At 39.6% G+C, this 70,972-nt stretch overlaps 6 protein-coding genes and 1 long non-coding RNA gene across 13 annotated transcripts in view; 6 read left to right on the top strand and 1 right to left on the bottom strand.

Moving 5' to 3' along the window:
* The first annotated feature begins 13,047 nt into the window (after positions 1-13,047).
* On the top strand, positions 13,048-17,941 carry LOC104437098 (uncharacterized vacuolar membrane protein YML018C). The gene is made up of 8 exons (XM_010049985.3): positions 13,048-13,538; positions 14,114-14,512; positions 15,705-15,919; positions 16,438-16,508; positions 16,595-16,696; positions 17,049-17,166; positions 17,411-17,546; positions 17,688-17,941. Exons 1-8 carry the CDS (start codon positions 13,458-13,460, stop codon positions 17,748-17,750), a joined length of 1,185 nt encoding a protein of 394 aa, XP_010048287.2. The 5' UTR covers positions 13,048-13,457; the 3' UTR covers positions 17,751-17,941.
* Positions 17,942-19,650: 1,709 nt separating this feature from the next.
* LOC104437100 (60S ribosome subunit biogenesis protein NIP7 homolog) lies at positions 19,651-46,463 on the bottom strand. Of its 5 annotated transcripts, none has more exons than XM_039310157.1 (5): positions 46,378-46,463; positions 22,299-22,724; positions 20,216-21,246; positions 20,070-20,126; positions 19,651-19,966 (listed from the first exon to the last, which is right to left on the bottom strand). In XM_039310157.1, exons 2-3 carry the CDS (start codon positions 22,702-22,704, stop codon positions 21,089-21,091), a joined length of 564 nt encoding a protein of 187 aa, XP_039166091.1. In that variant the 5' UTR covers positions 22,705-22,724; positions 46,378-46,463; the 3' UTR covers positions 19,651-19,966; positions 20,070-20,126; positions 20,216-21,088. The 5 variants fall into 5 exon arrangements, with proteins under 5 accessions (XP_039166091.1, XP_039166089.1, XP_039166088.1 ...); XM_039310155.1 differs by lacking the exon at positions 46,378-46,463 and adding an exon at positions 23,262-23,630 and having other exon boundaries at positions 22,299-22,774; XM_039310154.1 differs by lacking the exon at positions 46,378-46,463 and adding an exon at positions 23,355-23,629 and having other exon boundaries at positions 19,651-20,000; positions 22,299-22,774.
* LOC120291807 (ankyrin repeat-containing protein BDA1-like) lies at positions 32,893-38,146 on the top strand. Its single transcript, XM_039309547.1, has 3 exons — positions 32,893-33,459; positions 34,543-35,238; positions 37,862-38,146. The coding sequence occupies exons 1-3, from the start codon at positions 32,893-32,895 to the stop codon at positions 38,144-38,146; spliced, it is 1,548 nt and encodes a 515-aa protein (XP_039165481.1).
* LOC108958513 lies at positions 43,087-46,624 on the top strand. Of its 3 annotated transcripts, none has more exons than XM_018870792.2 (3): positions 43,087-43,395; positions 45,311-45,505; positions 46,282-46,624. In XM_018870792.2, the coding sequence occupies exons 1-3, from the start codon at positions 43,276-43,278 to the stop codon at positions 46,603-46,605; spliced, it is 639 nt and encodes a 212-aa protein (XP_018726337.2). In that variant the 5' UTR covers positions 43,087-43,275; the 3' UTR covers positions 46,606-46,624. The 3 variants fall into 3 exon arrangements, with proteins under 3 accessions (XP_018726337.2, XP_018726336.2, XP_018726338.2); XM_018870791.2 differs by lacking the exon at positions 46,282-46,624 and adding an exon at positions 45,855-46,275; XM_018870793.2 differs by lacking the exon at positions 46,282-46,624 and adding an exon at positions 45,583-46,275.
* A 7,917-nt stretch (positions 46,625-54,541) lies between these two features.
* Positions 54,542-57,190, top strand: LOC104431103 (ankyrin repeat-containing protein BDA1-like). The gene is made up of 2 exons (XM_039310510.1): positions 54,542-55,119; positions 56,172-57,190. The coding sequence occupies exons 1-2, from the start codon at positions 54,553-54,555 to the stop codon at positions 56,901-56,903; spliced, it is 1,299 nt and encodes a 432-aa protein (XP_039166444.1). The 5' UTR covers positions 54,542-54,552; the 3' UTR covers positions 56,904-57,190.
* A 1,677-nt stretch (positions 57,191-58,867) lies between these two features.
* Positions 58,868-62,742, top strand: LOC108957096. Its single transcript, XR_005549488.1, has 4 exons — positions 58,868-58,944; positions 59,041-59,297; positions 61,382-61,482; positions 62,233-62,742. It is a non-coding gene; the product is annotated as an uncharacterized LOC108957096 (long non-coding RNA).
* Positions 62,743-70,457: 7,715 nt separating this feature from the next.
* The window catches only part of LOC108958160, a 1,452-nt gene continuing 937 nt past the window's right edge, over positions 70,458-70,972 (top strand). The window contains exon 1 of the mRNA XM_018870132.2: positions 70,458-70,704. Within this exon, the coding sequence (XP_018725677.2) occupies positions 70,458-70,704 (247 nt within the window). The remainder of the gene's footprint in view (positions 70,705-70,972) is intronic.

Genomic DNA, 70,972 nt, shown 5'->3' with positions numbered 1-70,972 from the left:
CACATGATGGATTTAATCCTTACAAGGACCTCATATCTATGTTGGATGCCATACGAGAGATTGTGCAAGATGAAAAGCTGTATTTTTTTGCAATCAAACATTTTAAGCAAAAGATAGATAATAGGTAGGTCTTCATGAGCTTGAATTCCAATGCCCTGAGGATGAAGTATCTCAAGCTTGAGATGGAAGAACTTAATCATGATTAAGATGTTGTCATAGTTACTTATTTGAATTTTTGAATATGCTATTTTATTTTTATATCCGAACTCTATTTAAATTATATATAGACCTAATTTATATTAATATTTTTAATGTGAGAATTGTTTCTAATTGAGGTTCTCTTTATGCGGTTGACTTTCATATATATGTTGATTGATACTATTGTTTTTCTTAATAGATTGTCAAGATTATTCATTGTTTTTTCTTATTCTAACTCTATTTTGTTACGTTAGGCAATTATGGATGATTCTCACCAAAAGGGAAATCGTGAACAAGAGGAAGATGAATTCCTGGATTTGCTTTCATTTGCTAATACTTCAATTGCTTATCAAGCAATGCACCTTTGCAAACAACCTTCTATGACCTCATCATATACAGGTCATGCATGGATGAGAGAGTTGATGGCCGAAGATACTAATCCAATAAAATGCTATAATATGTTTAAAATGCATAGGGATGTATTTAATAATTTAACACATGACTTAATAACACGTTATGGCCTTAAAAGATCTAGGAATACTAATGTTGTAGAAATGGTTGGAATGTTTCTTTATATGTTGGGACATGATATAGGTAACAGGGTAGTACAAGAGCGCTTTCAACGCTCTGGAGAAACCATAAGTAGGCACTTTAGTTTAGTTTTAAATAAAGTATACAATATAGAAAAAGATTTGATCCAACCAAGTGATCGAAAATTTCGGGAAATTCCAGAAAAGATTAGAAAAGATCGACGATTTTATCCATATTTTAAGATAAGTTATAATTGTACAATAAAAACGAAAAAAATAAATTTAAATCATGTAATATTTGCATTATTTGTTTTAGGATTACATTGGAGTTATGGATGGTACACATATCCCAGCAATGGTATCGGTATATGATCAAATTCGCTTTATTGGTCGAAAAGGAAAGACTACTCAAAATGTGTGGGCCATATGTAATTTTAATATGGAATTCATTTATGTTAATGCCGGTTGGGAGGGACAAGCTCATGATACTCGTGTCTTCTATGATGCCATTGGAAGACGTGATGCACAATTTCCCCATCCACCTCCAGGTTGGTTAATTAATGGTTTGTGTACATCCATATATATATATATATATATATATATATATGTGGCATATGTTAATTAAATTTATATTATATTTGTGTAGGTAAATATTATTTAGTAGATGCCGGATATCCAAATCTCACAGATTATTTGGGGTCATATAAAGAAGTTAGATATCATTTGCCAAAATTTCGATAAGGTCCTACACCTACAGGTCATCAAAAAGTGTTCAACCGTACACATTCCTCACTTCGCTCAGAAATTGAACGAGCCTTTGGTGTATTAAAAATGAAGTGGAAGATTTTAACTACTATACGAAGTTATCCTTATGAAAAGCAAGTGCAAATTGTCATAGTTACAATGGCTTTACACAATTTTATAAGAAAAAATGCCATAACTAATACAAATTTGAAACAGCAGATTTGGATCCCAAGTATGGATATTCAGTCGACCATAATGTTGTAAATGAGGGGACAAGTGCTTCAAATGATAATGCATTCCCTAACATGGCACATTTACGTGATGAAATAGCTATGGACTTGATAAATAGTTAAGGACGTTTGTAATATGTAACGATAACTTATTTCTTTTTTTGGGACATATGTTGTCATGTTTATTGTAATGAAATTACTCTATTTTTAATTGAGTTTGATGTGATTTTTTTATTTTAAATTTTATTAATGTCTCTTATATATTATTCTCAACTTGAAAATATATATATATATATATATATATATATATATATATATATAAATTAAGGCCATTGATTTTTGTTTTTGATTTTAAACAAATTAAAGTTGCAAAATTTTAAAATTAGCACATGAAAGGACTTTTCAAATATATGTATTTACCAAACAGCATTTTCCCCAAGTTATATCTCAATGCATCTTTTCAATTTTAGTTTACCAAACAGTATTTGCATTTCGCTAAACCCCTTTAGACTAAAGGCCTTTGCATTTCCCCAAGAACATTACCCCAAAGCTGAACCAAACAAGGCCAATGTCTCAGCAAGTTCACCCCCTAAACTCTAGCTAGGAAGGAAATACGCCTAATGCGTCCTAACCACACAGCCATACAATCACAAAGACTTACCCCGTATCAGATCCTTCCTGCATATCAACACAATTCATAATAGTATTTATGCTCAAACAATTGGAACACCAACACTTTCATCTCAATAACACAAGGGGTCCCAATTATAAGGTCAAATTATCATGACACGTCCCATTCCGTGCCACACAATTTTGTCCTATAATCCAACGCGTCAATTTCACTCAGCATGCGTTACAATTGTTAATCAAAGCCACACATGGGCATGGCCTACTTGAAACTTGACGGTTTATTGGCGTAGCCAGGCAACGTCTCGTCCCATCAAGCACGACAACGTCACTACGTCGCTCACATTCCATAAATAAGCATCGGTCCAAACTCTACTGCTACCGGCATCCATTGGTATGGCATCCTATATAGGGGCACATCTAGCTCAACAGCTCGGGATGAGTTCTTTTAACCAACACACAACCATTCAATCTCAACCCAAGACACCGTGCATTGCACTCAAATGCCTCAATTAAAATAGTGATCTTGGCATATTTTCTTCGTATTAAAAATACACGGAAAAATAGTTGTGTATGGGTACATAGTCAATTCGCACACAAAAAACCGATACTCTTCCTTTTCAAATCCCACAATTTGATATAGTCTTTAAAATCATTTTCAATATCAAAACCCAACACCCGGTAATTTCTAAATAATTACCATAATTTCCAATTTTTGAATTAAATACTCAAAATTACAATCACCACTCAATTTACACAATTTAACACTCAATTGCAGAATTAACCACACCATTGCAATCAGCACGAAATTCCGATCACCGGCTATCCCGATATAATTTCAAGAAAATATTAAATAATTAAATAATTACCAAAATTAATTAAATAATTCAATTTAAATGTAATAAATAGCAACTTAGGCCGAAATGCTTTATTAACCGCCCGAATAGGCTGGGATAATTTCCAAACCTATCTAGATAAATAGGACCGCTTATCTAGCCCTTAATTTATCTAATCTAACCACCTAACATGCATAATTGAATAATTAAATCACTAATCTAATCTAACTAACCACCTAAACCTTAATTAGACTAAACTAATCATCCCTTAAACAGCATTAACTCCCTAAGTAGAGTTTAGCAACTAAACTCACTGGTTTAGCATTTCGATGAGTTCACAGCGACGGCGACGCGGAGACGGGCGATAAACAACCCTATGGAGGGCGACACCAAGCGAGGATTGGAAGGGCTTGAAAACAGGCTACGAAGACCTCAGCTAGAGCTAAGCTTTTGGTTTCTGGTTGCTGTTGGAAGAGGCTGAATGAGCAGCTAGCTGGGGCTAAAATGGTAAGGGATGGGCGGCGGACGGTAGCAGCAGTTCAAGTGAGCAACGATGGCAACCCCAGCAGCAGCTCCAGCGACTTGGAGGGTGGCAAATAGCAGCTAGGGGAGCTCAGGACAATGGCTCAAGGCGCGAACGATGGTGCTGGACCGAAAGGCAATTGTAGATGGCGGACGAGCTGGCACAAGCTCGCGGCTAGTGTGCAGGTGCGTGGCAGGCTGCAACTAAGCTCTAGTAGTGGTCGACGGCCAGGGGGAGGGAGTTGGCTAGATTTCCTGGTTCTCTAAGCTTCCCAACACACTCAATAATGGGGAAAGTGGCTGCTGAAGGGAGAAGAGGGCTGTTGGTCAAGGAGGGGACCACCAAAATATACAAAATGCTTGAGTGCTTGGCCCTACCACCTTGGCTAGCATCTTCAGCCAATTTTCAACTCCTTGGCTTCCCAATCCAAATGTGGCTGACCACCATGGCATATGAATTCGGACATTTCCCTTTTCAATTTCACTTCAATTCCTCTCCAATTGAGCTCAATTTGGCCCCCATAAATACTACCAATGTGCCATCATCCAAAGTAACATTTTCCTCATTAACTGAACCAACTTGAATCCCAAAAACATGATAAAAAATGGTCTTCTGATTTTCTCGGTCAAAAATGGCCTTATTTTGAATTTTTGCCAAAAATCTCAGTTTACAAAAAAATCTTTGGAACGTGAGTCGACGGTCCAAAAGTGAATCGTGATATGATAGAACTTTCAATTTTTGAAATCGGGTTCAAATTCGCGGTTAATTTCAATCTAGCACGATTTTAGAGCGACCTAATCTACCGGGTAGCTTTTAGGAATTTTGGGTGCAATTGACCGATGGTCGATTATTTTCAAGCCACATTGTACATCTTCAACACATTGGCGAATCTCGGTTGTTGTGAAAATCTCAAGATTTCAAATACGGACACAGGTACAAAAATGACGGAAAAATCAGTCTAGTGCCATTCGACAGAAATTTTGCAATTAGGTGGAATCACCCACACACTAATCACATACCTCTATCGAATCAACATATCTCCGATCTCTGATCAATTTTGACAGTGTCGTAATGACCCTTGCAAATTAGCACAATCGAGCCATCAATTCCTGGTCGAATTCTCAAGTCTATTGCGTTTAAATTCCTTAATGGCTTCACTTGATAGATTAATTATCTTGTGAGTAGCCAACTCAGAGAAAAGAACTATAGGCGCGTAGATAAAAATCCCTACTTATTCAATTGAAAACGGAACCTAAAAATCAAGATGTCACATGCAAGAGCCCCAATCAGTCTCGAAGTTAGCCATTTGTCCTCACAGATCTTTATGGACTTTCCATCTCCCACCAACCACTTAACATCTAGTTCAATGGTTTCTCTTCCAACTAGGATACTTTGCCAACCCCAAGACGGGTGATGTCCTTTTTTGGCTTTCTAAAAATCTATCTGGAAAATACATGCCTTTAAAAACCCAACTCCAAAGAGATGAAGGATTTTGAGATAGTCTCCAAGCTTGTTTTCATAATATAGTTGTATTAAGGATCTACAAGTCTTTAAAACCTAGACCTCCTTCGTCTTTCCCAGTTTTCATCACTTCACATCTCTTCCAATGCATTCCTTTTCCTGTATCACTTTGTTTCCACCAGAAAGAGGCTACTCTTTTTTCAATGGTAATACAAACATAATTTGGTATCTTGAATATCAACATGGCATATTGAGGAGTAGCTTGCACAATGCTCTTGATCAAGACTTCTTTACCTACTTTAGACAAGGTTTTTTTATTTCTAGCCCTCCATCTTTATGTTTACTCTTGTTAATATCCATGCAAGCATATCTTTCTTTGACTGACCCGATATAAATGGTATGCTAAGGTTTTTGCTTGTCGATTCTATTATCAAAACACGTAATTCTCAAGTCATATTCCTCTTTAAGTTCAGGGGACAATCTTTGCTAAAAGCAACATTTGATTTGCTCAAATTGATGGCTTGACCGGTTGCATAACAGTATTGGTTTAAGATATCTGCCAAACTTTGGCATTCCATGACCATTCCATCCCTGAAAAATATAGCATCATTAGCAAATAAAAGGTGTGATAGTGTAGGGCAGTATCTGTTAAGAGTGATTCCTCTAAGGATTTCATCTGCTATGGCTTTATACAACATCCATGATAGAACATTTGCCATAATTATGAATAGATAAGGGGATAGTGGATTGCCTTGTCTGATTCCATGTGAGGGTTGAAAATATTGCATGGGTTCTCTGTTTACTTTCACACTAAACGATACAGTCGAGATGCATTGCATGATTAAATCGACCCATTGCTCAAAATAATCCATTTCAGCATACATGCTCTTAAGAAGTCTCATTCTACCATGTCATGCGTCTTTTGCATGTCCAATTTAAGTATGGCTTGGAACTTCTTCTTTCTCTTCCTTACCAAGTTGCACATGATCTGAGTGGGAGAAGAATACTAGAGGTGTCAAGAATTGTGTACGGTGCTAACTTTAGTACCAAAATTTCTTTCAAATCACTTAAGTGCCGTTTTATAAAAGAACAACCACTTAAATCCCAATTCCGATTTGGGCCACCGAAAATCCGATGTGGCCATATTTTATTAATTTCCCAATCTTGCATGACTTGTTGGTGTGCCCAATCGGCATAAGACTCTTGAACAACATTACGTAGACAAGTTGACGAGTGATTACTTGAGTGTCAATAATTGTACATATGGATCATTGGAATGTCAATTATTGTTAAAAGTGATTACTTAGGCGCGTTTGGCAACGATTCTGTTCCGGAACGATTTTGAGTAAAAGAACGTGTTTGGTAACCATCTAAATTTTTTTATTCTAGAATAGAATTGTGTTTGTAACGTATTCATTGATTCTATTTCAAATTATTATTTTTTATTTTTAAATAATTTTTTCTACTTTTTAACTTTTTTTCTTTTCTTTTTTTACCTTTTTTTCCTTTTTCCTTTTCTTTTTCATTTTTTCTTTTCTTTTTTTCCTTTTTCTCCTATTTTTCTTCTTCTTCTTGTGGCCGGTCGCGGACGAGGGCCGGCGACCTCACTCCAGCGTCGCCGCCCTCGGCGAGGCCGGCCCTCGTCGACCGAGCCTCACCGGCAGCCGGGGCGAGGCTCGGCCTCGCCAGATCCGGCGAGGCCGAGCGCCGCCGGTGGACAGCGTGCCTCGCCAGGCCGGGCGAGGCCCGCCCGGCCACCGGTCGCTAGGCGAGCCTGGGTCGATGGCTAGGCGGGCCTCGCCTAGCCCCGACGAGGCTTGGCCTCGCCTGCCGGTGGACGGGCGGGCCTCCCGGGCCGGGCGAGGCCCGCCCGGCCACCGGTCGCCAGGTGAGCTCGGCCGGTGGTCGCGAGCCTCGCCCAGCCCCGGCGAGGCTAGCCGGTGGCTCGGGCGAGCCTCCGGCGAGCTTGCCGGACCTCGCCTTGGCCGGGCGAGCCTCCGGCGAGCTCGCGGACCTCGCCCGGCGACGAGCCTCCGGGGCGAGCTCGCCGGGACCAGCGGCAGCGGATGGCGGCGGGCGACAGTCGTGGGATGGCGGAAGGAAAGAAGAAGAGTTTTATTGTGTTGATTCTTTTTTTGATTCTCGGACGCAGAATCAACTTTTTTTTTATTCTCAAATCTACTCCCAAACTGATTTTGGGAACAAATTTGTTCCCTGAACAAAATTTTTACCAAACGCGATTCTTGTCCCAAACCGATTCTCGGTAACAAAAATCAGAATCATCACTGTTTGGCATGTTGCCAAACAGCGCCTTAAGTGCCAGTCGTTATTAAAAAATGAAAACTTCAATGTCAAACATTGTAAAAAAGCGATCGCTTCAATGCTAATGTCAATTAAAAAATAATCTTTGTGCGATGTCATTTTGGATGTCTATGTGGATTGGATTCTTTTTTAAAATGTGTCAAGTCATATGAAAATTTTAATTTTAATGCCACGTAATCAATTTAACCAAATTTTTTTACTGGAGGCACTTAAGTGACCGTTTTTCTCCAACTTGACATTTAAGTGAGTTGGCAAAAAGTTATACTAAAGTGAGCGCCATATATAATTTTTAGTCATTCTAGTGTCCTTCTCCCAATCCAAGTATATTCTAGAAGCATTACACATAATTCACCACTTGGATTTGCAAATTTGAAAAGAATTTCTTGTCTATGAGATACATGTGAGTTTACACTCATACATCAAATAAAGAGAACCGAGTTTGAAATAGTTAAATTTCAAATTCGATTCCTACTATTGCAGTCAATCTGTTACTTGCATATCTGGTCATCCATAAATCAAGTTGGACATTAGGTAGCTTTTGTTTATAAGACTAATTATGTGTAGGAGAGATACATATTGCACTACAATAAAAGAGACATTGTATAGTTAGACCACATGGCCCTTGTATGGTATCAAAGTGAGAAGGAGATAAGATCAAAAGTGCTAAATTTATAGGAAAGTACAATCAAATTCTAAAAGCTATTAAAAAGTGCAATTAATACCCCCCACCAGCTACATTCAATTTGAGTGATGGAAAATGCAAATTTAATGTATTTAATGACATGGCGAGAATTGTGCACCACATCAGAAAAGGCCTAACTTTAAAAAAGAAGAAGAAAATAGCCCAAATTGAAGGAAAAAAAAAACAAACATTTAAAAAAGAAAACTGGACACGAGAGCCCTGAGAGAGATGATCGAAGGGCGCTGTGGGAGGGGTGCACCGCTGTCCTACTTGGCCGGCCAATTAGTTCTTACAAACATGATTTACTTTTAGGAAAATTTTGAATAGGGATCTCCAGTGGATTCATTTTCTAAAAAATAGGATCAAAGTTGACTTTATTTTAAATAAGGGTTTAATCTGGTGTAGTCAAACTCAAAAGGGGCCTGGGCTCGGCCGGCCAAATCTTCATTGACACGCGAATGTTTTGGCTACCAGAGAATGGGTATTTTTATCCAAACGATTCTGGGAGACAATAGAATCTAAAAAATAAAAGCCACAATTGGTATCTGATTAGGGTTCAAGGTTAGTTTTTCTCTCTCGCTAGATGTTTCTCCCAGTTGAATCAGAGACGATCCTCTACTCTAAATCTCACCCTCTCTGCTCTTGCTTTCTTTCTCGCCCAAATTTTCTTCTTCAGTGCTAGTTTGCGATTTAGAGTGTTTTGATTCACTTTCAATGGAGGCACATGAGTGGATCTGTAGAAGAGAACTTTGAGCTAACATTTGGGTTTGATGTTTCCGCAGCTCGAAACACTATGGTTGTTAGCTGCGCAATATAAGTTCTGTCTGAGAGAGTATGAAGATTCTTTTCTCATCTTCTTGCTCACAAATGTCTGCAATTTTTTTCTTTTTTTTTGGCTTGTAATTTTGTCAATCACTTTGAGGAGATTGGTCTCAAATCACTTGTTATGGTCTTCGATGAAGAGCTCTTGGTCTGAACTCAACAGGTTTAGCAGCCATTGGGCGACAAGAATACCCACAATAAGAACAAAAGCATGAGAACCCATGTGCCATTCGTTAGACTACACATTTCAAACAAAACTCGTTAGAACTTGTTGCTCAAACAATTGAAGAGGATGTAACAGGTAGATGCATGAGCGTGGCTTCAACAAATAGCTTCACGTGTAAGAGTGGCTATTCACTATGCAGATTACCATTAGCATACCTTTGTTTTCATCTTTTTGCTCACAAATGTCTTTGGCTTGTAATTTTGTCAGGCACTTTGATGATGCTCATCAATTGGCCTGAGATTGGTCTCTAACTATATAGGCACTTTTGTCAGGCACTTTGATGATGGTCATCAGTTGGCCTGAGATTGGCCTCTAACTATATAGGCACTTTTGTCAGGCACTTTGATGATGGTCATCAGTTGGCCTGAGATTGGCCTCTAACTATTTAGGCACTTTTGAAATAGATTAGTTGGGGCAAAGTGGCATGAATAGAAAGATAGAGGCTTCAAATTTCATATGGTTTTTTGTATGGTGTCAAATTATCACTGCGGTTGATTGTTCAAATGGAGAGCTGAATGTGGAAAGTATGACTACGAAGGGTTGGTTTGAACATTAGAATGGCAGAATTTTGGAAATAGGCATAATGGGAAAAGAATTGGTTTTGATGGAATCGAGTTCAATGGGAAGAGTCTCAACACTCACCTATTGCAGTCAGTGGTTTTGCAAATCGACGACGCCTTGTAGTTTCTTCGAGATTTGATTTAGGTGGCTCGTCGATCAACAATGCAATAGAGTGGGCACTTACTGAGTTTGGGTTTTCAATGAATGGCTTTGAGTGTTTTATGGCAATGTGGGATTTATAGGAAGACAAAGATGTAGATTGCTGTGTTTGGATCAAATTGCGATCGGTGTGCGATTGTTGTGACCTCACTCTGTTTGTTAGCATTCCGAATTAGCTTCAGATGTAGGATGCTCTGGAAATTAAGTGATCTGTCATTACAGACTTATTATTGAGTTATCTAATTGCCTTGTTCTTTGCATCAATCTTCATAAGAAAGTATTAGCAAGGAAATTGTGCCTTCTTCAGCTAGATTGATCCCCCAATGGTGATGACAACTCCCGCTGAATCATCTCCAGGCTCTTGTGAAGAACAAGATCAATTAAAGCTAACCTGCAACAAAGCGGAAAGCCAAAGAAGATTCTATTGAGTGGACATTAATGACCATAAAAGAAATTACACACTGACGTACATCCAAATGAAATATGGTATACATGACATACGCAATGACTGCCGTAATCAAACTGCAATTTTTGGCAACATCTTAAGCTCATTGTCATATATGGGAAAGTCGAAGATGCAAGTATCCATATGTTCTAGACTTTGTTTTAAAACTATTTTTATTTGCACTTCACTTTATTTTGAATAATTGATTTAATATTTTTATCCTACTATAGGTAAAAAGGAGGATGCAACGATCTCAACAAAGGGTGTCAACGGTTTGATTCGATTCGATTTTTTTGAAAACCGAACCGAACCGAACCGTTAAAAAATCTTCCAAACCGAACCGAATATGAACCCAATCGAAATTTCGGTTCAGTTCGGTTTTTCGATTTTCGGTTTTCAGTTTTTTTCTTTTTTTCATTTTTTCAAGAATCATCACCTCAGAGAAGCAAAAATCTCCAGATTTCTTTTCGTTTCGTCCTACTGGGATCCGAAAGATGAGTTTCTTGGGTACCCAGATGCGTTTGACGCACTGAAGCTTCAGGTGTGGAACAACGCCGCCTTCGACAACGGCGAGTCCGAAGACTCCGCCGCCGCTGCCATCCAGGCGTCTTGGTCGTCCGTCAACCCCGTCTTCGTGAAGCTCTCCGACTCGCTCGAGTCCGACAACTTCAGCAAGGAAAACCAGAGCCCCGAGTGTGCCGATTCCCAGATTTCCCTCAAATCCTCCGTTCCTTCCAAGATCCAGTGGAAGCAGGGCGTGCTAGAGCCCCTGTCGGCCAAAGCCATAGATTGAGAAGGCAATGGCAGGACTATAGATGCGGAGATTGAGGAGGTAGAGAAGGAGATCACGTGCCTGTCGTCGAGGCTCAAGGCGCTTCGCCTCGAGAAGGCCAAAGCCGAGGACGACAAGAAGCCTCAAGGGAGAGACGTCTCGGCCAAGTTCAAGGAGCCGAAGCAAGTGGTGGGGATCGGAAGAGATCCGGATGCCGCAAAGAGGATCAAGGAGACTTTGCTATCGAGCGCGAAGCCGAAATTGAATCGAAGAGGGCTCAGTCTGGGGCCGGCGGAGATCGCTTCAAGCGCTGGCAAATCGCGTCCCTCGATCAAGGGAGAGATCACTCTCAGTTTGTCAATACAAAACTGGAGGAAATCGTGCTTCTGGAAGCTGGAGGAGATCGACGAATTGAAAGTCACGGAGGAGAGGATGACAGATTTTATCGGTTTATGGTTCGGTTCGGTTCGGGTTATCGATAAAACCGAACCAATAAAAAATATCGGTTTTTCGGTTTGGTTTGTTCCTGACACCCCTACTCAACATAGTGGTGGAGGACGAGATAAGAAACATTTTATTTAAGTTTAGGATTTATAAGAGATTCATATAATTAGGTGGGCACATTTTAAAGTACCACTTTTCCTGTCGTTGAAATTTGTGCTTACTATTCGTTCAATTTGAAAAGACGTTAGGTTCGATTTATAATATGATTTCGTATTTTGAAAAACCAATATAAAACGGATGCTCGCTCATGTAAACTCTCTTCTCTCCCAAGGCTAATATATAGTGCTTTTAGATGGTTAGGGGTTGGCAAATATTATATCATTATTGCCCGTCATTATTGAAAGCCTAGCCGATATTCTAGACTTTCAATAAGAAAATAGTAACCTAGTTCTTGCGCTAGTATTATGCACCTATTGGACCCCCACAACATCTTGATAGAGCTGTGATAACGAGCTCGTCAATCCTCAACAATTAGGTCACAAATAGCGTTAATTGGTAATGGTAACCAAATATTTCTTAATATGTGTAATAACCTTCTAGTATTGCTTCTCGGGTATATACAACATCTATGACATTAAATTACTAATTTAGGATTTTACTATTCGTATGTCACAACTGCATAATTATTATCATTTTTTGTGATATTAATCCAATATAATGGATAGTGTATTTGTTACAAATGTATCATTTTACGATTTTTGGAGGTCAAACAAATTAGTTTTAGGTAAATTTATCACAATTATACTGGGATAAGATTTTTGAGATATATTTGTCATATGTATATCGCTTTAGAATTTTTATGATCAAAAAATTATTTGTCACATGTATATTAGTTTGGGGTTTTTTAGGGTATTAAACCAAAAAGATTGCATAATAATAAATAAAAACTTATTAATTTCATTTAGAAAATCTCAATCACCTTCATAAATTTTCAAGAAATTAGTGGCGATTTTCATGGATAGAAGAAACCCGTTAATTCCAGTTAGAAAATCTTGACCACATTCATAAATTTTTCAAGAGACTGGTAACGTGACTTGAAGCACCATTTTAACAATTGAATTTTTTTGGCAAATGACATTAAGTTGGACAGAGAGATCTAAGAGACTTCAAGGATCAAAGAGCTCCATACCCTATCACCGGCCGTGGTGGCTCCACTGGATTAGAGTTTCATTAATCCTTCATCAAATGTGAAGGGTTCAAAACCCACTAGAGACATTTGGTATCTTAAGTGGGATGTCGGGATGGTGAATCATCCGCTAGCATTCCCTCGGATTTATCTTGCCGGTTATCGGCTGTACAGGGGTCTCGGATCATTAAAAAAAATCAAAAAAAAAAAAAGCTCCATACCTATCATGGGCTTTTTAGCCTCTAGAGGGGCCTACAGCGGAAGCAGAAATGGATGGAAAGGAAAAAACGCCACCACCTCTTCCCACGAACTCCATTCAAGTCTCCACTGAGTTTAATGCAGGAACCCCACCTGTCGCGCTCGTTCCGATGCATGCTGACACAACAAGAAAAAACGCTTTGCAAACTGCGCGAAAACTTCCAAGCAAAGTCCACTCCGGGAAGTGGTCTTGACGGCAATCTCCAACGTTTCCTAAAATTCATCGACCGAGTCGTCCCACTTGCTCGCAATTCCCGAAACGCCATCCTATCTTGACCGTAACCATCGCTGCGGAAACAGCAGACGGACCCTCGATGTCACGGTATATACACCCACGTTGCCATTCTCCCTTCTCCGTGTCGAGCAGCGGAGGCTTCATAGCGGACTCCGTGCGGTGCTGCTCCGTTTGCGTTCACTAGCGTTCTTGGGTGATGGGTTGGAGATACAAAGCTGGTTTGGGTCTGATCGGCACGGTTGTGCTCATATGGGTCGCGTCCGCCGAGGTGACCCAGGTGAGATTTCTTTCCTTTTAGTTCTCTTTCGCGGGTAGTTCTTAGAAATTTGTATGAGGCTTGTTTGGTTGCTGCGAGGAAAGAAAAGGAGGGGGTTGACCGTTTGGAATTCAAATTGCACCGTGAGATTCGAAGTTAGTGATTTACTCTGTATTTGCTGCTCTATGACCCATGAATCGATACTGATTTGTGGGAACATGATGATTGTTCTGTTGTTGATTATATGTTTTTCTTGCAAGGGGTTGCTTCATCCCTGGTTTGGTTTCTGACTTGAAAGAGGAAGAGTTGACCTTTGAAGAAAAGTTAGAAAGGATAAACATTTTGCGTGTTTGAGCGCCCTAGAAATTTTTTCGCGGCCTATGTTTCTGCCAAATTCTTATTTCTGTTTTATGGTCGCACGTACGCCTTGAATCGTTCATTGAATTTGGTGAATATTGTTCCTACTTGGTGTATGCCCGTTGAGATAGCGGTATCTTTTGATGGGCGTCATGTAAAACATGTTTTATTTGCTTGTGGATATATAATCTTCTCTATTCAAGTTCCATGATTGATTTTTTTTTGTTCTTGCTGTTCAGAAAATTTTCGAAGAATACAAACAGCCCTTCGCCATAACATATCTTATGGTCTCTCTCATGGTCGTCTTTTTTCCTATCTCGTTCCTCAAGGACTGTATATGTGACTTACTTAGAAGGGACCCGTTCAGAAGACTCTACTATAAAATCAGTGGCAAGAGCAGCAGTTCAAGTGAACTTGACATTCCCCTCATATCCAGTGAAATGTACAACAATGCAGAAACTAAGAATAAGCTAATTCCTGACTCGGACAGGGATATTAGTGAGAGGGAAGAGGGTTGGCCGTTGAGGTCATTGAATGAGGAAGGTGAACATCCGTTACTTGACGAGAATCCTGGACTTGATTCATTGGATATTGTCAAATGTAGCTTATATCTCACCCCTATATGGTTTTTGACGGAGGTAATGCATCTTTGCGATCTTGAAACATATGTCATTCTTTCATATGAAATAGCTATTTCTATAATTAAAAGGTGCTTTTCAATTCTTACAAGAGAGCTAGATGGGAAGCTTGTTTAGTATTTGTAAATATTTTAACTGCTTCCAGTACGCTAAAATTTCTTGATAGTTTTGTCCAGTTGCAGTTAGACAATTTGATTTTGCGTATTAAGATGATAGTGAATGGGGTATCTTGTCTGCATGTGAGAGAATCAGATATAGATTACCCTTTATCCCCCCATTCCTGTGTAATTCATGAACATCTGTTTTGGACAAATTTTATAAAAAAGAATGTTGGTTTCCCACAGGAGGATGGAGTGTGCCTCAATCATTGAATCTCCATGTAGTTCCTTGTTTTGCGTAAAGTTCGGATGTTTAAGACCATCTGGTAGAATCTTTATCCATGTGCTTCTAGCTTTCTCTCCACTTCTCGTGAAATAGCGTACATACCATCAATTAAATATGTTTTGGTTAGCTCATTTTAGGGCCATACCTTCGTTAACTCAATTTGTAGGGGCCAAAGGAAACTTCTCTTGGTAAAATATTTTCATCGTGTACTTATTGCAATTTCACATATCTTTTTTGAGCATTCTCATCCTCATCCAGGAGTTAAGGATAGTATCAATTGATTGAGTCGCTGTGAGATATTTGCTTTATAGAAACTCTTTGAAATGAAAATTCACTAATAAGACAAATGTTTTCTGGAATTAAAGGTGCCATCAATTAAACCCATACCTGGTCTCGAGATGCAAGGATTTCGAGGACAAGTAGTTAAGATATAGTTGGTGGTAGGAAATATTATACAGTGGAGTTGGTTTTCTTCTGAAACACTGAAAGTACTTCCACTTATACATATTCGACTGCTTTTTTCTGGAATAAAAGAGTGTTTCTTTTGAGTATGAAATTTCAGAGGCTTAATTCTTGGGGAAGTCACTGTTAGACTCAACTCTAGACATAGAAATCCACTTCAACTCCTTTGGATTAAACTCTTCCTTGATGATACTGCAATTTTAATTGCATTTTTAGCAAAAAACAAGTCCATTTCTCATGCTAGTGACAGTCTCGTATCTAGGATTACCCACATCTTTTTCCACTCTTGATAAGTTTTGCATTTGGGAGGATATTTATGAGTAATAACTGGTTCAATCACATGCAGTACTTGTCGAATTCCGCTCTGGCAAATACCAGTGTAGCAAGTACAACTGTCCTGGCATCTACATCTTCTCTCTTCACACTTTTCTTTGGAGCTCTTCTTGGCCAGGAATCCATAAGCATTGTGAAGGTGGTCGCCGTATTTATCAGCATGGCTGGTGTTGCCATGACTACGGTTGGAAAAACTTGGGCGTCTGATGAGTTATTAAGCGCATCAGAGTGAGTATGAGCATGTAGTAGGCTTTTGCTTGAAAGATGAAGTCTTTCTCTTATTTAGTCAGAGAAGAAGAGCGTATTTGAATTTCCTAATGCCAATTTCCTAAAAATTTTGTGAAAAGCATACTTTGGTAGCTTGCATGCTCCAGTGTTCAACAATTTTATCCTCAGATGAAGTGTAAGATAGGGAACTTGCACAGCTAAGATATGGAGTTTGCATTGGAATGTGAAAACAACTTATGCTTCTCTGGCAATTTTAATGATGTCTGTTCATCTTAATTTGGTGTTTAATGAGTTTGTCGGAAGACAGGAAATATTGAGTCTGCATTTCCCCACAAGAGGCAATACATCCCTTTTAAAGATGGTCCATTGTAACTTTTTCTGCCAAATTTATATTGCCGCTAAACATTCAGTTACCTTTTTATATGCATCAATTAACCGAATGCTTGCCTTTTGTTACGTCATGTCTGTGTGATATATCTTGTGCATTTTTCTTGATACCTTATTTTCTTGTTGCCAAGGATCAAAAATCACACAATCATGGGGGACATGTTTGGCCTTCTCTCAGCAGTATTATATGGCTTGTTCACGGGTGAAAATCTCTTTCCAGAAATCATGATTTTCATAATACCTCTTAATTCTCTTGTCATTTTCTTTAACTGCCTGGGTTTAGTGCAGTGCTACTAAAGAAGTCCGTGGGGTCAGAGGGAGAGAAGGTAGTCGTGCACAAGTTTTTCGGATACATTGGCCTCTTCACTCTTCTTGGCCTTTGGTGGCTCGGTAAGTGGTGCAGAAGCAGAACTGAAGCAAACTTATTCTGCTTATCTTATCAATGGAAACATTGAGCTGGATTTAGTTTTGACAGTTAATTGGCATGAATTTTGATATGAAACTGTGGTTTTGAATATTCTAGTCGGATGGGGGAATATGAGCTGGCTCACTCACCTTAGTAATTGATAAGACTTAACATTCAATTTTGTGCTAAAATATTTAAAGCCCAACCTTCTGGTTTTTATTCTTCAAACGTCTTTCCTCAATGTTGTGTCTTAATCGATAGGTCTCCCCAATGCTTCACATTTTTGTACTGCTTCCATGACAGAAACCTTTCTCAAAGCGGTTTTGCTTCATGCAGGATGGCCACTACATGCTTTGGGGGTTGAGCCCAAATTTAGCTTCCCGCCATCGGCATCTGTTGGTGGAGCCTTGGTTTTAAATGGCTTTGTGGGGAGTGTTCTTTTGGATTACTTTTGGTATGTCTCGTTCATTCTCATTAACTTACCACAGTTAAAATATAGTTTAGATAAAGTTTGTAATGCTTTTTGTGTAGAAGATGGATGAATACATACCCTGTTACTAATGGTTCAGAAGTGCTAATAGACGTCAGTAAATTCCAATCGACGGTTACACATCATCTTGTTCTCGACATTAGCTACTGCTATCTTTCTACAAGAGGCCCCATTCTTTCGTGAGTAATGTCAGAAAATGTTGAAACAGGGCCATATCGATCGTTTGGACAACTCCGCTGGTTGCGACACTAGGCATGTCCTTGACGATCCCCCTCGCGATGGTGGCAGACATGCTTGTTCACGGCCGTCATTACTCAGCAATTTACATTGTCGGATGCATTCAGGTACGCTTACATGTTCCTTGCCTTTTTCGATACAATCGGAAGTTAATAAGCTGAACTTGCGCTTTTATAAATGTATGATATTGGTGCGAGCATGTTCAATGTAGCTTGTTTCGGACATGCTCACCAGCTTGCTTGTTTCAGGTCTTCGCAGGATTCGTCGTGGCCAATCTCTCGAATATGTTCGCAAAGAAACCAGAATCATGACAATCCGAGGGTGTTCCGGCGAAAACTTTCGACTCATGGTGCAACTACTTACACGAGATCTTCCCCACTGTAAATGGCCCTCAAGTGTGTAATACACAGGCAAATCTCCGTGCCATGAATTTTGCTAATGCCATATTCACAGTGAATTATGAGTTTATACCCGAAATGATAAGGGGGAAGACATTTTCTGATATCGAATTGAAACTGAAATTCACAAAACACTTTGCTTGAGATCTGCGGACTTGTACAATTTCCGGGAAAAGGGAGAGCAGTTTCATGCAGCTAAGAGCCATAATAAATTAGCGAGCCTCGTCACTCTCGGAGAAGATGATAATTCATCTTCCTCTCTTCGACCGGCCGCAATCACCAACCGGTTGCCACCCCCAATCTCTTGCACCGAAAACGACGGAGGTTTAAGAAGAACGGCCATGAGGCCATGGGCAAGTCGACCGGAGCTGCACCGACAGCAATTGAAAGCAGAATGTTCAAACGGCCGCGCCGGAGGTATGCCAGATCACCTCATCCTATTCTACGACCACCACCAGACCACTTGCCGTTTTTGTCCTCCCCTGATTTCATCTCAGCAATGGAGACCCGTCGTGAAGCACTGCAGCTGGAATGACATCAGAATAATGTGATGGCTTGCAAAGAGACGGAACCCCAAAATAAAAAGGGTGAAAGACAAACGTGTACATCAACGCCGCGCATTCCAAGCCCTCTCTTTGCATCTTCGCGTACCACGGCGAGTGCCTCTTTTGAGTAAGATAGCCATAGCAGAATGACTGCCCCAGAAGGGTTGAAAATACATAGACAGAGTTTAAGACCCATAAAAGGAATAGCCAAGCTCCCACCACTTTGAATATCAGCAAGGGTTTTGCCCTGCCCCAGCCTCCATCTAAATTCCAATGGACTCGCAGCCAACTATCAAGCACGCGACAAGAACATTTGCAAAACACAGTACCTATAATCATTAAAAATTGCGGGCAAATTTATTCCAACGAAGCAGCTTCTCTGCCTCGTCCATCTTTTTGAACCTACAATAACCGCTAGTCGGTGTATCGTACTGTTACCAACATCAGGTGAAGTGCAGTACGCAGTCTCATAGACAAACCATCCAAAAGTCTCAACAACGGAGAATTGGTATTTAATTCGATGTCTTTTTCACTCTCTGCGTCCCTTCTTACCAGTACATCATCATCACCAACAACAGAGTGAGAGAGAGGAGACAGAGAAGCACATACAGATAACCACAAAGCATCACCATCTCCACTCATTTATAACATTGTTTATAACATGTTCATGTAAGAATGTCAAAGCAGCCCAACAAGACACAATCACAGAGCAAGATGCAACTGCAATCAGGTGACAACACTGGACCCCTTAAACGAGCAAGCATTCTAATGACAGGACTGAAACACTTAACAGAACTAATCCAAGAATGATAGCACTTAACCAAACACTGGACCTAATCCAAGAATGACAGCACTTAACCAAACACTAGACCTGTGATAATACCATCGAACCAACTGTAACACCACTGAACCTGTTATAAACCAGCAAGTATTCTTACATGAACCTGTATGAACATGTTAAAAAAGCTACAAGAAACCAAGCATAGCGGTCCAGCAAGAAACACTTAAAACCACAAGAAACCTGTTACAAAAATAACTCACACCCAAAGGAAAAAAAAAAAAAAAAAAACGTTGAATAGCTTGCAGCTTGCAAAGCAAACATAGTTCAAACCAAAGATAGCCACAATACATTGGTTCAAAGTACATTCATCCACTGGAATGGCTTAATTCAGTTCCGCTGATGACTGATGCAGTGAATGCATGCTGCATCAGTTGAAGTTCCAATTAATCAACAGCCGACTAAATAGCATTAAGCAAACTCAATAGCATTAGGCAAACTGATCCACGTTATTTGATGGAAAAGACAAACATCCCAATACAGCAGGCATAACTCAACACATAGTATATAGACAAATCCACTTAGAAACAACATTAAAACTAACATTTTCCAGTCTACAACACAACATCCTCATCTAACAGCATGCACTGAATAGCCACTAGCATTTTCCAGTTGCCAACTTCATGGTCCACCACTATCCACAGATTCTTGAGTGCATGGAGGTTGGTTCTGAGATATCAAATGAAGGTTGGCTTGGGGAATCTTGAATATTCCTTGCCATTGTTTGTCTTTGAACATGGATGGACCTACAATATTGATAACTCTATCACAAACAGGCATCTGCAGTGAAAATACATAGCAACTTGCTTTTCTTTTTAATATACATATAAAACATTAGACAGAGATTACCCTTAATTATGCATTCTTAGTGGCTTCAGCCAAAAGAGGTACTTATCCTTTTCATGCCTGGAGATACAAAATGAGCATAAAACTTTATCTTCAACAAAATCAGTGATACCTAAATCAATCGAATGTCATAAATATGAGTTCCATACCTAACCATCTGATGAGAAAACCCAGGCAGGTCCAAAAGTTCTCCAGAAAAAGTGGAAAAAAAAAAAAGTGTTAGACAAGTTACTAGCATGAAAAAGATCGAGAAAGAAAAGCAGAATGAAAAAGAATAGCCCTGTAAATTTCAAATTTTGTTCAGCAGAGTTTTCTGCTGCTGTGAAGCAACAGAAGGATAATAATTTTGAGCCACTTGACCGAATAATAGAATTACTTAGGATTTCGCTTTTCCTTACATGGTCAACAAAAGAAGCAGAAGACTAGGCTTCTAAAGCACAACATACCAAGTGAAACCAGCTGAATCAGGTTTCATATGTCCACTTAGACCAACCATGAACCATGCATGGCAGTGCAACCAAAAAACTGTTACACTTTCCTTTAAAGAATGTGTATTTATACTTATGAAAGTATAAACCAAAAAAAGAATCATGGTCAAGCACACACAAGTAAGAACACTGTCGCCAATTCCACCAAAAGCCGCAAGTTTGAACAGCCCAAAAGTATGAAATTCAACTTAAAAAGCTGAAAACAGGAGTTGCCTAGTTTCCAGGCATAATGATGCGATAAATAAGATTTACCAGACTTGCAGATCTCGGCATCCTAAACAATGTACATGACAAAATAATATCTGTAGCAACCTTAAAGTCATTCGACATGATCAGAATAATATGTTTCTTTTAAGCATATAAGAGAAATCGACATGGCAAACAACCAAGGAAATAGCCATTCCACGAAATTGGAGAGGTGAAAAAAAAATTACTGCATAATACAATTCTTTGTATCTCAAGATCATGGTCATTCAATGCACTTCCAAAAATCTGAACAATACAGAACAACCCAATGTATAAGAAAACCCTCATTCAAAGTTCATCCTCCATCCTCAAGTACTCCCCAATATCAGCCTGATGAAGCACGACAAGCCCATTTGGATCCAACTTCCTACAATCCTGTGTTGACCTTTGTGAAATCCCAAATCCCAAAGGAACGTCAGACATTGAAAAGACCACCACTCCATCACCTGTCATAACATTCGTCTTCAATCAGCAGATTTCTTTCAAATGAACCATTTTTCCCCACACAAGTATGAAGATGAGGAAAAAAAATTGAACATGGTACTTCTTGCATATTGGTCTGGGGGTGGAAATCTTGTCCCTAATTAATCAAATCAAGTTTTGACAAATCTAAATAGAAAGCAAAAACAACCAAGTCATTATTCTATTAAAATAAACAGCTATTCATCTTTGACATCATGATATGATTGTGCTATTGTGTATTGATTGATCTAACCTTTTACCTAAGAACCAAGACATTTCATTAACCAAAACCATAAGCAGGAAGACTGAGTTAAATCATTTAAACAGGCTAGATTCTTAATTTCAACAAAAAGAAAATCTCGATCTTCACCTGTCACTCACTCATTTAAGGGTGCTTACTCAAAATAAGTAAACATAAGGCATATAACCATTCACAAATTAAGCTAAAAATAATCATAGCAAGAAAATGTTATATGAAGAATGGCCAATGGTAAGAAAAAAGGAAGAGTGGGAGTAAGAGCTAATTTGGAGGCAATCAAAGGATGGAGACAGACAATGAGACGAAGCCAAGAGAAGAGGGCCATGGAAAGAAAAGAGGAGGATGACTGCAAAACCCAATTAGGGATTGCAACTATAGTCAACGTGGAGTTCCCTCCTTCATCTCCATCATGGCCACATTTTACCAGTAAATGACAGTGAATCGAGCTCAATTTTGAATCTATTTAGATATATCATTCACCCCTAAAAAAAGACCAGGAAGACAGTACATCTCCAATTTAAACATTGACTAATACCCGATTACCACAAAGTGACAATCCTAAGTTCAATTTATACAATAGCCCATGAAACTTCAAATAAAGTTCCTTTATTTCGCCCCCAATGATTTTCCTTTCAATCTAAGTTCCTGAGTCCACCGCTCTGCACAGCTTTCATATTCCAAAACCCAGACCCCATCCTACCACACCTCAAGCAGAAATATAACATTTACCAAACAACACTTAAAATTGCAGAATTTGAGCTGAAATTGACACATCACCTGGATTGATGTTTTCAGTGATCCTCCCCAATCCACCCTTCAACACGTGATTCCCATAGAGGAATGACATCTCCGAGGTGGGCTTGAGCCAGACCTTGTGCTTCGCATTGGCGGCCAAAATGCTCAGCGCCTGGATTGTCAGGTGGAAGCTCCCGCCCTTGGTGAACTTGCCGATGCAGGTTCCTAGGGATGCCAGGTTGTGGCGGCCGATGTTGGTGGCACGCTTGACCAGTGACTCACTGACATAGTAGACCCGGTTCTTGCAGAGCCGGAAGCAATAGCGGCCTGGGTTAGGGTCGGGCCCCTCATGGGAGGGGCTCTCGACGATGTTCTTGAGGTTGTTGCCGGTGAACTTGAAGAGCTTCTCAAACACCTGCGTCGTCTCCTTCTCATCCAGTGTCCTCATTGCACCTTGTATTCGAGCTCCTTCAGAAGTCTGTCACAAACTTTAAAAGGACACCCAGGCGGAGAATGACCTGCAGAAGGACAATTAGAAGAAGGATAGTAAGCCTGTGGTGGTGGCAGAGGTCAATAACCAAAAAACCAGCCTACCCCAGAACCGGCCTACAAGAACAAACTTTAAACCTTAACTCAGTGACTTCCAGGGCTGGGGCTTAACAAAAACGAAACAATTATACAAAACAAAAAAGTTTAAACGCCTCAAGTGTTGGCTGGAACTAAAAATTTACACCAACGAGGCATTTCGTCAAACATTCAGAGTCACTTCTCAGGCCGAGGCTTAACAAAAATGCAACACTCCTATCCAGAAAATATTTATACAAAAAAAAAAAAAAAAAAAAACCGTTTAAACACCAGAAGTGTTGGCTTGAATTGGGTATTTCATCAAACTTGCAGAGTGCGAGTGATTTCACCACCTTCGTCCACGTCTAAACATCAAGAAAAACAACATCCCCAATTCCATGCAAAATAAGCTGCTGAAGAAGGTGAGAAATCCTGACTTACTCATGACCAAACCAACAGATATGACGCTGGGAAAAGCTCCTACATCTAGCACACCAAAACCCAATTCCCACAATTCGACAATACCAAGCTCACCGTCTTCCACTTCACTCAATCTTGATGCCAATAGATGATTCTGTGGTTTAAAAATCAGGACTTGACAGTCGATACGGCATCCGTCGCCCTCCTACGTATGGCCCAAGAGAATCGCGGCAGTACCGAATTCGAGACATTCTAAGAAGGAATCGAAAACGACAACGAAACCCACATGGACAGAGAGTGCCTCGGAGCGGAAAGGCGGCGCCGAACGCGAGGCACAGAAACTCAGGATGATGAACGAGAGAGAGAGAGAGAGAGGCGGCACCTTAGAAGGACAAAAAGGTAAATGATTGGACTTAGGGCAATTGTTGTTTTTTTTTTTTTTTTTTTTTAATGACCGTGGAACCGCCTCGCGGCAGACAGAAATCACAAGGGTGCTAGTACAAGGACTCACCTCCCACGGCTCCCTACTTTCGTCGCACATCATGACAAGTTGGGGAATTGAAGCCCGATCTTGCGTGTAGCCAACGTGCAATTCCACCAACTCAACCATGACAAGGTGGGTGACTTAGGGCAATTGTTGTCACGTGCTTACAGAGATCATTCATACTTGCAAAGCATTCGATTATTCTTCCAATAGGATGAAAACTTTTCTTGATGAATTAGTCCGCGTGAGGAGTTCAGGCATGGTTGAACGCTGTGGACAAGTTCTGTGATTGATCCTGGGCCGACAGTGTTTGCCATTTGCTAATGCTCTTTGCAGCAACACTTTCTAACATAAGTTATTCGAAATTCATTTAGTGGAAACCAATCATACCACGGAACTCGAACTACATGGAAGAGTCGATATGGTCAGTCAAGCAATTCTGGACATTCAGCACAATCCTGGTGCGACACCATCCAACGGCGAGCATTGGTCTCAAATGTTTGAGTAAGAACTTCAGTTAATCTCTTCCTTTAATAAGTTAAATGACATTCTTTTATTTTTTTGCGGAAATTGGAGTTCTGAATATGTATCGTGCAGCAATATAGTCCTGTCATTCTTGCTTCCATTTCAGTTTTTGCAAGAAAAGCATACAGAACGTGAAGGATATCCTGCGGCAATACCGTGAGGGAAGGAGACTGGCTGGCTACATCATGTAACAGGACCCGCTCGCCATGTTCTATGAAGCTGTGTGCGTAGGAATAGATTTCAATGGCAACGTAAATGCCGATTATTTTCAACTACCTCCGCCTCCGACTGTTTCAGGTGATGCATAGCCATTCGCACTTCTTCAAGTCACAACATTAACAGCCTAACATATAGAATCAGATTCGAGTTCCGGGGATCTTTTGAATGGCTAGAAGCCGTAGAATGCGTTTTTTATCGTTTTGTATTTTTCGTTGTTTGAAGCAGAGAATCCCCGGCAAACGGACAACGAGCCAAAACCTAAGGAATGACAGGCGAAGTCTCCTAAAACCGGGCTTGCAGCACAGGTAATTGCTTTTCTAGAATTATATACTGTGTATGTGCGTCCTGTACAGCCTTTTATGCTCAGATAAACAATCATATCTTTCAATGAATATCTCTTACGACTGTTATATATAAGTGGAAGCAATATCCGGAGTTCTGTCTGTCGCCAAATTATCATCGCAAACAGTTTCTGCATGGAGTCTGTTGAAATATAGATTACTCCATCAATCTTTATCCTCTAGGACTTGTCCTTTGGAATAACGATCTTGTTCAACGGATGTCGCTTGCATTGCACTCATCTTTTTCTTCCATTATTCTAAAACGGCTGTATTTATGTGCTGAGATTAGTGCGGAGGGAGAGAGCGGGAAAGATGATGCTGGCAGATGTCAGAGGTTACTTCCATCTCCCGATCGAAAAGGCTGCTGAGAGATTGCGTTTGTGTCCTACCGTTGTCAAGAAAATTTGCCGAAGAGGCAGAGTGGGGCGGTGGCCTTATAGAAAGGTTATACTCCCTTTCGTTTCTCTCGGTTCTCCAATCGAACTTTGCCCTTTCAAAATTTTCCTCTCCAGTTAAATCTCGGTTTTCTGCATGTTCAATGTATCGAGAGAAAGATCTTGGAATTAAAGGGAGCAGCTAAAGAGAGAAGACGAACCGAAAAGTAGTCGCACCCAAGCAGAGATCGAGAAATGGCAATGAAATTTGGACAAGATCCGCTACGGAGTCGCTAGAACGGACTAGTACAACGTACTAAGTCGGATATATTAATACACTGCAGAGACTTTGAGATCTTGATGAGTCTTATGCTTTCGTCTTTCGGCACATTTTCGTTTGTGTACAGTGGTGCTGTGAGCAAAGCGAGGACAAAGGCGGATACTCTTTCTTGCATTATACACTTGATCTGTGATCAGAATTTCTTGTTAAGCCTCGAAAGTGAGTACAATATTTTTGTGTGAAATTCTGCACGGTCTCTGTTTGGCTGTTTAGTGCAGAGCACAAATTGGTCAGTCTATTATTATAATTTGTAACCTAACTTAGCCATCTCGCTTGTCATTATTCTAATTAATTAAGTACACGACACTGGTTACCATATGGCATTGGAAGGGTCTCCAAGCTGTTGAGAGAATATGATCTGGACGTGAAGTCCTAAACACAGATATTGGAGTGTTCGTACACCGTCGCAAACTGCTCTAGGACAAACGGTGAAACCTATCCTAGGATATAAAGCGCGTGAATAGTGTTTCCATGGAGAGGTACTGACTCGGAAGGAGAGATGACATGGGCAGTGCTCACACGACGGTGTTGTGCGTGAAATGGGTGAAGCAGGAGGTGCCGGAGGACTGGGACGAGAGCGTGCCACTGCCTGGGGACATCATTGAAGGGTTTGCAGAGGATGACATGGATGAGGTTGTGCCGACCAAGGCCTGGTTGGAGTGCAACTCGCAGCTCGGCAAGATCAGCCAGCAGGCTGAGACTTTGTGGGTGAAGGTGAGGAGGGGCGACGGTGTGATTAAGCTTCAGGCGCAAATAGTGCCTCTTAAGGGCTCGATGCTCCAGAGGAAGTTCACGATCCAAGCCGCTATGGACGATAGACGTGGTAGTTTTAGGGGATTTAAGCCTGGAATAATGTACTGAATTGCAAGTTAACTTTTGCTTTTTTTCCTAATTCTACCATCACTTCATGTTAAGGGTTTAGACATTACGAAAGATGTGGGGCGTGCCAACTTCCGAGTAATCTCATGAAATAGAATTGATTATTGTTCAAACGATTGATATTTGACGCATCATTTACTGAACAAGTTTTGGACAGTAGTCCTAGTATTTCTATTTAAACTTGATTGATTTTACCTGTTTAAAGTTTCCCTCGAGACGATGAAACATAAGCATTCAGACTAGAACTTCACGAGAGTAGATCACGGAATGTTTTCACTGGGCAAGAGGTCCTGGAGATAAAACCAGGAAGATGAAAGTCCATCCCAATGTTCTGCAAACATTCATCCACACAATCATCCTGCTAGGATGATGCCTGGTACATATATATACATAGATACACCACCTCTTGAACATTCATTTGGACGAGCATGGGCATAGATCGTGCAACGGGATAAGATGAGGACTTTCCATCTGACGATGCAGAAATGAGCAGGCGGGTGGTGAACGTGGACATGGCAGGATTCAAGAAGAAAGGGATGAGATATGACTGGAAGGCGAAAGTTGGGTTCCAATTGCCTGATCAACGGTCTCCGGTAGTTAGCTCCATTCTGTTTATGCCACTGCCAGGTGAACACACTGTCGAGGCCACTACAACCCGGTCCATGGCCTGGTTCCCCACATTGGTTTCCTCAGGAATTCCTCTAGTCTTTGTCAACATCCAAACCGAACAGATCGTCACATCAGTAAATTCTCTCTTCCATTATGATTATTCACCAAGCTCTTGAGATCTGTTTATGTTTTCGGCTCCTTCATGTCAATATAGCTTCTAAATCTTGCATGGTGAGTGATTACTTCCTGTCTTTTTTTCACTAAGGGCAAGAATATCCCCATAGGAAAAGAAATTAGTTTGAGGAAGCAACATAGCCAGACAATGACTGTCCAAATGGTTCATGGGATAAGATTATGGTTTTTACCCGGAATTGCTGAGGTTTCAGTAGAACTAGTCCCCGGACCCAGAGAAACACGGTTGAGAATGGACATTAAGCGAACCGAAGAGGTAATCATCACAATCATAGAACAACATTTTATTAGCTGATACTCCTGCAGAAATTAATGATATTCCTACAGAAATTAATCTGACTTGTTCCCCTGCGCAGGGCTTCATCTGCATCTTCTCCGTGACCAGAGGATCTGCAGCCGATTGCCCCGGGCTTGGACGCATCCACAAGGAGGCCAATGCAGCTGGGCACCTGCTTGTGGTTTCAAGATTAGAAGGCAAAAGCCTAATGCCTTCAAATGCATGCTCTGAAGGGCTAATACACTGCTGTGAACACAGCAACATAAGAGAAGTCCTCACTGCAGCAATCGACATAATGGATAGGATCAAAATCCACATCATGGGGTGGCCAAACCAAACTCGCCCTAATACATCCCAGCGATGGGTGCGGCGGCTCTCTGTCCTCCTAATGTACATTGTTCACTTCCTTTGCTCTTAAAAAAATGAAAGTCAATATAAAGATTAAGTGCCGACAAATTTTTTTTTACAAAACGTTTGAATTCTTTGTCATGTTTGTGAAAGCAGTGGAGCAAGTGATCCGACTACGTAACCTGCTTAATTTTGTCACATGACTTGGCTTTCTTGCTCTTTCTTTCTGGGAACGGGTCAAATTGATTCGGACAACTGTGGCTTTCCCTTCTCCAAATTAATGATCATTTCTTTTTGCTGATCATTCCTTCAATTGTTAATTGGTTTTTGAACAGAAGTGGGCAATCAAATGTATAGCAAGACTGGTGATTGCTCATTATGCTTATTTCTTTTTGCTAGCTCCTAAATCATTTGAGACTATATTGGTAGGAAGACTAATCAAAAATGCACTTATGACACTATTGCTCATTTCACGCATCTTCCTAACACAATTTGTAAAGTTGAATAATCCTCCTGAAGAATCAGGTAATGTGCAGGCTCAAATAGGAACATAATGCAAGTATTTTGGAGTTGACACGCTGCTTTAAGGGAATTGGGGGATACGGTTGGGGAACATTTTGTGATGACACTGTTTGCATTTGGTCTATATAGGTCAAGATCACGCGTCCACACATGTCCATATTCAAAAGAAAAGGAAAAAAAATGATGCTGATATATCTTTCATTGCTCGGTGAAAGTATCATAAAAAATAATGGTCGTTGATATTGGCCAATCATGTCTAACATCAAGTGAAGGCCTCAGGGATTATAACACTATGTCTATCTTTTAAGAGTAATAGCAGTACATAATTTTTCAAAAATCTTCGATTCTGATATAGGAGATTCATATGCTCAACTTTCTTGCTGCTGAAATTGGCCAATCTGAAGTTTTAACACACGTGTGCAAACAAACAGAAAGACACACATGGGGCAAAAGCCATCTCTATGACTGAATCCACTGAACATATGAAGGAACAACCTCTGTTCATATATAGATAGCATCCTCACACGAACTTGAACAATCGTTCCCTTATGTGACATCCTAGATCCTTTGGATGAACTAGGCCACATATTTGCAGATAAGAGTAAGGGTTTGGATGAACTAGGCCACATATTTGCAGATAAGAGTAAGGGTGATGCAGAACGCAGATGATTGATGCAGAACGCAAATGGCCTAGAGGCCACATATTTGCAGATAAGAGTAAGGGTGATGCAGAACGCAGATGATTGATTCTCTGTAATGTCATGTCATTGTAATGAGTAACTTGGTTTCAAGGTCACTCACTTCATGCCAAAGACTTTTCTGAAAGAGAGAGTTCCCCTCTTTGGCTAACTCTCACTTAAATTATCATATTTCAGCAATCAAAAGCCCTAAACCTAGATCATTCCCCACAAAGTGACGCGCAACAGCAATCCCAAAGTATTTCAATCCCAGTCAAATCGATTCATCTTGTGATTTGCAAAGCATTTCCGGATTGTTCTAACTTGGTTTCAAGGTCGCTCGCTTCATGCCAGAGACTTTTCTGAAAGAGAGAGTTGCTTTTCTGTGGGGAGGGCTATCGTTTCGTGGTAGTAGTTGAGAAAAATGTCTGTGAGGCGCGACGAGGCCACCCTGGCTTGAGCAAGGGTTGGCCTCACTAGATCTGATGGGGGCCCTCACCTAGACGACCGGTTTTCAAGCGTGGCCAGCCCTCGCCAGCCATGGCCTGTGGTTGGTGGCTAGCTATTGGCAATGGCCACTAAAGAAAATGCAAAGACAAGGGAACAAGAAAAAAATTCAAAAATATTAAAATATATTTTTAAAAATTTCTAAGTTAGTGCCAGTCGTCACGTAGGTTTAGGACTTTTTGATACTTTTTGTACTAGTTAAATTGATTTGGACAATTTTGGCTTTTCCTTTCTTTAATTTATGATCGATCTCTTTTACTGATCATACCTTCACTTATTAATTGGTTTTCGAACAGAAATGGGCAATCAAATTTATAGTGATACTACTGATCACTCATTATACTTAATTTTTTTTTTTATGGCTCAAAATCATTTGCGACTATTTTGGTAGGAAGACTAATTGCAAATGCACTTATGACACTATTGCTCATTTCAAGCATCTTCCTAACACAATTCATAAAGTTGAATAATCCTCCTGCGCAGGCTCAAATAAGGATATAAGAGAAGTCTTTGAAGTTGACATGCTGCTTTTAGGAGATTGAGGGATCAGCTGGGGACCATTTTGTGGTGACACTGTTTCGCATTTAGTCTATGTAGGTCAAGGTCTAGTGTTCACACATGTCCATATCCGAAAATAAAGGAAAAGCATGATGTTGATATATCTCTAATTGCTTAGCAAAAGTACCGTGGAAAATTATGGCCATTGATCTTAGCTAATCATGTCTAACATTGTGTGAAGGCCTCGGGGACTATGACACTACATCTATCTATTAAGAGTCTAATAGCAATAATTCTAAAAAAAAAACTTCAATTATGATATAGTAGATTCATATGCTCAAAATTTTGCAACTATTTTGGTAGGAAGATTAATCATAAATGCACTCAAGCATCTTCTTAACACAATCCATAAATTTGAATAATTCTCCTGAAGAATTAGGTAATGTGTAGGCCCACATTAGACTATAGCAGAAGCTTTTGAAGTTGACATGCAGCGTTTAGGGAATTGGGGGATACATTCATGGACCTTTTGGTGGTGATACTACTTGCATTTGGTCTATGTAAGTTAAGGTCACGCGTTCATATATGTCCATATTCATAAGAAAAAGGAAAGGGATGATGTTGATATATCTTCCATTGCTCCACCAAAGTACCATAGAAAATTATGGCCATTGATTTAGCCAATCATATCTAACATTGTGTGAAGGCCTCGAGGACTGACACTATGTTTATTTGTTAAGAGTCTAATATCAGTACATAATTCTTCAAAAATCATTAATTCTGATAGAGAAGATTCATATGCTCAATTTTCTTGCTGCTCAAATTGGCCAACCTAAAGTTGTACACGCATGTGCAAAGACGCAGAAAGACATACATGGGGCAAAAGCAATATCTGTGACTGAATCCACTGAACATATGAAGGAACAACCTCTGTTCATATATAAAAAACATCCTCACACGAACTCGAAGAACCGTTCCCTTATCTGACATCCTAGATCCTTTGGATGAAACTAGACCATAAACTTGCAGATAAGAGTAAGGGTGATGCAGGACGCAGATGAATGACTTTAAAAATGTCATGTCATTGTAATGAGTGACTTAGAATATGATGTTTCATGGTCGCTCACTTCATGCAAAAACTTTCCTGAAAGAGAAAGTTGCTTTTCTTTGGGGAAGGCTATTGTTTCATGGCAGTAGTTGAGAACAATGTCTGGTCGTGGTTTAAGGGAAGAACGTCATCGCAGTGAAGCATTGCTGGAGAAGCTACGATCAAGAAGAGAACGGTATCTTCCTTCAGGGCAATCTACGGCAAGGACTCAAACAAATCAAAATTCGATTTGACACAATACAAATTTGATTAAGAGATTGCGGGTCTCTTCTTGATTCCCCCTAGAAACAGTTGTGAGTAGATTCCGAATGTCTATAACCGATCTGCGCTGCCAAGTTTGACTAGGTCTATAGAGCCGCGAACGTCATCTGTCTGAGCGGTCGTGTACAGAATCATCCTACGCTTCTTCATCTAAATAAGAAAACCATTTGGGTGGTGGCAGGGTTATACGTTCTATGTGATTCATTTCCCTGCCTAGTACCATTTAGGCCTTTCGTGATTGATCAAATCAATCAGAAACTTATGATCCTTCTATTTTTGAAATTTTGATGGGAGAAAATGAAGATCAACTGTCTTCGGCAGAATTTTTTGGGGCATAGCGAGGCTGATGCCTCCACATCGAGCTCAAACAATTTGCAAGCTCGAAATCTTAGGGGATTACTTTGTTGATGTTGGGATTGTCGGATTCCCTAAAACCGGATTCGACACTAAATCGAACTCCTAAACTTGTGCAGAAGACGAGCCCGGGAAAAACACATGCATCACCGTCTAAGGCACATCACGAGGGTGAACGTATCTTGTTAGCCAGATTAAGCACCGACGCCGATATGAGGAAGAGAATTTGGCCTTGTTCGATCCAATGACGCCAATTCGCCTTGAAGGGAAGATGGGTGTCGCCTCTTGCTTACTGTTCTTTCTTTTTGAAGCATTTTTGAGGGAGAGAGGAAAGAGGAACGTACATTATGCCAAAATGTGCGTTCCTCCCTCTTTATTTCCCCCTTATATACATCCTCTAAAAAAAAGCGTGTCCCTTCATAAGTGTCTCTCCATCCATCCACTTTAATATTGTGGGCCGGGCACTTTTTAGGCCCAACGTGAATGACGGGCCAACTTAGGCCCATCACATTAATAAAACCATCAGTTGAGAAGACCAACTCTGAATGTTTGAATGATACTGTTGCTCATCTGTAACTATCTTCCTAGCACACCCATATGGCAGAATAAATTCTCAATAAGTGCTTAGGTTACAGCTCATTCCGATTGAGTGAGCGCTAGTGCAAAAGTTATTTCTCTCGTATCGAGGAAATTCATGTCCTTTCAAAGTCATATGCATGTTTGTGCAATTGAAGTGATTCCACAACAATATGCACGGATAGAGGGTGGCTGTTTTACATGATCAAAGGATGTCATGGCTCAATCGGGACATGTTACCTGTGCGAACTTGATGGGATCAAATGGAGACAAGACTCGCTAGAAAATGGCCAACAGGGGAATCTATATCCACAACAAAGCTCCAAGAATAAACGTTACCTGAGACATATGCGGGACTTGAGCCAGATACTTGCAGACAAGAGATATCTACCACTCGTTTTTCGGTCTTTGAGCCAGAGACTTGCAGATAAGAGATACCGACCATTCGTTTTTCGGTCTTCGTCAAAACTACCGTGGAGGTTGACTTGGTTGTGACAATATAATTCAAGTCTTCCAATGGAGGAGTGAGTATTTTGAAACTCTCTTTTTAGAGATCCAAACATGGAGTCCGAGCTCTACGAAGCCGCCATGAAAGGAAACGTACCTTCTTTGCTTGAGTTGCTCAAAAAAGATAAGTTGCTTCTCGACCGAATCATGATTGGGAATCACACTGAGACTCCTCTGCACATTGCAGCCATGCTCGGACATTTGGAATTTGTGGAAGAGGTTCTAGCTCAAAAGCCCAAGCTGGTAAGAGAGCAAGATTGTCAAAGTTCGACGCCTCTTCATCTCGCAGCAGCAAAAGGGTACCTCAACATAGTGGCAAGTTTATTAAGAGTTGGCCCTGAAACATGTTTCGTCTGTGACAAATACGGAAGAAACCCTCTTCATGTCGCGGCCATGAAAGGGCATGTGGATGTGTTGGAACTCTTGGTTCGAGCGAGACCTGTTGCAGCTCGTAGTGTCATCGAACATGGCCAAACGATCTTGCACTTGTGTGTGAAGCATAACAAACTAGAAGCTTTGAAACTTTTGATGGATATCGTGGGCGATGATCAGTTCATCAACTTGAGGGACGAATATGGCAACACAATTTTGCATTTGGCTGCTGCAGATAGACAAACTAAGGTATGTTCATATAATCAAGCCTTTGTATTAATCAAACTCAGTGATCTCATCAACAAAAAAGGCGAATATGGGATGGAAAAACAACACAAATAATCTATAAACTTTGGCTCAATATGCAAAGTCATTTTTGGTTTTTTAATTTATTCAATATGGTTCTTGAGCTATTTATAAATGTTAAATCTAATCCCTGAACTCTCAATTTGTTCTATCTAGTCTTTCAACTTTCCTAACAAAGTAAAATAAGTCTTTTGGTACCATATGCAAGTTATTATAATTGCACTATTATCCATATTTTAGAATTCTTTTCATTTCAATCAATTTCCTAAATAGGTTTTTGTTCAAAAAAAAATTCCTAAATAGGTTTAAATAAAGCTACAAATGATGTTCTACTTTTGCTACTACAGATATTATAAGTCAAAATAGGTTTAAATAAAGCTATCATAATATTTATAAAGGTCAAAAAGTTTTTTTTTTTAAAGTAATAAATAAGACAGTCATATTTTTGTTGATTTATAAAATGGATTGAAATGATTTTTTTCCTAAAATCCAAGCAAAAAGTGTAATTAAGAAAACTTTTGACTTTTTTTAATAGAAAATTGAGAGACTTGATTGAACAAATTAAAAGTTTCGAGACTAAATTGAATATTTAAGAAAACTTCAAGGGCCACATTAAATAAATTAAAAGTTCAAGGATGATATTACACAATGAGCCAAAGTTAAGTGACTATTTGTGTTATTTTCCTTTCTAGGATATTTGAGTGTCCTAGAAATTTTTAGAAGCTACAAGGTTTCCATTCATAAATCATTGCAGGTCATGATATTTGGGGAAGAAGTAACTCGTACAGATAATTAACTACAACTTTACATTTCGCTCTATTACCATGCTAATTTTATCTAGATTAGAAGGAACAAAAAACTAGAGACACTAGAAGAGATTCAACAAGGGATGAATTTCCATTTTGAAGTCATCGTATAATAGTCACAAACACTAATAGCGAAGTTAATCCTCAAAAGTATATAACACGAGCTCGTCTAGTTCAAATCTAACCCCAATTGGTACATTTTGGTGTTGCTCTTCTGCAGACTATAGCGTTCCTAACTAATAAAGGTGTAGACCCAAACATTACAAACTTAAGAGGTTTCACAGCACAAGGCCTATTAGCACAAGGTCAGAACACGGAAATAGCCATAGAGATTATGGATTCTGTTCCTCAAACTTCAAGGAATCACGAGCCATCCAGACGAACAGGCTACGCCAATAACATGGCCACCTCCTTCCATCCACCTGTGGTAGAACAGGACAAAAGGGAAACAAAGAGAAAGTGGCAACACAGTATGCATAAGACACTAATGGTGGTGGCGATATTACTAGCTACCATGGCATTCCAAACCAGTATTACCCCGCCTGGTGGCCTTTGGCAAGAAACTAAAGACGACCATACGGCGGGCGAGTCCATAATGGCAGAAATGTACTCAACACCTTACAAGATTTTCATAACATGTAACACGATAAGCTTCGTTGCATCGCTTAGCATCATTCTGGTTCTCATAAGTGGTCTTCCTCTAAAGCGGCTTCGGATCACCACGTGGATTGTAATGCTAACTATGTGGGTTGCGATAACCTCCATGGCGGTCACTTATGCCATCTCCATATTGGTCTTCACACCGCTTACGGAATTCCAAAATACAGTAAACATAATTGGATATGCGGTGTTGGCGTGGGGTGGATTAATGGCTCTTATTTTCTTGTGCCATGTCGTTCGCTTAATAGTGAAGTTGGTACGTAAGTTCCTGAAATGCCTCCGCAAGCCTTGACAAAGCGGAAGCCGGAGGATCTTATACCTTAGTGGCTGTACATCGCTGCAAATGTGATTGTCCCAGAAGAAGTGTCTTGAGCCCTAAGGCCATGCAAGAGGAGATGCTATGTAGTATGTGTTGTTCAGTGTGTTGATTAGACAACTTAGCTACAATACATTTGAGTATGCATGTATGTGTGTATGTGCTAGTGGAAACAATGAATGTTTTATGTGTGTTGATCTATGTGTAAGATGGAGTTTAGATGTATAATGGATGGTTGTTTTATTTGATGTTGTTTTTTGCGATCAAAAAAAAGAAAAAGAATATGACTTATTGCATTTAAAGTCCAAAAAATGTCAGCCATGATCGGTTGAAGTGGTAATTTATCGACAACTAAGGAAGTTTGTTCTGGTGGAATTGTAAGTTTTACGATTAATTAAGGAAAACTACGACAATCAAAAGGACTATTACTTGTGTATAGGATCCATTGATTATGAACTTGAAGGATTATTTATGTAGATTTACAAAGAATGGGGAAATCGAAAGAAACTTTAGGTTGCTTAGATTTCTCAATAAAAATTATGATCATTAAAAATTTTGAGTTTACGATAACTCGAGGTAATTTACTACTATAAATGCACAATAATTTACATGGACTTACAATGATTTACAATTATTGTGATCAATTATCAATTATAAGTTGTGTCTCTTATGACAATTTCAAGTACCCTACTATCCCATTAGTTAATTGCTAAGAGATAGGAATTCCTTGTTTCGAACTGTACGGCTCAATTACCACACAGAAAAGGAAAGTACTAACTAGACGTGCAATTGAGATCGTGATGATTTCAGGTAAATTATAATAGTTGGAGGTATAATGATATGAGACAGGAACTACAAGTTATGACCTGCCAAGTTACGAAGTATAAAAGGAAGTTATTGCTAATAATTGAAAAATACTAAAAAAAAACAATGAACTAACAATTTTGACTAATTGAAGAAAATTATAATATTATCAGATAACTAGGGACAACATCCCTAATTTAAGTGGTGTATATGAATGTCACTATTTCAATACAAATTTATGAACAACAAGTGCAATCAGATTATGAGGATATAACTAATTTACCATAGATTTAGATCAATTACCAAGTACTATATCACAAGCCATGGTTTGAGGTCAGGAAATTTCTAGGTGTAAGCATTCACGTCTTACAAAATAAATAACTTACCATCAAAGTGGTAACAACTTTTAAAACGGTAAGTTACCATCAAACCATTCTTGTTACGAACTGTATAGCTGTATTACTACGCAAAAAAAGAATGTATTTACTATGGTACAATTGAGATCACAATGATTTCAAGCAAATTACAATCGTTGGAGATATAATTATTAAGGACAAGAGCTACAAGTCATGACATGTTGAGGAAAATTACACCATTGTAGGACAATTACTTAGTAATTCCATTGTCGAGTTATGAAATATAAAGGGAATTTACTGTCAATACTGGAAAAAGACTAACAATAATGAACTGCCAATAATGGCTAATTAAAGAAAATTACAATATTACTAGATAATTCTAGTTGAAACATCCTCAGCTTACGAAGTGTAAAGAAATGTGCCTATTTTTAATAAAATTTTACGAACCATAAGTGCAATCAGATTGTGAGCAGTTAAGCCGACTAACCATATAGCCTTAGGTCAACAATTAAGTAAAAATCTACTTTATGGGAAGTAATTCAAAAAAGTAATTTACCCTATAAGAAACAATGATCCTTTCAAGTAGTAAGTATAATTAGTAAATTGAGTGAGTGCTAATCCTTGATGATCTTAATTATACTCATTCTAATTGAATTGTTTTTTATTTTTATTTTTTTGGGTCAAATTTTTCAGTAAATTGTTAACAGAGCCATATCTTAGTAACATACCTTATTGTATAATAAATGCCAAATGATGTTTGTAAATTATAAGTTGTGTTCATAGAATTAGTTTCAACTTCGTTAAATTACCTTTGTGTTGGTAGATATTTGCAAATGCAAAAATTATCTTACAGTTAATAAATTCCCTTTTGAATTCTCAAAATTGTCTACAACCAAAGTAAACTACAAATAACTGGTTATAGCCAGTCAATTTTACACACGGGATGGAGGTCCTTTTTCTCATATGGGACCCTAGAATCGCCCCCAATAAGCGTAAGAACAAAGTAGAGGATCCTAGAACGTAGACTCACTAAAGTAGACGCTTTGTGAATGAGGGCAATTTAGGGTAAGGACTCGCAAACAACTTAAGATTCGCTTCCACAAAACACAAAGTTAAAGACTGAATGTCCAAATAAAAAGATTATGTAGCAACAATTTTTCTATATCAGTTGTGCGAGGAAGAATCGAAATTTTCACAAGAATTCTTTGCCATGTTCTCTGAATGCAGTGGAGCAAGTGATCCGAGTATGTAACATACTTAATTTCGTTGCATGACTTGGTTTTCTTGCTCTTTCTTTCTCTTTCTTTCTGGGAAGATACTTAACAGGTCAAATTGATTCGGACTACTTTGGCTTTACCTTCGCCAATTTACGATCGTTTTGTTTTTGCTCATCATACCTTCAGATTAAATTAATTTTGTGCATGAAAAGGGTGAAGCAGGAGGTGCCGGAGGACTGGGACGAGAGCATGCCGCTGCCTGGGGACATCACTGAAGGGTTTGCTGAGGATGACGCGGACGATTTCGTGCCAACCAAGGCCCGGTCTGAATTCAACTCGCAGCTCGGCAAAATTAGCCAGCAAGCTGAGACTCTGTGGGTGAAGGTGAGGAGGGGCGGCCGCGTGATTAAGCTCTGGGCGCGCATCGTGCCTCTTAAGGGCTCGATGCTCCAGAGGAAGTTCACATTCTAAGCAGCTACGGACGATAGACATGTGGTGGTTTTAGGGGATTTAAACCTGGAACAATGTACTGAATTGCATGGTAACATTGCTCTCTCTGTTTTTTTTTTCCCTAAATCTACCTTCACTTCATGCCAAGGGTTTAGTAGACATCACGAAAGATGTGGGCAGTGCCTGCTAGGATCATGGCTAGTAGATATACATACTACCTCATAGAACATTCGTTAGGACGAGCATGGGTGTATATCGTGCAAAGGGAAAAGATGAGGACTTTCCATCTGACAATGCGGAAATGAACAGGCGGGTGGTGAACGTGGACACGGCAGGATTCAAGAAGAAAGGAATGAGATATGACTGGAAGGCGAAAGTCGGGACCTAGTTGCCTGATCAATGGTCTCCGGTAGTTAGCTCCATTCTGTTTATGCCACTGCCAGGTGAACACACCGTCGAGGCCACTACAACCTGGTCCATGGCCTGGTTCTCTGCATCAGTGTCCTCAGGAATTCCTCTTATCTTTGTCAACATCCAAACCATACAGATCATCACATCAGTAAACTCTCTTCTGTTAAGATTCTTCGAGCTCTTGAGATCTGTTTATGATTATAGCACCTTCAAGTCGATATATCTTCTAATTCTTGGCATTGTGAGTAATTACTTCCTGTCTTCATTTCACTAAGGGCGGGAATATCCCCTCAGGAAAAGAAATTAGTCTGGGGAAGCAACATAACCAGACATTTACCGTCCAAATGGCTCATGGGATAAGATTATGGTTTTTGCCGGGAATTGCTGAGGTTTCAGTTAGAACTAGTCCCCGAACCCAGAGAAACACGGTTCAGAATGGACATTAAGTGAACTGAAGAGGCGATCATCACAATCATAGAACAACATTTTATTAGCTGATATTCCTGCAGAAATTGCAGGGTTTCATCTGCATCTTCTCCATGACCAAAGGATCTGCAGCCAATCGTGCCGGGCTTGGACGCATCCATAAGGAGGCCAATGCAGCTGGGCACCTGCTTGTGGTCTCGAGATTAGAAGGCAAAAGCCAAAAGCCTTCAAATGCATGCTCTGAAGGGCTAATACACTGCTGTGAGCACAGCGACACGAGAAGTCCTCACCGCAGCTACCGACGCGATGGATAGGATCAAAATCCACATCATGGGGTGGCCAAACCTAACCCACCCTAATACATCCCAGCAATGGGCGCAGCGGCTCTCCGTCCTCCTAATGTCCATTGTTCACCTCCTCCACTGTTAAAGAAATGAAAGTCAATATAAAGATTACGTGCTGGCAAATTTTTTATACATGTCACGCGAGGAGGAATCAAAACATTCTCCAGAATTCTTTGCCATGTTTCTGAATGCAGTGGAGCAAGTGATCTGAGTACGTAACCTGCTTAATTTTGTCACGTGACTTGCTTTTATTGCTCTTTCTTTTTGGGAAGCAACTTAACAGGTCAAATTGATTGGGACAATTTTGGCTCTCCCTTCTCCAATTCATAATCATTTCTTTTTGCTGATCATACCTTCAAATGTTAATTGGTTTTCGAACAGAAATGTGCAATCAAATGTATAGCAGGACTGCTGATTGCTCATTGTGCTTACTTCTGTTGGTAGCTTTAAATCATTTGCGACTATTTTGGCAGGAAGACTAATTGCAAATGCACTTCTGACAGTATTGCTCATTCATGAAACCGCTCAGAAATCGGTGGGGTAAAGCTAACTCCAATTTGGAGCCGTTGACCTTGTTATAGATACATCAAATTAGTGGATTGAGTCGGGTCAAAAAATGATCCGACCCAAATTGACATATCTAATATGTTTTAACTCATTTCCAAGCTATTCATATCTGACTTGATTTATATTATTAAAAAACTTTCATGTTTAACCTAATTTAAGAAAACCCATACTTAAATTGAAACTAAGGTGAAGTTGCGGAAGTAAGCAAGCGCAAGAGAATATAAAGTGTTATAGAGATAGGTTGGGTCTAAGAGTTGTGAACCCATATAACATGCAAATTATCTTAGAATTTACCATTCCAAACCTATTTATAATTCATTTACCATTCCAAATTCATTTATAGAGAGTTTCTACACCCATATAATATGACTTAATAAATGAGTTTATAACTGTTTTGACAGGTTTAGCTTATAGCCACGATCAAGTTCAATTCTAAGTGAGGATCAATTTTTTTTTTTTTTTTTTTGGTCGAAGTGAGGACCAATTTTAGTGTTACTAGAGATGGCAAAAGAGTGAGACACTCTTGAGCCTAGTCACAGCCCAGCAAAAGAATTCTTCAATTTTCTATTTTTTAGCCATAGTAGTAACCGTTGGGCAACTGGAAGCTATTGGCAAAATTTCCCAATTTTTCCAAAGTTTGCGAAATATCATTAAAAATTTTAACAAAAAAAAACAAAGTTTCCAAATTTAAGACCTATACGACAACTATACTTCAAATTGTGTAATATGATGAATGGTATAGTTGGGAGGATTGAACTTTTGCTATCAAGTCTCTCTCTGTCTCTAGTACCACTAGCTATCGATTGAAACTTACATGTTATTGAAACTTGTTATGAGAGATTCTTCAGCAAAGGTATTTTTAATGTATAAATAGTCTTATAAAGTTGAGAACTAATAATGCGAGGGAAAATGTCAATGTCCTATTCAAAACAAATAAGTTAGTAAAAAATGTATGAAGAATATAAATATCTTTGCTACTTAATTTATGACATAAAGAGGAAATTTCTTATTAGTAGACGATATTTGGCCCCCAAGCAATTTGTGATATTTGGTATTTGCAAGAATAACTTCACGCCATTGAAAATGCAAAAGTATGTTATTGACTATTTGAATCGGTTATGCAAGAATTATCTTATGTTAATTGATGGCTTTCAACTTATCTATACATTTTCAAGCTCATCAAGTGAGAGGACAGGCTTATTTTCTTGAAAAGTAGGTTGTTGGCTATTTGATATATAAGTTATCGATATGAACAAGTGCTATCTCAAATTTCTAAGATGTCTAACATAATAGAATTTCTTCCTTCACAAATTTAAAAAGAAAAAGAAGACAAGGTCGTGCTTAGTATATTACCATGCATACAGAGAAAAAAGTACATCTAATGCTCCGTTCGTTTCGTGGAAAACAACTTTCAGGAAAATATTTTCCAAAATTTTCCGGTGTTCGGGTGGACGGAAAATACATAGTCAAAGAAAACATTTTCTGGTCAACGGAAAATCCCTCTTGACATTGTGGAAAATGATTGCCTCTTTTCAAAAGAGGAAATCATTTTCCCAGCCTCTCGCGCTTCTTTTTCCTTCCTCATTTCTGCACTCTCTCACATATTAGGGTTTCTGATCTCCTCCTCCTCCTTCGACGCCGACGATGGGCGAAGCATCTCTCATTCTCCGCCCTCCCCGGCCGCTCTGGCTGGGGCGCCGCCGCCGCCGCCGCCACGGCGCTTCGCTTCCCCGGCGGTTCGAAGCCGCTCGGGAGGATTCTGCTCAAGAGGGAGCACCGCGGCGGCGCTGGGAGGCTCGTGGGGAGCATGCCGTCCAGGCCGCTCGTCGTGTGGTGCAAGGCTTCCGGTGGACGGGTGATTGCCCCTGATTCTTTTCCTTGGGATTTTTTTTAGTGCTCCGCGTGCTTGCTCATGTGTTCGTTCGTTACTCTGTTTTGGGGATTTGGTTATGCTTGTTTGGGGTGATGCGATGAGGTCGCGGATTCAGCGGCGGAGCTTGCGGCTCATCGGATCTAGCGGCAGAACTCGGGCTCCCAATCCAGGCGAGCTCGAGCTCTATCGCCAGATTTGGCGACCTCGGGTGAGATCAGCCGAGCCTCGAGCTCTGTCGCCAGATCAGGCGAGCTCGGGTGAGATCGGCCTAGCCTCAAGCTTGCCGGATTTGGCCACTAGGTCTTGGTCGGCCGTTGGGCAGCCGACCATCGTCAGGCAAGAAGGAGGTGGCGGCGGCGGAAGGAGGAGGAAGAAGGAGGAGGAAGGAGGCAACGGCGGAGGAAGGAGGAGGAATAAGGAGGACGAAGGAAAAGGAAAAGAAATAATAAAAATTTCGATTTTTAAAAATATAAATAATTAAAAAATCATTTAAAAATATAAATAAATTAAATAAATTTTTTGGTCAATTAAAAATATTAAATTTTAATTTTTGATAATTTTCCCAAACAATTAAATGAGTTAACGAACAATGAAAAATATTTTCCACTCAAATTTTAGATTTTGGCGAACACTAGGAAAATAGAGTCATTTTCCGGAAAATGACTTCCAAGAAAAATATTTTCCGGAAACGTGATATTTTTTGCGAAACGAACGGACCCAAGTGGCGTATTCTTGCAAAATACAAAACATTTTCCAACAAAAAGGATAGAAAAAAATAAACTTTAAATGTATATAGTTTATTCTCCTTCCTAAAAATTTGCCAAAATATTATACTTTATAAAATCTTTTATTTATGGAAAAATTTGACTGAAATAGACTGTAATTCTTTTAATGGGTGTCTTCTCTTTAAATAGGAAGAGACATATGCCAAAGAAAACATAGAGAATAGAAATATAAAGGGAAAATGACACAAATGACTATTGAATTTTGATCAAATGTGTAATGTGGTCTCTAAACTTTTAATTTATTCAATGATATCTCAAATTTTAGCTCGATATATAATGTGGCCTCGAATTTTTTATTTATGTAATACGTTCCTTGAATTTTTGTATTTATTCAATCTAGTCCATAAATTATATGAAAATATTTAATATTATCCATAATTTGAATTAATTAAATGATATCATTGAATCTATTTATATAGGTCAGAAACTAAATTAGAATCAGATTGCATATTTAGCCATAGTTTAGGCAGCATTTATGTAATTATCATAAAGATAAAAACCATGGTAAAAAAATAGTTGAAAAACCAAGTGGGCAGCATCAAACGACCGGTTCGATTGGAGGCTTAGAAACATCTCTCTCTCTCTCTCTCTCTCTCTCTCTCTCTCTATCTCTTCGCCTGAACATTACGTGCTCTGCTCCGACCACCGCCCGTCGTTCCATCTTCCCGGAAGCTGCATCGCCGCCGCCCCCAACCCGCGAGGCCGACCGCTTCGAATCGGCAACCGGGGAGCCCCCGTTTCGCCATGGGATCCGCCGCCCGCGGAAGCGGAGGGGCCCTTCTCCGAGGCCTCTGTAGGGCAACCACGCGCCGGAGCTCGGTCCACGCGAGCTCCAGCTTCGACGGATCCTTCCTCGGAGAGCGGGTGAGTGATGGGTATTTTCCGGGGTCGATCGGTTTTCGGGTTCTCTTTTTGTCTCCCTTTGTTTGCCCGGAGTTCGGAGGATTCTGGGTTTCGCATGTGATTCTCGTCCCTGGCTTCTGCTTGGCGCTCTTGGATTGCAAGTTTTTCGTCTTTGTTTTGAGCAAAAAGTCAGGACGTGAAGACGATGGAAGAAAGCTTATAGCGCAGAGCATTTTTTCCCCACCTTATGGTTGAGCTAGTTTGTTGAAGCATATGCTAGCTTGAGCTCCTTTTTTGGGCTCTAAAAATGAGAGGTGTTGATTTCCAATTTAAGTTAAAGTAGCTCAATAATTGAAGGGCAAGTAGACATTTATTTAACTATTTGTAGAGCTTTATATTGACCCTTAGGCCTTAGGTTGGTTTTTTGTCCCGGAAAGAATCTTACATCTAAGAAGTACATTGTTAATTTACCCAACGGTGTAGCATAGAGCGTAGTTAGGGCATGATTGTGTAAAGGGAGAAAATGGTCTCTGTTAAATCCTCCATTTTTCAATTTTTGGTGAAATCCTTATTGTTGAAGTCTCTTACAAAACATCCCAGGCATGTCATTTGGTGATAAGGGTTTCTCTTACAAATCTCCATTTCCATGTTGATTGATTTTGGTTCTCTTTGTCTGCTTGTTTGCCGGAGTTCAGAGGATTCTGGGTTTCGCATGAAGTTCTTGTCCCTGGCTTCTGCTTAGCTCTTGGATTGCAAGTTTTCATCCTTATTTTATCCCATCTTATGATTGAGCTGGCTTGTTGAAGCATTCAGTGATTTCAGCCAAGCATTTTATCCCATCTGAGATGCTAACTTGTGCTCCTCTTTGGGCCGTAAAATTGAGTTGTATTGATTCCAAAGTTTCTTAAATTCTTATGCACTATCTAGCAGTAAGAAAAGTAGCTCAACAATTGAAGGGCAAGTAGAAATTATCTTACTTTAGGAAATATATTGTTAATTTACTCGACAGTGTCTTCAACCAATCGCAATAAAGCATAGCCAAGGCATGCTTGGGCAAGGGGGGAGTAAGATTTCTGTTAAATCCTCCATTTTTCAATTTTGGTGAAATCCTTGCTGTTGTTACTGCCATTTGGAGTCGCTGATAGCCGGTGAAATCTCTTACAAAACATCCCAGGCATGTCATTTGATGAGAAGGGTTTCTGTGAGCATGCTTGATGCTTGGTACTTGGGATGTTTTGAGTTATGGCAGTCACTGAAAAGGCTGCCGCAGATGGAAGAATAGTAGTAGAAACAGCATGCATGAATGAGGGGAAGATAACTATCAAGTTACGAGGAGCAGAGGGATTAACTTTGTTATGTGTCTAATTGATGAGAAGCATTAGTACGTGGAATCTATGATTTACTAAGATGAACCTATACGTGGGCAGATGTAATTGTTATTAGTAATTGAACTTGCTGGTGTCATTTTGCTTTTGAGGCCCTTCTCTTTTTCTCCCAGTAGTTGAAAATACCCTTCCATCCCTTTTTGTAACGAGATAAATTTCCCAATTGCACCAGTCTTACTTTAATATAGGGTTATGAGAATTCCTTGTAAGGTTTTGACGCTGAAATACAGACTGGATATTGGGAATTTTTAATTTATGCTCACCATAGCAGAGACTATGCATTGAAATGGTTTGATTAGGTCTAGCTCATATATGCCTATAGAAGAAAAGGTCTAGCTCATATTTACTTATCAAAAAGAATGTCTAGCTCATATTGAAGCAACTCAGTTCTACCCATAATAGTGGTGACTTCTATTGTCAATTGACAAAATATTTCTTTTGGATTCTCAAATTATGTAGAAGAAGACCGATGTTCACTACCCTGGAAATATACAGCATGGCATGATAGTTGATGAACAATTACTATGGTTTTTTATATTTATTTTCTTCAGATTCACCAAGCGAAGCAAGACATGTCTCGGTTATTGTCAATGTCATTGATGAAGCGTATGAGTCCGTTTTTTGCTGGCCGAATTCGAGAGAACCATAGGCTTTTGAGCTCTTCCTTTGCTTCTGCACTTCATGAAGTTTCTTCCTCTCCATCACCATCTGTGGACGATGTACATATGACAGATGCTTGCATCCTGGTATTTTTTCACTTAATTTCAAAAAGATTGACTTAGTAGATGTATAAGGATATGAAGCAGACTCACACTTAACGCAGGGCGTGAATCTGATTGACTTCCAGATGTGCCTGAAAGAATGAAAACACTTGTGATCTCTGTGTTGTAGCAATTTAAGGTCATAATGTCAACTTTAGTGTGATGTTCCTGATTTTGTACAAATGGATATAAGAGAGATGGACCATGCAACCTTACTTTTCTTCTACTACTTGAGCTAAGTTCTCCACAGCAAATATGGTAGCAATATTGTTTTATAACACTTCCTTCTTGTCAGAATATGTGAAACTTTCATCTTGTCAATGATTTTACATAGGGGTGGCAGGCACCCGCAGTACAGTACCTTGTCAATGACATCCTTCTCAGAGAAGCTATGCTTATAAGGAATGTAAGGCTAAGCCTAGGAAATATCCCATGTAACCCCATATGAGATGCATTCAAGAAATAAAGGTGGAATATTGCTTCCCAATTCAGCAAAGGTCTTGAAGTGGCTTTAGGTTTCAATGTTGTACAGGTTGACACATGATTGTGCTTTCATTGTCATCATAAGATGCGGCTTCTATATGTACCTGGCAAAGATAGTCGTGATGAGCACCATGCAACAAGAGCTGACGGAGATATAACTTTCTTCATGTAGGGTCTGCAGCATACGTAGAACGTTAATTTCAGTAACCTAGTGATGGTAATTTTCCTTGTTTTGTCGAGTCATTCGAACACTGACTGACATTGGGACTGTTTTTCAGAGAATGAAAGAACTTCAGGCTGCTGAAGGTTTGCTTAAAGAAAAAAAAATGCTTCGCTTGAGTGTAGAAACTGGTGGATGTTCGGGATTTGAGCTCCTTCGGAAGTCTGTCACGAACTTTAAAAGGCAGAGAAATGGATCACTTTGGATAACCAGCAAGCAGATGCCCAGGCGGAGAATGACTTGCAGAAGGACAATTAGAAGCAGGATAGTAAGCCCGTGGTGGTGGTGGAGGTCAATAACCAAAATACCAGCCTACCCCGGAACCGGCCTACAAGAACAAACTTTAAACCTTAACTCAGTGACTTCCAGGGCTGGGGCTTAACAAAAACGAAACGATTATACAAAACAAAAAAGTTTAAACGCCTCAAGTGTTGGCTGGAACTAAATATTTACACCAACGAGGCATTTCATCAAACATTCAGAGTTACTTCTTGGGCCGAGGCTTAACAAAAATGTAACACTCCTATCCAGAAAATATTTATACAAAAAAACCGTTTAAACACCAGAAGTGTTGGCTTGAATTGGGTATTTCATCAAGCATGCAGAGTGCGAGTGATTTCACCACCTTCGTCCACGTCTAAACATCAGGAAAAACAACACCCCCAATTCCATGCAAAATAAGCTGCTGAAGAAGGTGAGAAGTCCTGACTTACTAATGACCAAACCAGCAGATATGACCCTGGGAAAAGCTCCTACATCTAGCACACCAAAACCCAATTCCCATTATCGATATACAATTCGATGATACCAAGCTCACCGTCTTCCACTTCACTCAATCTCGATGCCAATAGATGATTCTGTGGTTTAAAAATCAGGACTTGACAGTCGATACGGCATCCGTCGCCCTCCTACGTATGGCCCAAGAGAATCGCGGCAGTACCGAATTCGAGACATTGTAAGAAGGAATCGAAAACGAGAACGAAACCCACATGGACAGAGAGTACCTCGGAGCGGAAAGGCGGCGCCGAACGCGAGAGAGAGAGAAACTGAGGGTGATGAACGAGAGAGAGAGAGAGAGAGGCGGCACCTTAGAAGGACAAAAAGGTAAATGACTGGACTTATGGCAGTTTTTTTTTTTTTTTTTAATTTATGACCGTGGAACCGTCGACAGTAGCTACGCATAAACCACCGGAGTGCTAGCGCAGAGACCCTCCTCCCACGGCTCGCCGCTTTAGTCATGCATCATTATGAATTGGGAAATCGAACCCCAGCCTTACGTGTGACCAACGTGCGATTCCACCAACCCAATCACCAGAGGGTGGGTGACTTAGGGCAATTGTTGTCACGTGCTTTAAGAGATCATTCATACTCTCAAAGCATTCAATTATTCTTCCAATAGGGTGGAAACTTTTCTTGACGAATTAGTCTGTGTGATGAGTTCAGGCACGGTTGAACGCTGTCGACAAGTTCTGTGATTGATCCCGAGCCGATGGTGTTTGCCATTTGCTAATGCTCTTTGTAGCAACACTTTCTAACATAAGTTCTTCGAAATTCATTTAGTGGAAACCAATCATACCACAAAACTCGAACTACACGGAAGAGTCAGTCTGATCGGTCACGCGATTCTGGACACTCAGCACAATCCTGGTGCGACACCATCCAACGGCGAGCATTGGTATCAAATGTTTGAGTAAGAACTTCAGTTAATCTCTTCCTTTAATAAGTTAAATTACATTCTTTTATTATTTTCGGAAATTGTAGTTCTGAATATGTATCGTGCAGCAATATGGTCCTGTCATTCTTGCTTCCATTTCAGTTTTTGCAAGAAAAGCATACAGAACGTGAAGGATATGCTGCGGCAATACCGTGAGGGAAGGAGACTGGCTGGCTACTTCATGTAACAGGACCCGCTCGCCATGTTCTATGAAGCTGTGTGCGTAGGAATAGATTTCAACGGCAACGTAAATGCCGATTATTTTCAACTACCTCCTCCGCTCCGCCGCCGACTGTTTCAGGTGATGCATAGCCATTCGCACTTCTTCAAGTCACAACATTAACAGCCTCACATGTAGAATCAGATTCGAGTTCCGGGGGATCTTTTGAATGGCTGGAAGCCGTAGAATGCGTTTTGTTTATTGTTTTGTATTTTTCGTTGTTTGAAGCAGAGAATCCCCGGCAAACGGACAACAAGCCAAAACCTAAGGAATGACAGGCGAAGCCTCATAAAACCGGGCTTGCAGCAGAGGTTATTGCTTTTCTAGAATTATATACTGTGTATGTGCGTCCTGTACGGCCTTTTATGCTCAGATAAACAATCATATCTTTCAATGAATCTCTTACGACTGTTATATATAAGTGGAAGCAATATCTGGAGTTCTGTTTGTCGCCAAATTATCGTCGCAAACAGTTTCTGCATGGAGTCTGTTGAAATATAGATTACTCCATCAATCTTTATCCTCTAGGACTTGTCCTTTGGAATAACGATCTTGTTCAACGGATGTCGCTTGCATTGCACTCATCTGTTTCTTCCATTATTCTAAAACGGCTGTATTTATGTGCTGAGATTAGTGCAGAGGGAGAGAGCGGGAAAGATGATGCTGGCAGATGTCAGAGGTTACTTCCATCTTCCGATCGAAAAGGCTGCTGAGAGATTGCGTTTGTGTCCTACCGTTGACAAGAAAATTTGCCGAAAAGGCAAAGTGGGGCCGTGGCCTTATAGAAAGGTTATACTCCCTTTCGTTTCTCTCGGTTCTCCAATCGAACTTTGCCCCTCCAAAATTTTCCACTTCAGTTAAATCTCGGTTTTCTGCATGTTCAATGTATCGAGAGAAAGATCTTGGAATTAAAGGGAGCAGCTAAAGAGAGAAGATGAACTGAAAAGTAGTCGCACCCAAGCAGAGATCGAGGAATGGCAACGAAATTTGGACAAGATCTGCTACGGAGTCGCTAGAACGGACTAGTACGACATACTAAGTCGGATATATTCATACGCTGCAGAGACTTTGAGACCTTGATGAGTTTTATGCTTTCGTCTTTCGGCACATTTTCGTTTGTGTACAGTGGTGCTATGAGCAAAGCGAGGACAAAGGCGGATACTCTCTTGCATTAGACACTTGATCTGTGATCAGAATTTCTTGTTAAGCCTCGAAAGAGAGTACAATAGTTTTGTGTGAAATTCTGCACGGTCTCTGTTCGGCTGTTTAGTGCAGCGCACAAATTATTATAATTTGTAACCTAACTTAGCCAGCTCGCTTGTCATTATTCTAATTAATTAAGTACATGACACTGGTTACCATATGGCATTGGAAGGGTCTCCAAGCTGTTGAGAGAATATGATCTGGACGTGAAGTCCTAAATACAGATATTGGAGTGTTCGTACATCGTCGCAAACTGCTCTAGGACAAACGGTGAAACCTATCCTAGGATATAAAGCGCGTGAATAGTGTTTCCATGGAGAGGTACTGACTCAGAAGGAGAGACGACATGGGCAGTGCTCAGACGACGGTGTTGTGGGTGAAATGGATGAAGCAGGAGGTGCCGGAGGACTGGGACGAGAGCATACCACTGCCTGGGGACATCATTGAAGGGTTTGCAGAGGATGACATGGATGAGTTCATGCCAACCAAAGTCTCGTCAGAGTTCAACTCGCAGCTCGGCAAGATCAGCCAGCAGGCTGAGACTTTGTGGATGAAGGTGAGGAGGGGCGACCGTGTGATTAAGCTCCAGGTGCAAATAGTGCCTCTTAAGGGCTCGATGCTCCGGAGAAAGTTCACGATCCAAGCCGCTATGGACAATAGACGTGGTAGTTTTAGGGAATTTAAACCTGGAACAATGTACTGAATTGCAAGGTAAATTTTGCTTTTTTTCCAAAATCTACCGTCACTTCATGTTAAGGGTTTAGACATTATGAAAGATGTGGGGCGTGCCAACTTCTGAGTAATCTCATGAAATAGATTTTATTATTGTTCAAACGATTGGAATTTGATGCATCATTTACTGAACAAGTTTTGGACAGTATTCTTAGTATTTCTAGTTAAACTTGATTGATTTTACCTTCAGTCTAGAACTTCACGAGAGTAAATCACGGAATGTTTTCACTGGGCAAGAGGTTCTGGAGACAAAACCAGGAAGATGGAAGTCCATCCCAATGTGCTGCAAACATTCATCCACACAATCATCCTGCTAGGATGATGCCTGGTAGAGATATATATATACCACCTCTTGAACATTCATTTGGACAAGCATGGGCACAGATCGTGCAACGGGATAAGATGAGGACTTTCCATCTGACAATGCAGAAATGAGCAGGCGGGTGGTGAACGTGGACACGGCAGGATTCAAGAAGAAAGGAATGAGATACGACTGGAAGGCGAAAGTCACCAAATTTCCTGATCAACGGTCTCCGGTAGTTAGCTCCATTCTGTTTATGCCGCTGCCAGGTGAACACACCGTCAAGGCCACCACAACCTGGTCCACGGCCTGGTTCCCCGCATCGGTTTCCTCAGGAATTCCTCTAGTCATTGTCAACATCCAAACCGAACAGATCGTCACATCAGTAAATTCTCTCTTCCATTATGATTATTCGCCAAGCTCTTGAGATCTGTCAATATAGCTTCTAATTCTTGCATGGTGAGTGATTACTTCCTGTCTTTTTTTCACTAAGGGCGAGAATATCCCCACAGGAAAAGAAATTAGTTTGGGGTAGCAACATAGCCAGACCGTGACTGTCCAAATGGTTCATGGGATAAGATTATTGTTTTTACCCGGAATTGCTGAGGTTTCTGTAGAACTAGCCCCCGGACCCAGAGAAACACGGTTCGGAATGGACATTAAGCGAACCGAAGAGGTAATAATCACAATCATAGAATAACATTTTATTAGCTGATATTCCTGCAGAAATTAATGATATTCCTACAAAATTAATCTGACTTGTTCCCCTGCGCAGGGCTTCATCTGCATCTTCTCCGTGACCAAAGGATCTGCAGTCAATTGTGCCAGGCTTGGACGCATCCACGAGAAGGCCAATGCAACTGGGCACCTGCTTGTGGTTTCGAAATTAGAAGGGAAAAGCCTAATGCCTTCAAATGCGTGCTCTGAAGGGCTAATACACTGCTGTGAACACAGCAAGATAAGAGAAGTCCTCACTGCAGCCATCGACACAATGGATAGGATCAAAATCCACATCATGGGGTGGCTGAACCAAACTCGCCCTAATACATCCCCAGCAATGGGCGCGGCGGCTCTCTGTCCTAACGTACATTGTTCACCTCCTTCGCTCTTAAAACAATGAAAGTCAATATAAAGATTAAGTTCCGACAAATTTTTTACCGTTTGACGTGAGGAAGAAGTGGAGCAAGTGATCCGAGTACGTAACCTGCTTAATTTTGTCACATGACTTGGTTTTCTTGCTCTTTCTTTCTGGGAACGGGTCAAATTGATTCGGACAACTGTGGCTTTCCCTTCTCCAAATTAATGATCATTTCTTTTTGCTGATCATTCCTTCAATTGTTAATTGGTTTGTGAATAGAGGTGGGCAATCAAATGTATAGCAAGACTGCTGATTGCTCATTATGCTTAATTTTTTTGCTGGCTCTAAATCATTTGAGACTATATTGGTAGGAAGACTTATCGCAAATGCACTTATGACACTATCGCTAATCTCACGCATCTTCCTAACACAATTCGTAAAGTTGAATAATCCTCCTGAAGAATCAGGTAATGTGCAGGCTCAAATAGGAACATAATAGAAGTTTTTTGGAGTTGACATGCTGCTTTAAGGGAATTGGGGGATACGGTTGGGGACCATTTTGTGGTGACACTATTTGCATTTGGTCTATATAGGTCAAGGTCACGCGTTCACACATGTCCATATTCGAAAGAATAGGAAAGGGATGATGCTGACATATCTTCCTTTGCTCGGCGAAAGTGTCATAAAAAAATTATGGTCATTGATATTAGCCAATCATGTCTAACATCAAGTGAAGGCCTCAGGGATTATAACACTATGTCTATCTTTTAAGAGTAATACCAGTACATAATTTTTCAAAATCTTCGATTCTGATATAGGAGATTCATATGCTCAACTTTTTTGCTGCTGAAATTGGCCATTCTGAAGTTTTAACACACGCGTGCAAACACGGAGAAAGACACACATGGGGCAAAAGCCATCTGTGTGACTGAATCCACTGAACATATGAAGGAACAACCTCTGTTCATATATAGATAGCATCCTCACACGAACTTGAACAATCGTTCCCTTATGTGACATCCTAGATCCTTTGGATGAACTAGGCCACATAATTGCAGATAAGAGTAAGGGTGATGCAGAACGCAGATGATTGATTTTCTCTAATGTCATGTCATTGTAATGAGTAACTTAGTTTCAAGGTCGCTCACTTCATGCCAAAGACTTTTCTGAAACAGAGAGTTCCCTCTTTGGCTAACTCTCACTTAAATAATCATATTTCAGCAATCAAAAGCCCTAAGCCTAGATCATTCCCCACAAAGTAACGCGCAACAGCAATCCCAAAGTATCTCAATCCCAGTCAAATCAATTCATCTCGTGATTTGCAAAGCATTTCCGGATCGTTATAACTTAGTTTCAAGGTCGCTCACTTCATGCCAAAGACTTTTCTGAAAGAGAGAGTTGCTTTTCTGTGGGGAGGGCTATCGTTTCATGGTAGTAGTTGAGAAAAATGTCTGTGAGGCGCGGCGAGGTCGCCCTAGCCTGAGCAAGAGTTGGCCTCACTGCATCTGGTGCAGGGGGCCTCACCTGGACAACTGGTGCTTAGGCGCGGCCAGCCCTCACTGGCCATGGCCTGTGGTTGGTGGCTAGCTGCTGGTGATGTCCACCGGCACAAAGAAAAGGCAAAGACAAGGGAATAGGAAAAAAATTCAAAAAATTCAAAAATATTTAAATATTATTAAAAATTCTTAAGTTAGCGCCGGTCGTCGTGCCACGTAGGTTTAGGACTTTTTTTTATACTTTTTTTCTATTGGTCAAATTGATTTGGACAATTTTGGCTTTCATTTCTCCAATTTATGATAATCTGTTTTTGCTAATCATACCTTCACTTATTAATTGGTTTTCAAACAGAAATGGGCAATCAAATTTATAGCGATACTGATGATCGTCATTATGCTTAATTTTTTTTTTTTTTTTTTTTTGTTGGCTCTAAATCATTTGCGACTATTTTGGTAGGAAGACTAATTGCAAATGCACTTATGACACCATTGCTCATTTCAAGCATCTTCCTAACACAATTCATAAAGTTGAATAATCCTCCCGAAGAATGCGTAGGCTCAAATAAGAATATAAGAGAAGTCTTTGAAGTTGACATGCTAACCATTGGGGGTAACCCTAGTGGCCACCCTCCCAATATGGAAGGGAAAAAAAAAGTTGACATGCTGCTTTGAGGAAATTGGGGGATCAGCTGGGGACCATTTTGTGGTGACACTGTTTCACATTTAGTCTATAAGGTCAAGGTCTAGTGTTCACACATGTCCATATCCAAAAATAAGGCAAAAGCATGATGTTGATATATCTCTAATTTGGTCAGCAGAAGTACCGTGAAAAATTATGGCCTTTGATCTTAGCTAATCATGTCTAACGTTGTGTGAAGGCCTCGGGGACTATGACAATAATTCTTAAAAAAAAAAAAAAAACACTTCAATTATGATATAGTAGATTCATATGCTTAAAATTTTGCGACTATTTTGGTAGGAAGACTAATCGTAAATGCACTCAAGCATCTTCTTAACACAATTCATAAAGTTGAATAATTCTCCTGAAGAATTAGGTAATGTGCAGGCCCAAATAAGACTATAGCAGAAGCTTTTGAAGTTGACATGCAGCGTTTAGGGAATTGGGGGATACATTCATGGACCATTTGGTGGTGATACTACTTGCATTTGGTCTATGTAGGTTAAGGTCATGTGTTCATAGATGTCCATATTCATAAGAAAAAGGAAAGGGATGGATGTCATGGCTCAATCGGGACATGTTACATGTGCGAACTTGATGGGATCAAATGGAGACGAGACTCGCTAGAAAATCGACAGGGGAATCTCTGTCCACAACAAAGCTCCAAGAATAAACGTCACCTCACAGATTGAGACATGCGAGACTTGCGCAGAGACTTGCGGATAAGAGATACCTACCATTCGTTTTTCGGTCTTTGAGCCAGAGACTTGCAGATAAGAGATACCTACCCTTCGTTTTTCGGTCTTCGTCAAAATTACCGTGGAGGTTGACTTGCTTGTGACAATATAATTCAAGTCTTCCAATGGAGAGTGAGTATTTTGAAACTCTCTTTTTAGAGATCCAAACATGGAGTCCGAGCTCTACGAAGCCGCCACGAAAGGAGACGTGCCTTCTTTGCTTGAGTTGCTCAAAAAAGATAAGTTGCTTCTCGACCGGACCGTGTTTGGGAATCACATTGAGACTCCTCTGCACATTGCAGCCATGCTTGGACATTTGGACTTTGTGGAAGAGGTTCTAGCTCAAAAGCCCGAGCTGGTAAGTGAGCAAGATTCTCAAAGTTTGACGCCTCTTCATCTCGCAGCAGCAAAAGGGTACCTTAACATAGTGGCAAGTTTATTAAGAGTTGGCCCTGAAATATGTTTCATCTGTGACAAATACGGAAGAAACCCTCTTCATGTCGCGGCCATGAAAGGACATGTGGATGTCTTGGAACTCTTGGTTCGAGCGAGACCTTTTGCAGCTCGTAGTGTCATCGAACATGGCCAAACGATCTTGCATTTGTGTGTGAAGCATAACAAACTAGAAGCTTTGAAACTTTTGATGGATATCTTGGAAGACGATCAGTTCATCAACTTGAGGGACGAATATGGCAACACGATTTTGCATTTGGCTGCTGTAGATAGACAAACTAAGGTATGTTCATATAATCAAGCCTTTGTATTAATCAAACCCATTGATCTCATCAACAAAAAAGGCGAATATGGGATGGAAAAACGACACAAATAATCTATAAACTTTGGTTCAATATGCAAATTCATTTTGGTTTTTAATTTATTTAATATGGTTCTTGAACTATTTATAAATGTTAAATCTAATCCCGAAACTCTCAATTTGTTCTATCTAGTCTTTCAACTTTCCCTAACAAAGTAAAATAAGTCTTTTGGTACTATATGCAAGTTATTATAATCGCACTATTACTCATATTTTAGAATATCTTTTCATTTCAATCAATTTCCTAAATAGGTTTAAATAAAGCTATAAATGATGTTCTACTTTTGCTACTACAGATATTATAAGTTAAAATAGCTTTAAATAAAGCTATCATAATATTTATAAGGGTCAAAAAGTTTTTAAAAAATTAATAAATAAGACAGTGATATTTTTTGTTGATTTATAAAATGGATTGAAATGATTTTTTTTTCCTAAAATCCAAGCAATAGTGTAATTAAGAAAACTTCTGACTTTTTTTAATAGAAAATTGAGAGACTTGATTGAACAAATTAAAAGTTTCGAGACTAAATTGAATATTTAAGAATACTTCAAGGGCCACATTAAATAAATTAAAAGTTGAAGGATGGTATTACACAATGAGCCAAAGTTAAGTGACTATTTGTGTTATTTTCCTTTCTAGGATATTTGAGTGTCCTAGAAATTTTTAGAAGCTAAAAGGTATCCATTCATAAATCATTGCAGGTCATGATATTTGGGAAAGAAGTAACTCGTACAGATAATTAACTACAACTTTACATTTCGCTTTATTATCATGCTAATTTTATCTAGATTAGAAGGAACAGAAAAATAGAGATATCAGAAGAGATTCAACGAGGGATGAATTTTCATTTTGAAGGCATCGTATAATAGTCACAAACATTAGTAGTGAAGTTAATCCTCAAAAGTATATAACTCGAGCTCGTCTAGTTCAAATCTGACCTCAATTGGTACATTCTGGTGTTGCTCTTCTGCAGACTATAGTGTTCCTAACTAATAAAGGTGTAGACCCAAACATTACAAACTTCAGAGGTTTCACAGCACAAGGCCTATTAGCACAAGGTCAGAACACGGAAATAGCCATAGAGATTATGGATTCTGTTCCTCAAACTTCAAGGAATCTCGAGCCATCCAGACGAACAGGCTACGCCAATAACACGGCCACCTCCTTCCATCCACCTGTGGTAGAACAGAACAAAAGGGAAACAAAGAGAAAGTGGCAACACAGTATGCATAAGACACTAATGGTGGTGGCGGTATTACTAGCTACCATGGCATTCCAAACCAGTATTACCCCGCCTGGTGGCCTTTGGCAAGAAAATGAAGACAACCATAAGGAGGGCGAGTCCATAATGGCAGGAAGGTACTCAAAACCTTACAAGATTTTCATAACATGTAACACGATAAGCTTCATTGCATCGCTTAGCATCATTCTGGTTCTCATAAGTGGTCTTCCTCTAAAGCGGCTTTGGATCACCACATGGATTGTAATGCTAACTATGTGGGTTGCGATAACCTTCATGGCGGTCACTTATGCCATCTCCATATGGGTCTTCACACCGGATAATGAACTCAAAATTACAGAAAATACAATTGGAATTGCGGTGTTGGCATGGGTTGGATTGATGGCTCTTATTTTCTTGTGCCATGTTGTTCGCTTAATAGTGAAGTTGGTACGTAAAGTCCTGAAATTCGTCCGCAAGCATTGACAAAGCGGAAGCCGGAGGATCTTATACCTTAGTGGCTGTACATCGCTGCAAATGTGATTGTCTCAGAAGAAGTGTCTTGAGCCCTAAGGCCATGCAAGAGGAGATGCTATATAGTATGTGCTGTTCAGTGTGTTGATTAGACAACTTAGCTACAACACATTTGAGTATGCATGTATGTGTGTATGTGTGTATGTGCTAGTGGAAACAATGAATGTTTTATGCGTGTTGATCTATGTGTAAGATGGAGTTTATATGTATAATGGATGGTTGTATTATTTGATGTAGTTTTTGGCGATTAAAAAAAAGAAAAATAATATGACTTATTGCATTCAAAGTCCAAAAAATGTCGGCGATAATCGGTTGAAGTGGTAATTTATTGACAACTAAGGAAGTTTGTTCTGGTGGAATTGTAAGTTTTACGATTAATTAAGGAAAATTACGACAATCAAAAGGACTATTACTTGTGTATAAGATCCATTGATTATGAACTTGAAGGATTATTTATGTAGATTTACAAAGAATGGGGAAATCAAAAGAAACTTTAGGTTGCTTAGATTTCTCAATAAAAATTATGATCATTAAGAATTTTGAGTTTACGATAACTCGAGGTAATTTATTACTATAAATGCACAATAATTTACATGGACTTACAAATGATTTACGATTATTGTGATCAATTATTAATTATAAGTTGTGTCTCTTATGACAATTTCAAGTACCCTACTATCCCATTAGTTAATTGCTAAGAGATAGGAATTCCTTGTTTTAACTGTACGGCTCAATTACCACACAGAAAAGGAAAGTACTAACTAGACGTGCAATTGAGATCGTGATGATTTCAGGTAAATTATAATAGTTGGAGGTATAATTATATGAGACAGGAACTACAAGTTATGACTGTCAAGTTTTTCTTTTCTTTTTTCAGATGACCTGTCAAGTTACGAAGTATAAAAGGAAGTTATTGCTAATAATTGAAAATTACTAAAAAAAACAATGAACTAACAACTTTGACTAATTGAAGAAAATTATAATATTATCAGACAACTAGGGACAACATCCCTAATTTAAGTGGTGTATATGAATGTCACTATTTCAATACAATTTTATGAACAACAAGTGCAATCAGATTATGAGGATATAACCAATTTACCATAGTTTTAGATCAATTACCAATTACTATATCACAAGCCATGGTTTGAGGTCAGAAAATTTCTAGGTGTAAGCATTCTCGTCTTAAAAAATAAATAATTCACCATCAAAGTAGTAACAACTTTTAAAACGGTAAGTTACCATCAAACCATTCTTGTTACGAACTATATAGCTGTATTACTACACAAAAAAGGAATGTATTTACTAGGGTACAATTGAGATCACAATGATTTCAAGCAAATTACAATCGTTGGAGATATAATTATTAAGGACAGGAGCTACGAGCTATGACATGTTGAGGAAAATTACACCATTGTAGGACAATTACTTAGTAATTCCATTGTCGAGTTATGAAATATAAAGGGAATTTACTGTCAATACTAGAAAAATACTAACAATAATGAACTACCAATTATGACTAATTAAAGAAAATTACAAAATTACTAGATAATTCTAGTTGAAACATCTCCAGCTTTTTTTTTTTTTTTTTTTGAAAGATAGTGATCATTACTAATAAGTTGCGGAACCGTAACTAAGTTCGGAATCATTACATAATAAAACCCAAAGTGGATGAGGGGATATAAAATCCAATTGCGAGGAAGACGATTGTCGCGGTGGGCTCTTGCTATCCAATCGGTGGGCTTGTTTGCTTCTCTATGTGCATAAGAAACGGAGACGCCTTTAAGTTGGGCCAACGGCACTTTGCAATCCTCTAAAATTGGTTCCACAGTCCATGGGCTCAGTGCAAAGCCCATCAAGCTGTCCATCACAATTTTGCAGTCAGACTGTACTTCTATCTTTAAGTTCTGGTCAAGCGTGGGACTTGTTTCTTCTCTCTCCTTCGTTACTTTCCACAGAGCTGCACGGACAGCCAAAGCTTCTGCTTTCAGAGGTGAGTCAGCTTCAATTTTTGCTGCGAAACCATCCCTAAGGACCCCGTTCTCGTCTCTGCATAGCTCGGCGATTGATCCCTCTCTCTGGTTTTCAGTCCACGAAGCGTCGACGTTGATTTTCAGGTGGCCTTTCATCGGCGGCAGCCACTTTCCAACAACGTCTACAGAATTTTTGCTGCGTTTTGGTCCTTTCGGGTTCCACCGGTTAAAGCTTTCCAGATTTGCTTCTACCTCCTACACAACTTCTTGCGGTTGCGGAAGCTCGCCTTTGAAGACCATTGCATTTCTGATCTTCCAAATCTGCCAGAGGGTGCCCACTACTAGCTCCTTCGGTCGAGGGTTTCTCTCCAAGGTAAGGACTTCAAGTAGCCATTTGTCTATTCTTGAGATATTGCTGGGGGAAGGGTTCAGCTTTAGCTTCTGATTTGCCCAGATCTGGTGCATCCATTCACATAGGAGGAATAGATGTTCTGGTGTCTCTGGCATACGGTGGCACATGGGGCAGCTTGGATCAAGTATCATCTTTCTCCTATATAGATTCTCCTTCGTGGGTAGCGCATTAGCACAAAGGCTCCATGTAAAGAACTCGACCTTTGGTTGGGTGTGGAGGTCCTAGATCAGGTTCCATAGCTTCTTGGGTTGCTGGTATGATGAGGATGCGTGTGCCGATGTTTGGTTGTGTGCTGTTTGGATTTTATTGTATCCACTTTTGACTGAGTAGATGCCGGATATGTTGTTGGTCCATATGATTTTGTCTTTGTTGACTAAGTCATCATCGAACCAAGTCTTTAGTTTATGCTCATCCAACTGTTTGGACTCCTGGTCGATTAATTCAGCCACATATTCGGGTTCTCCTTGGTTTTTTGGTCCTCTTATGCAACCTCTCGCTAACCATTTGTCTTCTCTCACTTTGATTTGTGATCCGTCTTCTACTGCCCATCGTATTTGTTGCTCCATCACCTCTCTTCCTTGTAATAGACTTTGCCAACCCCAAGATGGCCGTGATCTTGTGTTTGCCTTCATGAAATCTCCTATGGGGAAGTATAGTCCTTTCAGCAATCTACTCCACAAGGCTAAAGGGTCTTGTATGAGTCTCCACGCCTGTTTTCCAAGCATAGCCTTATTAAAGGCAACGAGGTCCTTAAATCCCAAACCCCCATAGTCTTTTCTTTTTTTTCAACTCCTCCCACTTTCTCCAATGGACACCTTTCTTTGCACTACTCTTTTGCCACTAGAATGTGGCAATCTTTTTTTCAATTGATCTGCATATCGAAACTGGCATCTTAAAAATTCACATGGCATATTGCGGCAATGCTTGTACAACCGTTTTAATAAGTATTTCCTTCCCCACTTTTGACATTATGTTCTCTTTCCACCCCTCAAGTTTCATATTAACTCTTGCTAGAATTCACAAGAACATCTCTTTCTTCGATTGCCCACAATCCGAAGGAATGTCTAGATATTTCCCTATTTTTTCGATGATCGGGACTCTTAGTTCTTCTGCCATATTCCTTCTTAATTGCTGTGGGCAGCAGCTGCTAAAAGTAAATACCCGACTTGTTTCGGTTTATGGCTTGACCAAATGCATAACAATATCGATTCAATAGGTTTGTCATGTTTTGACATTCCTTCACTATGCCATCGAGGAAGAAGATTGCATCATCCGCAAAAAGTAAGTGTGTGAGTGCTGGATAGCTTCTATTCAATTTAATCCATTTTACATTGCCATCTCTAAGTGATTTTTGTATTAACAAAGACAACACATTAGTCATCACAATAAATAAGTAAGGAGAGAGAGGGTCCCCTTGCCTTAAACCCCTAGTCGGCTTGAATGCTTGAAGAGGTTCTCCGTTCACTTTGATGCTGAAGGTAATGGTTGATATGCATGTTTTCACCAACGAAACACAGTGATCGCTTAAGCCCATTTTGCTCATGCACTCGCACAAGAAGTCACATTCCACTCATCATATGCTTTTTGCATGTCAAGTTTAAGCACAACCTGAAACTTCCTTTTCTTTTTCCTGATTCTCAATTGATGCAGCACTTCTTGGACAATTAAAATATTGTCCTGTATTTGCCTTCCACCTACGAAAGCACTTTGCTCCATTTCTATCAATTTAGGATGCCAAGGCTTCAACCAATTTGCCATTACTTTTGAAATTATCTTGTAACTGAAATTACAAAGGCTGATGGGTCTATATGGTGCTATAGATTTTGGGAGAGTCACTTTTGGGACAAGGGTAATGTGATTTGTATTGAGGGAAGGGTCTAGGGTACCTGAAACAAAGAAGTTATCCACCATTTTATGCACATCTCCCTGGATTAGCTCCCAATTATGATGGAAGAATTGTCCATTTAAGCCATCTGGCCCCGGAGCCTTAATGGCTCCTAGCTGGAATACTGCTGATTTTACTTCCTCCATTGTGACTTTTGCAGTTAAAGCTTCATTCATGGCATCTGCTACTAAGCAAGGGCAATGGTCCAGCATCGGCTGAAAATTTCTAGGGCCAACGGAGCCATAAAGGCGTTGATAGAAGGTAACAGTGTTTTCTTTAATAGCCTCAGGATCCTTACACCTGGTCATCAAGTTTCAGCATAGCAATTCTATTCCTCTACTTTCTTTCCACAATTGTAGCATGGAAAAATTTCGTGTTCCTATCTCGTAAAATTTTAATAAAATTTTTAATAAAATTTTACGAGCCATAAGTGGAATCAGATTGTGAGGAGTTAAGCCAATTCACCATAGCCTTAGGTCAACTATCAAGTAAAAATTGAGTGAGTGCACCTTTCAAGTAGGAAGTATAATTAGTAAATTGAGTGAGTGCTAGTCCTTGATGATCTTAATTATACTCATTCTAATTGAATTTTTTTTTAGGTCAAATTTCTCAGTAAATTGTTAACAGAGCCATATCTTAGTTACATACCTTATTGTATAATATATGTGAAATGATATTAAATTATAAGTTGTGTTCATAGAATTAGTTGTGCCTGATTATGGGACAAAATTGTGTGACACGAAATGGGACGTGTCATAATGATTTGGCCTTATAATCGAGACCCTTGTTGATATTTGATGATTGACGTGCAGCATTCCAATTATTGTATATGTTTGTTGTATGCATATGTTTATGAGCTGTACTAATGTGCAAGGAGGTGTTGAGGCAAGGTAAGTCTTGTCTGATAAGTGTTTAGGTTGCCTCTAAGTGTATTATCTTCCTAATCCGAGTTTAGAGTATAGACTCGCTGAGACATCATCTCACCCCCATCGCATTTTACAATTTTTACAGGCCCTTAGATGGAGGTGCACCACGTACGTTTTGGGTGGCCGCGAGAGGTAGAGATCGAGTGTACCATCTTCCCTGTCCCCAGGAGTCCTTGGACCCGCCAGCTCGTCGTGACCACAATCTGGGTCGATGAGGGTCAACCTCAGTTGGTACCTCATTGATTCAAAGCGTGGTTTCATCACGGGCCTAACGTGGTTCAGGATGGCCCCTTAGATGGCTTCGACGAACTTGCCGTTGAGGGTGAGGGTGAAGTGGCACTCGACCCTATCGTGGACGCCAATGTTATAGCTAACATTGAGGCAAACCAGTTGCCCAAGGATGAGTAGGAGCCCAAAGTAGAGGTGGTAGCTAACCCGCTAGACATTGACATTCCTAACGGCGTTGTAGTGGACCCGGATCCTAAGTAGGAGGGTCCAGGGTAGGGTTAGCTAGGTAGTCCTTTTTGGGGCGTTCACTTTTTGTATATAACTTTGCAAGCTGACCTGGTTGGTTTATAAAATATGTTTTGTGTAATTTGATTGTCCTGCTTTTCTATCACATGCTTGTTTATTGTAAAGGGATTGTTTAATTCGCTTCCGCATACGTATGAAATGAATGGGTCAGCAATACGTCTTGGGAACATTGCAATTTGATCGACCACCGAGAGATGTGCGCGCACTCGAGATTCGAGACAGGACAGTTCCCTCTTTGGCTAACTCGCACTTAAATAATCATATTTCAGCAATCAAAAGCCCTAAACCTAGATCATTCCCCCACAAAGCAACGCGCAACAACAATCCCAAAGTATCTCAATCCCAATCAAATCAATTCATCTTGTGATTTGCAAAGCATTTCCCAATTGTTATTGATATGACTAGTATAAGTACTTAGAGGGGGATGAATAGGTATAACAGTAATTTCTAATGATAATCGCACAATACTAGACAGTTGATAGAAATGAGACAATTTTTCTTCGTTAATAAACAAACAACGATCAAAGTAAGGCGAGAGTAGGGAAGAGAAAATTGAACACGAGGTTTATAGTGGTTCGGCTTATTTCAAGCCTACGTCCACTCTTCTGCACTGATAACCCATACAATCAGGATCTTGGTTTCCAAGAATAGAACCTTCCAAGAATATTTCGTCAATCATCGAATCTTCAAACGATCTTGATTTCGAATAATTAATCCGTTGTATCAAATCTAGCCAAGAGATCTTCTCCAGTCGACAAGACCAAATCCTTAACCAAACACTTTAGCTCTGGATCGCCTTCGTCGCTAGATTAGAAACTGTCAATGAGAATAGTCTTGAGTCTTGAGTCTTGTGTCTTGAGTCGGTGATCTGAAAGTCTTCGGACTCTAAGTACAAGGGTCTGCGGCCTTTCCGGACTAGGCGATAGAAACATTTTGTCGAGCTTCAAAACACTCTAGAGAGATTTCTCCAACAGTTATAACTTAGTTTCAAGGTCGCTCACTTCATGCCAAAGACTTTTCTAAAAGAGAGTTGCTTTTCTATGGGGAGGGCATCTTTTCATGGTAGTAGTTGAGAAAAATATCTAAGGTGCGGCGAGGCCACCCTAGCCTAAGCAAGGGTTGACCTCACTAGATCTAATGGGGGAGGCCTCACCTGGACAATCAATGCTTAGGCGCAACTGGCCCTCGCCGGCCATGGCCTGTGGTTGGTGGCTAGCTGCTAATGATGGCCACCGGCATAAAGAAAAGGAAAGACAAGGGAAAGGGAAAAAAAAATTAAAAATATATTTTCAAAATTCAAAAATTCAAAAAATATTAAATTATTATTAAAAATTTCTAAGTTAGCGCCGGTCATGCCATGTAGGTTTAGGACTCTTTTTTTTACTTTTTCCACTAGTCAAATTGATTCAGACAATTTTGGCTTTTCCTTTCTCCAATTTATGATCATCTCTTTTTGCTGATCATACCTTCACTTATTAATTGGTTTTCGAACATAAATGGGCAATCAAACTTATACCAATACTGCTGATCACTCCTCATGCTTAATTTATTTTTATTTCTTTGCTGGCTCTAAATAATTCGCCACTATTTTGGTAGGAAGACTAATTGCAAATGCACTTATGACACTATTGCTCATTTCAAGCATCTTCCTAACACAATTCATAAAGTTGAATAATCCTCCTGAAGAATCAAGTAATGTGCAGGCTCAAATAAAGAAATAAGAGAAGTCTTCGAAGTTGACATGCTGCCTTTAGGGAATTGGGGAAGAATCAAGTAATGTGCAGGCTCAAATAAAGAAATAAGAGAAGTCTTCGAAGTTTGACATGCTGCTTTTAGGGAATTGGGGGATCAGCTGGGACCATTTTGTGGTGACGGTTTCGCATTTAGCTTATGTAGGTCAAGGTCTAGTGTTCACACATGTGCATATCCGAAAATAAAGGAAAGCATAATGTTAATATATCTCTAATTGCTCAGCAGAAGTACCGTGGAAAATTATGGCCATTGATCTTCATTAATCATGTCTAACATTGTGTGAAGGCCTCGGGGACTACGACACTACATCTATCTATTAAGAGTCTATTAGCAATACTTCTAAAAAAGACTTTAATTATGATATCATAGATTCATATGCTCAAAATTTTGCGACTATTTTGATAGGAAGACTAATCGTAAAGCATCTTCTTAACACAATCCATAAAGTTGAATAATACTCCCGAAGAATTAGGTAATGTGCAGGCCCAAATAAGACTATAGCAGAAGCTTTTGAAGTTGACATGCAGCGTTTAGGGAATTGGGGGATACATTCATGGACCATTTGGTGGTGATACTACTTGCATTTGGTCTATGTAGGTTAAGGTCATGTGTTCATAGATGTCCATATTCTTAAGAAAAAGGAAAGGGATGGATGTCATGGCTCAATTGGGACATGTTACATGTGCGAACTTGATCGGATCAATTGGAGACGAGACTCGCTAGAAAATCGACAGGGGAATCTCTAACCACAACAAAGCTCCAAGAATAAACGTCACCTGACGTATTGAGACATGCGAGACTTGAGCCAGAGACTTGCAGATAAGAGATACCTACCTTTCGTTTTTTGGTCTTCGTCAAAACTAACGCGGAGGTTGACTTGGTTGTGACAATATAAAGTCTTCCAATGGAGAGTGAGTATTTAGAAACTCTCTTTTTAGAGATCCAAACATGGAGTCCGAGCTCTACGAAGTCGCCATGAAAGGAGACGTGCCTTCTTTGCTTGAGTTGCTCAAAAAAGATAAGTTGCTTCTCGACCGAATCATGATTGGGAATCACATTGAGACTCCTCTGCACATTGCAGCTATGCTCGGACATTTGGAATTTGTGGAAGAGGTTCTAGCTCAAAAGCCCAAGCTGGTAAGAGAGCAAGATTCTCAAAGTTTGACGCCTCTTCATCTCGCAGCAGCAAAAGGGTACCTTAACATAGTGGCAAGTTTATTAAGAGTTGGCCCTGAAATATGTTTCATCCGTGACAAATACGGAAGAAACCCTCTTCATGTCGCGGCCATGAAAGGGCATGTGGATGTGTTGGAACTCTTGGTTCAAGCGAGACCTATTGCAGCTCATAATGTCATTGAACATGGCCAAACGATCTTGCATTTGTGTGTGAAGCATAACAAACTAGAAGCTTTGAAACTTTTGATGGATATCTTGGGCGATGATCAGTTCATCAACTTGAGGGACGAATATGGCAACACGATTTTGCATTTGGCTGCTGCAGATAGACAAACTAAGGTATGTTCATATAATCAAGCCTTTTTATTAATCAAACTCAGTGATCTCATCAACAAAAAAGGCGAATATGGGATTGAAAAACGATAGAAATAATCTATGAACTTTGGCTCAATATGCAAGGTTGTTTTTGGTTTTTAATTTATTCAATATAGTTCTTGAACTATTTATAAATGTTAAATCTAATCCCTAAACTCTTAATTTGTTCTATCTACTCTTTCAACTTTCCCTAACAAAGTAAAATAAGTCTTTTGGTACTATATGTAATTTATTATAATCGCACTATTACTCATATTTTAGAATATCTTTTCATTTCAATCAATTTCCTAAATAGGTTTAAATAAAGCTATAAATGATGTTCTACTTTTGCTACTATAGATATTATAAGTTAAAATAGCTTTAAATAAGGCAATCATAATATTTATAAAGGTCAAAAAGTTTTTTTTAAAAAGTAATAAATAAGACAGTCATATTTTTTGTTGATTTATAAAATAAATTGAAATGATTTTTTTTCCTAAAATCCAAGCAATAGTGTAATTAAGAAAACTTCTGACTTTTTTTAATAGAAAATTGAGAGACTTGATTGAATAAATTAAAAGTTTTGAGATTAAATTGAATATTTAAGAATACTTCAAGGGCCACATTAAATTAATTAAAAGTTGAAGGATGATATTACACAATGAGCCAAAGTTAAGTGACTATTTGTGTTATTTTCCTTTCTAGAATATTTGAGTGTCCTAGAAATTTTTAGAAGCTAAAAGGTATCCATTCATAAATCATTGCAGGTCATGATATTTGGGAAAGAAGTAACTCGTATACATAATTAACTACAACTTTACATTTCGCTCTATCACCATCCTAATTTTATCTAGATTAGAATGAACAAAAAACTAGAGATATCAACCAACCCCACGGTAGACAAGATGGTTCGCACCTCACCCCTCAATCGGCAGGGAAGAGGTTCGAAACTTCTCGCCCCCATTGCGTGACTCACCTGCGGCCCATGGGAAGTGGGTCATTGCGGGTCGCCCTAGGTTTACGCCGCCAGCTGCTAGCTATACAACGATTCCCGGATCATCCAAAAAAAAAAAATTAGAGATATCTAAAGAGATTCAACAAGGGATGAATTTCCATTTTGAAGGCATCGTATAATAGTCACAAACACTAGTAGCGAAGTTAATCCTCAAAAGTATATAACGCGAGCTTGTCTAGTTCAAATCTAACCCCAATTGGTACATTCTGGTGTTGCTCTTCTGCAGACTATGGTGTTCCTAACACTAGTAGCGAAGTTAATCCTCAAAAGTATATAACGCGAGCTTGTCTAGTTCAAATCTGACCCCAATTGGTACATTCTGGTGTTGCTCTTCTGCAGACTATGGTGTTCCTAACTAATAAAGGTGTAGACCCAAACATTACAAACTTCAGAGGTTTCACAGCACAAGGCCTATTAGCACAGAGGGTCAGAACATGGAAATAGCCATAGAGATTATGGATTCTGTTCCTCAAACTTCAGGGAATCTCGACCCATCCAGACGAACAGGCTACGCCAATAACATGGCCACCTCCTTCCATCCACCTGTGGTAAAAGAGGACAAAAGGGAAACAAAAAGAAAGTGGCAACACAATATGCATAAGACACTAATGGTGGTGGCGATATTACTAGCTACCATGGCATTCCAAACCAGTATTACCCCGCCTGGTGGCCTTTGGCAAGAAGATAACGACAAACATAAGGCGGGCGAGTCCATAATGGCAAAAGGGTACCCAGCTGAATACGAGATTTTCATAACATGTAACACGATAAGCTTCGTTGCATCACTTAGCATCATTCTGGTTCTCATTAGTGGTCTTCCTCTAAAGCGGCTTCGGATCACCACGTGGATTGTAATGCTAACTATGTGGGTTGCGATAACCTCCATGGCGGTCACTTATGTCATCTCCATATGGGTCTTCACACCGGATAAGGAACTCCGAATTACATCTAAGATAATTGTACGTGCGGTGTGGGCATGGTTTGGATTGATGGCTCTTATTTTCTTGTACCATGTTGTTCGCTTAATAGTGAAGTTGGTACGTAAAGTCCTGAAATTCGTCCGCAAGCCTTGACAAAACGGAAGCCGGAGGATCATATACCTTGGTGGCTGTACATCGCTACAAATGTGATTGTCCCAGAAGAAGTGTCTTGAGCCCTAAGGCCATGCAAGAGGAGATGCTATATAGTATGTGTTGTTCAGTGTGTTGATTAGACAACCTAGCTACAATTCATTTGAGTATGCATGTATGTGTGTATGCTAGTGGAAACAATGAATGTTTTATGCGTGTTGATCTATGTGTAAGATGGAGTTTAGATGTATGATGGATGGTTGTTTTATTTGAAGTAGTTTTTGGCGGTTAAAAAAAATATATGACTCATTGCATTTAAAGTCCAAAAATGTCAGCCACAATCGGTTGAAGCGGTAATTTATTGACAACTAAGGAAGTTTTTTTTTTTTTTTTGGTGAAAGGTAAGAAATGTATTGACTTTAAACTAAAAGAGCTATATATAGCTATACAGCAATAACTCGGTCCCAGAAACTTGCACTCGCAAAGACAACAAGTCAGAGCGAGTGAAAGGAGACAAAGGTAAAAGGAAACTAAGCCAAGGGCAAGGGAAAGAAAAAGGCCAAACAACAGCACATAACCAGCAAGTCTAAGCCAACACAAATAGCAAAGAGAAAGCACTACCAACAAAAGAAACCAAGCACTGCTCTAAGGTTGGTAATGAGGCCAACTCGGAAGCCAGGAGGGGGGCGAAATCCAGAAGAACCTCCAAGCAGACGAGAGAGAGGAAGAAATCGTACTAAAAAAACCAGGATTATTTATGTAGATTTACGAAGGAAGTTTGTTCTAGTGGAATTGTAATTTTTACGATTAATTAAGGAAAATTATGATAATCAAAGGGACTATTACTTGCGTATAGGATCCATTAATTATGAACTTGAAGGATTATTTATGTAGATTTACAAAGAATGGGGAAATCGAAAGAAACTTTAGGTTGCTTAGATTTCTCGATAAAAATTATGATCAGTAAAGACCTTTGAGTTTACGATAGCTCGAGGTAATTTACTACTATAAATGCACAATACTAACCTCCGTTTACATGGACTTACGAATGATTTACAATTATCGTGGTCAATTATTAATTTTTAAACGGTAAGTTACCATCAAACCATTCTTGTTACGAACTGTATAGCTAAATTACTTATGCAAAAAAGGAATGTATTTGCTATGGTACAATTGAGATCACAATGATTTCAAGCAAATTACAATCGTTGGAGATATAATTATTAAGGACAGGAGCTACAAGTTATGACATGTTGAGGAAAATTACACCATTGTAGGACAATTACTTAGTAATTCCATTGTCGAGTTATGAAATATAAAGGGAATTTACTGTCAATACTGGAAAAAAAAACTAACAATAATGAACTACCAATTATGGCTAATTAAAGAAAATTAAAATATTACTAGATAATTCTAGTTGAAACATCCCCAGCTTACGAAGTGTAAAAGAATGTGCCTATTTTTAATAAAATTTTACGAGCCATAAGTGCAATCAGATTGTGAAGAGTTAATTAGTAATAATTGAGTGAGTGCACCTTTCAAGTAGTAAGTATAATTAGTAAATTGAGTGAGTGCTAGTCCTTGATGATCTTAATTATACTCATTCTAATTGATTTTTTTTGGGTCAAATTTCTCAGTAAATTGTTAACAGAGCCATATCTTGGTAACATACCTGATTGTATAATATATGCCAAATGATGTTTGTAAATTATAAGTTGTGTTCATAGAATTAGTTTCAACTTCGTTAAATTACCTTTGTGTTTGTAGATATTTGCAAATGCAAAAATTATCTTACAGTTAATAAATTCCCTTTTGAATTCTCAAAATTGTCTACAACCAAAGTAAACTATAAATAACTGGCTATAGCGAGTCACTTTTACACACGGGATGGAGGTCCTTTGTCTCATATGGGACCCTAGAATCGCCCCCAATAAGCGTAAGAACAAAGTAGAGGATCCTAGAACGTAGACTCATTGAAGTAGACGCTTTGTGAATGAGGGCAATTTACTGATTTAGGGCAAGGATTTTCAAACAACTTAAGATTCGCTTTCACAAAATACAAAGTTAAAGATTGAATGAACAAATAAAAAGATTATGTAGCAACAATTTTTCTATATCGGTTGTGAGAGGAAGAATCGAAACTTTCACGAGAATTCTTTGCCACGTTCTCTGAATGCAGTGGGGCAAGTGATCTGAGTATGTAACATACTTAATTTCGTTGCATGACTTGGTTTTCTTGCTCTTTCTTTCTCTTTCTTTCTAGGAAGAAACTTAACAGGTCAAATTGATTCGGACTATTTTGGCTTTCCCTTCGCCAATTTATGATTGTTTTGTTTTTGCTCATCATACCTTCAAATTAAATTAATTTTGTGCATGAAAAGCAGGAGGTGCCGGAGGACTGGGACGAGCATGCCGCTGCCTGGGGGCATCACTGAAGGGTTTGCTGAGGATGACGCGGACAATTTCGTGCCAACCAAGGCCCGGTCCGAATTCAACTTGCAGCTCGGCAAAATTAGCCAGCAAGCTGAGACTCTGTGGGTGAAGGTGAGGAGGGGCGACCACGTGATTAAGGTCTGGGCGCGCATCGTGCCTCTTAAGGGCTCAATGCTCCAGAGGAAGTTCACATTCCAAGCAGCTACGGACGATAGACGTGGTGGTTTTAGGGGATTTAAACCTGGAACAGTGTGCTGAATTGCAAGGTAACATTGCCTTCTCTGTTTTTTTTTTTTCCCTAAATCTACCTTCACTCCATGCCAAGGGTTTAGTAGACATCACGAAAGATGTGGGCAGTGCCTGCTAGGATCATGGCTAGTAGATATATATACTACCTCATAGACCATTCGTTTGGACGAGCATGGGTGTATATCGTGCAAAGAGAAAAGATGAGGACTTTCCATCTGACAATGCATAAATGAGCAGGCGGG

Source organism: Eucalyptus grandis, chromosome 3, assembly GCF_016545825.1.
Source record: "Eucalyptus grandis isolate ANBG69807.140 chromosome 3, ASM1654582v1, whole genome shotgun sequence".
Classification (NCBI taxonomy): domain Eukaryota; kingdom Viridiplantae; phylum Streptophyta; class Magnoliopsida; order Myrtales; family Myrtaceae; genus Eucalyptus; species Eucalyptus grandis.
Note: the sequence above shows the minus strand (reverse complement) of the source record. Positions and strands in the feature narration are given on the sequence as shown.

Bases quoted from the DNA above. Each gene is read 5' to 3' on its own strand.
- LOC104437098 (XM_010049985.3), top strand. From the start codon at position 13,458: ATGGGTTGGAGATACAAAGCTGGTTTGGGTCTGATCGGCACGGTTGTG. The intron at 14,513-15,704 runs GTAATGCATCTT...AATCACATGCAG, and splicing joins CTATATGGTTTTTGACGGAG to TACTTGTCGAATTCCGCTCT. The intron at 16,509-16,594 runs GTGAAAATCTCT...GGTTTAGTGCAG, and splicing joins ATTATATGGCTTGTTCACGG to TGCTACTAAAGAAGTCCGTG.
- LOC104437100 (XM_039310157.1), bottom strand. From the start codon at position 22,704: ATGAGGACACTGGATGAGAAGGAGACGACGCAGGTGTTTGAGAAGCTC. The intron at 21,247-22,298 runs GTGATGTGTCAA...ATGTTATGACAG, and splicing joins CACTGAAAACATCAATCCAG to GTGATGGAGTGGTGGTCTTT.
- LOC120291807 (XM_039309547.1), top strand. From the start codon at position 32,893: ATGGAGTCCGAGCTCTACGAAGCCGCCATGAAAGGAAACGTACCTTCT. The intron at 33,460-34,542 runs GTATGTTCATAT...GCTCTTCTGCAG, and splicing joins CTGCAGATAGACAAACTAAG to ACTATAGCGTTCCTAACTAA. The intron at 35,239-37,861 runs GTACGTAAGTTC...TCATACCTTCAG, and splicing joins TTCGCTTAATAGTGAAGTTG to ATTAAATTAATTTTGTGCAT.
- LOC108958513 (XM_018870792.2), top strand. From the start codon at position 43,276: ATGGGATCCGCCGCCCGCGGAAGCGGAGGGGCCCTTCTCCGAGGCCTC. The intron at 43,396-45,310 runs GTGAGTGATGGG...TATTTTCTTCAG, and splicing joins GATCCTTCCTCGGAGAGCGG to ATTCACCAAGCGAAGCAAGA. The intron at 45,506-46,281 runs GTATTTTTTCAC...ACTGTTTTTCAG, and splicing joins TGACAGATGCTTGCATCCTG to AGAATGAAAGAACTTCAGGC.
- LOC104431103 (XM_039310510.1), top strand. From the start codon at position 54,553: ATGGAGTCCGAGCTCTACGAAGCCGCCACGAAAGGAGACGTGCCTTCT. The intron at 55,120-56,171 runs GTATGTTCATAT...GCTCTTCTGCAG, and splicing joins CTGTAGATAGACAAACTAAG to ACTATAGTGTTCCTAACTAA.